We start from the raw sequence: 72,089 nt of genomic DNA, 5'->3' as shown, positions 1-72,089 counted from the left end.
TTTGTCCTTACTTTGTGCCGCCACTGTATGTATATGTAGAATTCCAGCGAGTGTTGCTAGCAGTGATGAACTTTTTGTAGACCAACTCTGTAACATATTTCTTTGAATCGGTTTCCATGGCAAGACGAATGTCCCTGTTCATAGTTGCAATTTCAGCCTTGATTATTTCATTCGCAAAATGACTCTGGTGCGTCTTTTCTGCTAGCCTTTGAGCACGAGTGATTGCATGGTCTACTGATGCGGTGGCATTGACAGTGTCCTTGGGCCAAATCAGAATCTCTCTTGTGGACAGCTTTATGTTTCTCCAGCGCTTTGAACTCACGAGGATGGGCACGAAGTAGGTGCTTACGCATGCTAGTTGTGTTACCATCATTGACCTTCTAAATATTGCCACAAAGTTTGCACCGACCATTGGCCTGGGTTATACCACAGTCATCATGGGTTTCGTCTGCTTTTTGCTCCTCATAAAATTTCCAGTTATGACCTTTGCTTCGTGGCATCTTGCAGACTGATTGGCAATTTGACTTTGACTATACTCAGACAGCGCCGGATGTAAAAGTCTCACTAAAAATTAAAGATTAAATTAAAGTCCAGGAGCTATATGTTAAAGTGTCCACTCTCCAGAGAGTACTAGTATAGCCTTGCCATTTCCCGAAAAATGAAACTTTTTTACGCGGGTCTTAAAAAGTTAGGACAATTCAACTAACGACAGTTGAACTTTACTAATTTAGTAATTCACTAAATTCACTAATTGTTTTTTTTTTTTAATTAAAATATGCATTACGTTCAAAATTGGTATATCTTATATTATTTGATGTCTCTGGTTTTCTTGTATTATCAAAAAATATCAAAAATATTTACCTGCTTAAGTGCACAGATGGTCCAAGAAAGACACTTTAATGCTTTTAGCATTAAATTTCACTAACATATAAAAAGAGTTATAATATATAAGTTTAAACTTTTTGGTTATTGAAAAACTTTTGTAATTGCTATTGTTTTTGTTGTGAATTATTTGCATTTTTTTAAGAGCAAATTTATTTTGACAGCCATATATCGCCAAGTCTGGCCTTTAATGTTACTGCCAAGTTGTCTTGGCAGCCAAATGTAACCAAATATGCCCAATATGTAACCAAATCTGCCCAATTAATAAACAAGAAATAATCCACGCGTTCGGAATGTCTCGTTTGTCTTGAATCGTTGTGGCATGTCTTGTTTTGTCACGTATCTGAATAGAATGTCTCTTATCGTTATGCCACGACTCGAATCGTTATGGCATGGTTATGGCATTTATATATATCATTGAGACAGATAGATACAAATATCTTTGTCTCGGTGATATTTATTAATTAGATGTCTAACTTCAAAAAAATTCCGTAAGAAAAAGTGAAGCAAGTTTTTAAAGTTATTAAACCCTCTTTATTCAAACTGGGCAATTAATAAGTCTTTGTTTAGCTTTGTTTTTATGATTGCGTCATTTCTGGCTGGCAGAACAAACTTGGTTGGCAAAATATTTTCTTCACTGCGAAAGCGCGAAATAGATAACTAGTTAATATAATTGATCTGTCTCATAACGTTTCGTAATTATCCGAGATACAGTTTTTTAATTCCGAGAAAAAATTTATGTCCCGATTTAAAACTTTATTCCGGGATAATCGTTTCCTTTGTCTCGTTTATTTTTTCCAGGAAATTTCTCGTCTCGTTACGCTTTTCCCGGTTCATTTCGAGAAAACGAGAAGCAGACCCTTATATAGATATAGATATATATATATATATATATATATATATATATATATATATATATATATATATATATATATATATATATATATATATATATATATATATATATATATATATATATGTATGTATGTATATATATATATATATATATATATATATATATATATATATATATATATATATATATATATATATATATATATATACACAGTATGCAAAGAAAATAATCGTACACTTAAAAATAAAATCATAATTTTTAAGATATCATCAAAAAAATGAGATTTGCGTTAAAATTTGAATAGTTTTTTTTAGATATCTTATCAAGTATTGTTTTAAGAGTTTATTTGAGTATTTGTGAATGATTGCTTTTCAAACCTTTTGAATTTTACACAATTGATCTAATGATACTTTAAATTGACTGCAAAAAAAATAATCGTACAGTACAAAAATAATGTCAAATTGATCAAATTCAATGAAACTTAGAATCGAGTGAGGCCTCCTTTAGCCTTGGTGGCCTCATCTAGATGATTTGGCATTGCGTTGATCAATTTTTGGGTCTCTTTTGTTGTTATATTATCCCATGCCCTCATTATAGCTTCTTTCAAGTTGTCTTTGTGTCTAAATGCTCGTTTGTCAATTTTTCTGTCCAAAATATACCACCAATTTTCTATTGGAATTAAGTCCGTTATTTACCAATACACTAATAAATTCTTTAAACAATACTTAATAAGATGTTTTAAAAAAACTTTTCAATATTTTAACGGAAAACTCTTTTTTTTTATGCAATCTTTAAAATTACGATATTTTTTAAGTGTACGGTTATTTTTTTGCATACTGCTTATATATACTCAGAAATATATATATATATATATATATATATATATATATATATATATATATATATATATATATATATATATATATATATATATATATATATATACACATATTTATAAATATATATATGTATGTATATATATATATGTGTATATATATATACATATATATGTATATATAAATATATAAGGTTAAGAAAGTATGGATGCAGGTTGGGGGAGGCTAAAACAGAAATTAAGGGGGCCTAACGCAGCTAAAATATAAATAGAAAAAACTGAAGCTTTGCGTTAGTTTTGAGGGAAAGGGCAACGCTCCCTCCGCAACATGTCTCTATGTTAGTGTTTATATATGTTTATATTTATCAAGTAACGACTTTGATTAACTTCCTACTCAGTTGTTTATTGCCTTTGGCTTAGCAGAATTAGAGGTTTACTATTTATATTCTCATATATAAAAACTTAGTAAAATATTTGGTTCCATTACAAATTTTAATTGAAATTTAAGTGTTGTTTGACCGTTGTTTGTTCTTACTGAATCTTGCAATTAAATTATCACTACCTCTCAGACTAGCTACAGCTCTGAATCTTTCAGCGCTTATATAGTCCTGGTGAGCTTCTATGTTAAAATTTTTTCCAGGCGCAAAGACCCGGGAAAGAGTCGTATTGTACGTACCCGTTGTTTTTGCTACAAAACCTCGCAACTAATTTTTTCTCTCTGAAACAGCTAAAGCTTTAAAACTTTCAGCAGTTGTGTAGTCCCAATAACGTTGGGATGTTGAAAATCAAAGCATTTTTCAGGGCCAATGATACAAGAGACAACAAATGCCCTTACCACCCTCCCACCCTTACTTTTTTTATTTATTAAGAAAAACATTTAAGAAAAAATCATTGAAAAGGGTGTTTTTAAATTTTATTTTTTAATTTACTTGTTGTTATTGAGGTAATAAAAGTAAAGAAGCATATAGCAGAGTACCTCGAAAATTAAAAAATTGAAACAGACCAAAACATAAAATTATACTATTTAAAAACAAGTAAGAGCTATTATTAGGCATTTTATTGTATAACTAAGTTTTAGCATTCATCTCTTAAATTAGGTCTTTTTTTGATTTCAACAAAGATTGAAAATATTAAATAATGAAGATAACTTGAACAACGTTAACATACGAATGCAATTGCGAAATTATGTTCATGTTTTAATTCTTTACATTTAATTCTTAGTTTGTTTTAATTCATGTCCAAGTTATTTTCATTATTTAATTCTTATTCATTAAATGACATTCTAAAAAGTATACTTTATGAGAGTCTTGATTCCTTAATAGAAGTTTGAATCTGAAATTTATCAATATCATAAAAAAAATTTGTATTTTAATTACTTAGTTACTTATACGTATTTAGTTCATAAAACGTTATTTAATATATTTACTATGCCGTGATTCGTAATTTTTTTTCCGATAGGAACTGTTTCGCTTGTTGCGGTGCGAACTGTTTCGCATCCTCCTGCGGTGCGGTTCGCATCCTCCAGCGGTTGCGGTGCGAACTGTTTCGTGATCCTCCATTTATTACAAAGGTCTCTTTAAACGGACTAAAACATTTTTATATTGCAGTATAAAACTTTCCTATAAACCGACTACACAGTCTTGAACAATAACACTGTAAAAGTAAACTTCATTGTACTGTTTCGAGAAAATTATTAAAAACCATAGCAAAAATATAAGTTTTAAAAAAATTAAAAATATTGATGTAAAACAGAATGGCCCTTAAATGGAAAGTGTTGATCTAAAAACGTTATTTATAAATGCACGATTGCAGCCAAAAGCAAGCCCACCAAAGTTATTGTTGAATTAGCAGAGGCTGAGTGGAAAACCGGATATATAACAATTATAATTCGATAACCTTAAACAAAAAGTCTACCACTTAACTTACTATGTTTAAAATTTGAAAACCTAATATAATAAAACCCTTAATTTCAAATAGTATAGCTTGAAATCTGTACCCCCTGTCTCCTAATTCCAAAAGATGCTCTTTATGCTTCAAATAAAATTTACAATTATATTATACCCAAAATCTGAAGAACATCTAAATAAACGAATGGAAATTATATTTAAATGCCGTTATGAAAATAACTTTTATTAAAACATTACTATGCTCGCTACAAATCCAACTAATTTCCACCATTATTTATTTTTGTGTTTTAATCCATCTCTAAGTTAACTAAAAACTACTCACATATATATACGTATATATATGTATATATATGCGTATATGTAAAAACTGTACTTACATAAACAAACAATAACTATATTTTTTTGTTTATTTATGTAAGTACAGTTTATATTTAAATATATATATATATAAATATATATATATATATATATATATATATATATATATATATATATATATATATATATATATATATATGTATGTATGTATGTATATATATATACATATGTGTGTACATGTATGTATATATATATATATATATATATGCATATATATGTGTGTGTGTATATATATATGTATATATATATACATATATATATATATATATATATATATATATATATATTTATATATATATATATATTATATATATATATATATATATATATATATATATATATATATATATATATATATATATATATATATATATATTAAGTATATAATGTATATGGAAGCAAAACTGAAAAAATTGTGGTAGGGAATAATCTTGGACAGAAATCTTGGACATAATTATATTTCCACTTATATTTATTAAAATATAATCTTTAAAAAACAGATTATTACAAACATATTTAATCTTTAAGAAAACAACTAACAGATATAGAAATTGGACGAATTATTGAAGCTGCTGACCAAGGAGAGCCTAACAGAAATATTAGAAAACGTTTTAAATTAAAAAACTCAACTAAAAGTAGATTAGTGAATAAATATAAGCACACTGGTACACCTAAAAGGTCTGTTGGATCAGAAAGCCTAAAACATCAAAAGGAAAGATTGCTATGTTCTTAATGCCGTCAAAAAATATCCTAAAATCACATGTTCTGAGATAAAATTAGATTTGAACCTTAATAATATCTCAAAATGGACTATATCTCGTTGAATAAAAGCATCAGGGGCGTTTTTTGCTAGAAAGCAAATAAAAAAAAAGCCTGTGTTAGTAAAATCAATCGCAAAAAAAGTTTAAAGTGGTGCATTGAGCACAAAGATTGGACATGTGAGCAATGGGCTAAAGCTATTTGGAGTGATAAGTCTTCTTTTGTGCTGTATTATAATGGGCGAGCTCACTGCTGGAAATTAATTAGGAATAAGTTTAACCCCCAAACATGCAAGGCAATCATTAAACATGACAAAAAGAATAATATTTGGGGTTGTTTTAGTGTACACAAAGTTGAAAAACTTTACCGAGCGGAGGGTACCGTGGGCCAGCTTAGTATCACAAAATCATAGTTTATCAATTTGGACCAAGTATAGAAGAACTTTTCGCTAATAATGACTACATCTTTCAACAAGATAACAATCCAAAACATACGACACGGTTAAATAAAAGATATTTGGAATCGAAATTGATACCACTTATGTCTTGGTCAGCACAGTCTCCTGATTTCAATCCAATAGAAAATCTTTGGTCTATATTGGATAAATAATTGCAAGATCGTCGGGCAACAAATGGAGATGAGCTGTTCCAAATTCTTCTTGCTCGCTGGAATGCTCTACCAAATGACTCATTAAAATGACTTGTAGATAGTATGCCTTCTAGATGCGCAGAAGTCATAAGAAACAAAGGATGGTCAATTAAATTCTAATACAGCTAAAACTTGAAAAATACTTTTACATATCCTAGTTTCTTTTCATTAATGTACAATAATATGAAATACATTTCTTTAAAAAATTGTCCTGAATTACTTTTATTATATGGGTTTATTACATTTTTTGTTGTTGTTTGATAAGATTGGTACCTATTGGAACTATTGGTAAGAACTTTTAATATGTATAAGTTTGTCTTTGATATGTAAAACTGCAGTAACAATGCTAAAAAATATAATTAAATAAACTAATGATTTATTTTATTTATATTGACTTTTGCAAATTGATCCTTAAGGAAGTGCATATATGTCATTGTAAATTTTTTAAGACAAAAAAACCAAACATGGTATTTAAAATTAACCTAATAGCTTTATCTCAACATAGTTTTATCACTAAGTGAGGTTGCATGTTTTGCATATAACCATAAATGTATCAAAATGTTTTAATAAATTTAAAAAAAAGGTTTCTAAATCTGAATTGAAAAAAACTACATTTCTAAAAATTTATTATTATTTAAATTTAGGAGGCAATTCTGAAATAAGCCAAACAAACACCAGTAAAACAATTCATCAGTTTTGTAATTTTTTTATTAAATACTATAGCTACCTTGTAAAATGGTACAGTAGCCAAGAGGAAATGGCTGAGGTAAAAAGAAGATACTTTAATGCTTGTGATGTATTAAAGGTCTTTTGGGTCTAGTTGATGGTACAATGGTGCCCATCAAAGGAGCCACTGGGGCTGATGAGGCAGCTTTTGTTTGCAGGTAAAAAAAAGTTTTTAAATGATAACTACTGAAATCTATAAGTTGGAATGATACAAATAGATTGAATAATAGATAAATAATGATCTCCCTGCAACTATGGGTCTATAGCTTTTGCTTGACTGCCGCAAGCAAGAGGGTCATTTTTTTAGCAAGACTTCTTTTTTAAAGAGTATACGCTTTTATGTTTTTTTATTTTGAAATAGGCCTTTTCAATATTATAAGGGAGGTGTTTAATTTGAAATTATGCTATCAGATGCAAACATTTTATTTTATTAACTTAAATTTATTTTCTATAAGATTTAAAAGTGTTTAGTTTTAGATCTGTACTTATAAAAATTCTTACTAAATTTTTACTAACTTTATTTTATAGAAAAGGCTATTCTGCTATAAATTACCATTTTTTGTTGAAACGGATGGACAGTTCAGAGATCCTGTTATCAAATTTCCATGATCATGTCATGACCCTTTCGTGTTTTCAAATTCAACTCTGAAACAGACATAGGAGGTTAATCCAACTTCAGGCTTTCTTTTTGGCGATTGCGGCTCTGGGTTATCACCTGCCATGATTACTCCGTTTAGTCCTGCATTAAACTCTGAAGAAATACTGTTCAACAAATCCCTCTCAATGGTTCGATATGAAATAGAAGGTTGTTTTGGACGTCTTAAAAACTGAAGGAGGTATCTATATTAATGTAATAGAACACTTTAATATACCCCATCCAAGTGTTACCCAATTTTTTTACTGTGTAATACTCGAAAAGATGTGCAATTCACTTTGTTTTAAAGAACCAAACACCATAAAAGTTGTTGAGGATACAGTTGATGGTAACACTGAAGATAATGGCAACTGTTCTAGTGTTGTTCGAAGACAAACCAACCTAATTCGACTTGGTATAGTTAAAAGAAATAATTTAAAAAACTGCTTGTTTGCCAATAAACATCACTGTGTTTCATGAAGTTATTGTCTTTAAAAAAATAATTTGGTTTTATGTAAAAGTAACACCTTTTATGGAGAAAGAAACATTTCATTAAATCTTTTTTACCGAGTTATTACTATGTTATTTACTAAATTATATGTTTCTGAGCGATGTGAGCGTCTTATTTAATTTTGTTAACTATATTTTGGGGGTTTCTATTTTTGTTTTTGCTGTCTATATGTTTGGGTGGTGTGTATATAGTGATGTTTGTTTAAATTAATTAGTGTATTTAAAAATTATTTTAATTCTATTAGCGTAGCAGGGTGCAAAAAGTAACATTATTTTTTTAAGTATCAAATAAACTCTACAATCTTATCAATGTTCTGGCAAGGATTCCGCTTGGGTCATAATTTTTTTGTTATATTTAAATATTTGTTTTTAGGTAGGGATAAACAATTTTTGCCTTTTTAAATAATAAACAAAGTTAATAAAAATCAGTCGTCAGTCCACAACAATAAATTTACATTGAGAAATAAGTTTACACTTATTGATTATTTGAGATAGCTGAAGCAATCTCTTTTATGGCACTCACAGTTTTTTAAAATGAGTTCGCAAGATTTTCTGTTAATCAGCAATGCGTCCTAAGGTTACAGCGATACTTTCCAAAAAAGGTTGATCGATTTGCATTCAAAGCAGACGCTATTTGCTGTGCGGTTGCAACAATTTGTTCGCCAAGCTTGGACATCTTACTCATGTAATTATCCAAATTTGATGACGATAGTTTCCGTTTTTTTGATGTCTTTATTGACTTAGATTTAACATTCTAAAGTTATTTTTGAACCTAATCTTAATTCACGTTTATAACACATTTTTTTTATTATTATTATTTCAGTATTGTTAATAAAGAAAAGGTATTAAAAATTTTCATCATTTATATACATTTTTTATTTATTTTTGAATTCAGTTTATATAATCGTTTTATTTCGTGTAAGGAAGTAAAATTGTGTATTGCGTATTGTGTATCTTAGACTTTAGATAATTACTATTATTACATCATAGTAATGATAATAATAATATTAATGATTAAAAGTAGTGTATAAAAGATAATAAAGAAAATAGTTTTTTTCACATTAAAACTTTTTGTTTTTACGTTTATGTACAAAATCATTTGAAATGTACCTCTTGTTAAAATTGTCTCAATAGATATTTTAACTTCCTTTGTCGAAGATGGAGAAGAACTAGCAAAAGTGTCAGAAATTAGCAGTTCTTCTGTGGTTTTAGTTGATCGTGCAACACCGGTGGCAATGTAAAGAATGAAAAGTCGAAGGAAAATTCAGTAAGTGAATCGTAGGATGTTGTAGGACTTTAAAAAGTGTCAGCACCGCCGGATATTTCCTACAATAGAAAATTATTAATTTTATGTGCAAAACAAAATTTTGAAGGGCTGCTGGGTAAATTATACGATTTAAGTATTACTATGTATGAAACTTTTAACATTTTAAACACCACTTGCTGATCAATAAAGTTGAGCTCTTTCGAGTATTTCACACCCCCACCAGTTTTATTCATACTAAATATGATACGGGCTGCTTTGCCTTTGCTGTCTGATTTCTGATCAGACAACTTCTTTTTACATTGGAGAACCGTGCGATCTGAACCAATAAAGGAAACTTGGTCTGCACTTTTGCTATATACGTCATCTTTTGTTAATTTTGAGATAGCTGAAAATAATGTTTATGTAATTTTAAAATGATAGGCTTTTAAAGCCTTGTTATTAAGATTGTATACTAAATCCTAATTAAAAATATCTTTATTACAAAACGAAAATTTTCCATCAAGCAATTGCTTTTTTTCGTTGAACAGCTTAATCAAAAGAGTTACCTGTTCATTCGTCCAATTTTCAGTTCTCTTTTTGGAATCTTTATTGGTTTCGACACTAGAATAATAAATTTTGTCAAAATATATTTATGTAATTTTTTACGTTCAAATTAAAATTGAAAGCCTGTACCTCAGCATCGTGACTAAATAATATATGTTATAACCTATAACACACACACACACAGGTATATATATATATATATATATATATATATATATATATATATATATATATATATATATATATATATATATATATATATATATATATATATATATATATGTATATATATATATATATATATATATATATATATATATATATGTATATATACTTATATATATATATATATATATATATATATATATATATATATATATATATATATATATATATATATGTATATATACTTATATTTATATATTTATATATATACATATATATATATATATATATATATATATATATGTATATATACTTATATTCTCCACTGTGTTTCACCATCAGTAGGTTCATCAGGAAGAATGTCTAAACGTAAAAAAATTTCAAATTATAGAAAAATTATTTAACAGGAAGTTGGGAATCGTTATAATTAATTATGTAATAACTGTAGTATTTTGCAACCAGGAAGTTGCATCAACTACAATAGATAATTAAAAAATCATGAAAAGAATTCTTTAGAATTAGGATAAATTGGGACTGATCATTTGTTTTATATTTTTTTATTTCATGTCTGCATTTAGAATTTATTTACTAATTTATATATATATATATATATATATATATATATATATATATATATATATATATATATATATATACATGTATATATATATATAAATATATATATATATATATATATATATATATATATATATATATATATATATATAAATATATATATATATATATATATAAATATATATATATATAAATATATATATATATATATATATATATATATATATATAAATATATATATATATTTATATGTATATATATGTATAACCTATTTGATTAATTTGATTCTTGTTTCATTTAAATCTAGGATTTTTATTTATTTTTTATAATATTATCTATTTTAAGTTATAACCTGCATAATATCTCTATTTAAAATTATTTATTGGTTTTCTATTTTTCCATTTTGGTTAACATTAAAATATTGACAGTATTAGGCATCCTATACTTTTTAATTATTTAAAAGTTAAGTATCATTTAATAGAAGACTATTGTCAAAGACAAGTAACATTATAGGTAATCAGGTAATCTGGGCAGCTAGGTAACAATGTTCTTCTTTCGAATTTCCTGCATGTTACACATTGTCTAATAATACTTTTTATCGTTTATCTTCCTTTTATTATCCAGAATTGGGAACACACTTTATTCAGCGTCAATTTGATTCCATGATGCAAAACGTTTTCATTACAGTTACGAATGAGTAATTCCGTGAACCAACTTTCTTTGCCTCGTAATGTTATAGGGTGCTTTGCTGTAAAGTTCAACTTAGCATTTTCAAATCTTTCACGTAATCGTAGTAGTTTATCTTCATTATCAAATAACTAAAGTGAACTTCTTAACTTATCAAATCTTCTGTAGTTTCGTACAATTCTTTGTTCGTCTTTAATCCATTCATTGAGTGCATATTTGTACTTGTCTGTAGTAAAAATTACTTGTTTATTCAATGGTAGCTTTTTCATGGATTTTACCAAATTGTTAATAAATCGAAAAACATATCCAGTAGTTATAAATAATTTTTCAAATGAACTTAATTTACCTGCATCAATAACACTACTCAAACCTGGCGGTGATTCCAATACAACATTACAAACAACTACATTTTCCCCTTTTTTACATTCAGACATAATATCAACATTAAACTCGTTATCAACTGTAAAGTCTTTAATATTTTCATTCATATTTAACAAAAATTCTGGTCTTTTTAACCAATATCCTAAGTCAACAAAATTACTTATAAGAGAAGGAAAATCAGCTAGGTTCAATTCTCCGCTAGTGTGATTTCATTTTTGTCTATCAACAATTTTTCTAATGGCATTCACTCTATTTTCTACCCATGGTTTCCACGTTCTCTCCTTTCCTTTAATTCATTTCAATGCTACCTCTGAGTCACACCAACCAATTACATTTCAAACCACAAATTACATATCAAATTTCATTCTCCCACTCAAAACTCTTAACACTTCCTCTCTAAGTTTGCTCAGTAACACACAACCTAATAGCTCTAATCTTGATATACTTTGCTCTTTTAAGGGCGAAACACGTGACTTTAAAACTAAAAACTTTCTATTCACTCCAAAACATGTTTCTTTAACTCAATAAATAACGGCACAATAAATAAACTTAGAGCTGTCACAAATCCATGTAATTGAACACTCTTACTATCTTCATTTATTCTCTCAAACACAAATCTTGGAATTCTGACTTAACTTAACAACTCAAGGTCTTTTGAGCTTTTAAGTTCAGTTAGAATTCCAAAAATTCTGTCCATGCTAATTCTATTTTTTCTGCTACTATTTCATCCCACTCACTCTTATCTTTATAAATCATTTAAAATATAGTTTTTACTCTTGAAGTTATCGGTGTTACAAAACCTAAGGGATCAAAGATGCCATTTTTAAAATATTTCTTTTAGTAGTTGTGATTGTTTTAGCTTCTTTAACAAAATCTTCAAATTTAAAAACAAATTCATCTTTCAATATGATCCACTGACTTCCTAAAACCTTTATCAAGTTATTATTATTATATTTATTTTTAAAATTTTACTTTCAAAATATTTTAATTCATCGACAATTAGATTGCATTCTGCGTTTTCATTTTTAATTGGTCCCTTTTTATTAAATTAATTTTGTAATTCCTGATCGTTTGTTACCTACTTTCTTAATTCAAAACCTGCATCTAAAAATGTACTTTTAGATTTTTTATAAAATATTTTTCCGTCTAAAACTATGTCATTTACATAAAGATCATCTATTAACCTTTTAATAAATATTTTATCATTTTTTATATACTTATTCAGATGGTGTTTTAAAGTGGCATTTAAAAGAAGACTGCTAGTTAAACCATAAACAACTCTAAGAAATCTATATACAATTAATTTATCCTCCTTAATCAGCTATTATCGTACCACAAGATTCTCAAGTAGTCTCTGTGTTTATAAGAGATTTCAATGTTCAAGAATGCTTGTTTTATGTCAGCAATTATTCCTATAGCATTGAACCTAAATTTTAGTTAAATATCGAATATTTTTGATAATAATTTCATACCTGAATACAAGCTATCATTTAAAGACGGTCCCGTCGTAGAGCATGATGCATCAAAAACAGCTCTAATTTTAGTGGTATCTTTATCTCTTGTAATGACAGGTCTGTGAGGCAAATATGTACACACCCTGGTTCTTTAAATATATCATACTCACTAACTCTTTCTATTATATTGTTATTTTCATATTCTATAAAAATTTGATTATATTCAGCGACCAGTTTTTTATCGATTAACCTATTTCTTAAATTAGCTAGACGTTTTTTACAAATATTTTAGTTATCAAGTAAAAGGGCATGTTCCGTTTTGAAAGATAACTTGGTTATATATCGTTCTCCATTATGTGTGATATCCCTTTCAAACTGATGCATTACACAACTCTCAGGAGATTCTATGGTCTCAGCTAACCAAAATCTATTTAGATCTTGCCTAAGCTCATCTACTTCACTCTCGACCTCACAGAGCATAGAATGACTCTAAAATATGACTGTGGCCTTTGGATTATTATTTTTCTGTGGGATAGGACCACTTAATACCCACCCTAAAACCGTATCACTAGCTACTAAACTACCCCTTCTACTTCTAATAATTCTTCCAGAAATAAAACTATGATAAAAATTTATACCCAATAAAATATCAACACGAAAATTTAGAGATCCGTCGTCATAATCAGCTAACGAAAGTTTAGCTATTTGTTTAAATTGGCTAACAGCTAATGACACATTTTGCCTTTTAAAAGGGCTACAAATAATGAGCACACATAATGCTTCCATATATACACTATGATCAAATATTAATGTTTGACCTTAAGCTGAACGATATTTAACAATTGCAATGCTTGTTTATTATCCTTCCCAAATGTTTAATTATAATTTTCTTTACTAATATTCTTTAAGTTTAATCTTTTTTGAATATTTTTTGCTTATATAAGACCGTTGGCTACCACTATCAAATAGGATTCTTGCCTTTAAGGATTTATTTTTAGATACTGCACTTATGCTTGCTCTAGTTGTTTGTAACAAAATAGTTGTGAAATATTTATTGTTCACACAAGGAAATGTGATGCTTTCCTTTGTACTTACTTACAAATATAATTTGCCTGGCAATTCTTGAGTATATGATTCGTTCTAAGACAATTAAAACATCTACGTTTTTAAATTTTCTTTTCTAGTTGAGTTTCTTTGTTATATTTTTGCATTCCCAAGGGCTTTGAACAGTATACACAAGGATAATTAAATTTTTCTTTTGTTTGATTATCTCTTTCCAATGAATTCGCAAAAGCTTTCATTTTATTATTTTTAAAGTTATGAATAATTTTCTGTGAATATAATCCTGCAGTTGTGAAAGGCTTACTATTTACTTTTCTGTATTCAATATTTTTGCTATAAGTTAAATAACACTCTCTTGCATTTAATTCCTTTTGAAAATATTTTAGTAATAAATCTTTAGTCCAAACCTCCCCATTAAATCTCCTTGAAATTAACAGAACAAACTCGTCTGGTAATATATCCTTTAAAATAGAAATCAAAAGACTTCCCAAGGTGTTGGTTTCAACTTTTAATGATTTTAAGTTTCAAACACTTGCCTCTATATCATTATAAAGTTTCCTTAACCCATCAACATTATCACTAATTTTCACTTTTACTAGTTTTATTAATGAATCCATGTGTGCAGAGATTAGAACTTGTGGGTTACCATATCGTTTGGTCGATAAAGAAACTGCTTCTCTATAATTTTCAGACGATAAGGTTAAGCCACAAACAGTAGTCAATGCTTGATCTCCTTTATTTTTTTTTAAATAATTGAAGCGATCAATATAAGTCATCATTGCTATGTATGACAACATAAAACTGATCCCAGAATGTTTGCCATTCTAAAAAGTTACCCTTAAAAACTTGGAGTTCAATTTTTGGCAATCTAGAATTACTTTTATTTTTACAGCTCTGTTCAGAATTATTTTTAAAACCTAATTTTACAGATTCTAACCTTAGATTTATATCAGAAAATATATTGTGAAATAGAGCAGTTATTTCAACACTCGCTAAAACATCCTCCTCAACCTCATTTGGGTTAAATATATTAACTATTTCTTCATCAACGTTATTTAAATTGGTATAAGAGTCATTCAAACTATTTTTCAAAGCTATAAACTTAGCCTGTGAAGTTTCAGGGTCCTCTAAAGCTTGACTAATTTCTGCAACATTTTTTTGAAAGATGTTTCCTAATGCCTTTCTTCTAGCTACCTTCCTAACTAATATTACAGCCATAATTAATTCTCTCTATACAAATTTCTCGCTCACTCTTATTCACAATATTTACAATGAAAATATGTATCAACAACAACAACAAATCTTATACTACTAATCAATCAACAAAGCGACAATATTTTTCTTACCAACACTTGTTGAAAATATTCAAATCCTACACCAAATCAAATATAAACAAAACTTTTTTAAGTCGAATTGGTTCTTTTTCTGAGTTTAAATAAATAATAAATGTTTTTCTTCTGGCAACATTCTTTGCTCAAATTTCTTCTTTTGCATCGGGCGACATGTAAAATTGGCTTGAATAATTATTTTTTAAGACGATAATTGAGAAGAATCTTAGCTCGGGTTAATACTTTCTTAACAACCTCGTGTTAACAATATAATATAACCGTAACAAAACTTTGAATTCTACAAATCAAGAATATCTAGATAAACCGGTAATATCATAATAAAAAGCCGTAAAAAATCATAGTACTTTTACAGAGCTAGTTTGTTGCCCAAAACTAGATAGCAACTCTTTTTGCACCACACTATTCCTAAACTTCTAAAAGTCCTTACATAATTGATTACCGCTAATAAAATTACATTGTGTTTGTTAAGAATTTTGCATTTTTTATTTTGCCTACAGTTCTTTATTGCCCTGTAGGACAATGATTTTTTTATTTAATTTACACAGTCTGTGTCACATGTCTTATAAAAAAGAATGGAGCTGGAAAGACTTAGAGGGTCAGGAGTACGGTCGAGGCGTTTCATTGGTTGACATGTAACGGACGGCAATCAAGGTTTTCCACCATATTTGCTTTCACTTCAATTCCAATTCTGTAGTCAAACAAAGATAAACCGACAAGTATTTCGGATAAATAGCAAAGATGGCATCTGAATGTAGTTGATAATATATTTTGCAAGATAACTGCAACCCTCTTAATCTGATTACTCCAACACCATTAGATACTACTTTAAACTCTTTACCACGTTCTACTTCTTTAAATAACACTTATCCTTCTAATAAAAAAGTTAATGTTTTAACACCCATAAGCAAATTTTTAATTTTTTACGAAGTACCCAATATTGTCGAAGTCACTAGTTTAATTAACAACAACAAAGAATAAAAAAAAATAAGAAATTTACTATGGCAGTTGCTAGACGTGTGTCAAAATCAAGTCAATTATCAATTTGGATTACATCAAATTTCCTTATGCGTTTATAAACCAAGAAATGAAAAAGCCAATTTAAACAATTTAAAAAAATTCTTTTTATATTTATCCAACGTTGTAAACGTTGAAGAATCCTTAGCCAGTATTATTAATAACATGTCAAACACGGCGTTTGAAAAAATAAACGCTCCAAAACAATACTCATATTACGCTAACGAATTTTCAACTTAACTTACATCCTCTCATAGCGTAAGCAGTATGAGAATGGTAGCCGATTATTATCAAATTAAATAATTTTTGCAAAATTATGAAATTCTTTAAAAAAATATAACATTCCTTTTCGTAACGGAACCAAATTAACACCAGAAGGTTCTTACGTTACCACCTTATCTAAACATCCATTCACCGTGATGACTTCAGCTTTTATAGAAAGCGAGTCTTTAACAGATAAAATTTTGCAGAAGAAAAAGTGTTTGAATTACTGTCAGAAACTAAAGATATTATCAATCAACGATACAATACGCAGAGATGTTTCGAGGAAATAAATTTGAAATTTTAAAAGATTATATTCAAAATAACAGTCATTTATTATCTGACAAAAACCTTTATAATCGAATGATGGACGATTATGACGAAAATGCTTTAGGAAGCAGTGTAATCGGAGAAAACATACTGTTTGTGATAATCAAAGCTTTTTTTCGAGCGTTCCATCATTACCTTTTAGAGATGTGGCTGATGTTACGATTTTAAAAGAAACCGTAGAGCAAACTTGAATCAAAGCAGGTGTATATCCTTTTTTAGAAAACATTAAACCCAACTCTAATCAATTTTACATAACTGAGAATACAATTGAACAAATTTGATGATAATGGGTACAATGTATAATTCTCAACTTGCTCGTTTAAGCACTCTTTTATTTTCTTATAAAAAATGTTTTGAAATTGATTATTATGACGAAGTCATAAGGTATCATTGCTATTAAGTACTCTTAAACGAGAAAAATGTACCTAGACACCGTATACTCCTGAATCTATAGCCTAACCGTTAACAACAACGCGTATGTCCACGCTCTCTACTCCGATAGAAAGCAAAAAAGAAGAAGAAGAAGAACTGTTAGGCGCTACGACTCCACCTACACCTCAACCTACACCTACTCCAACACCTGCACCCGAAGAAAAATTGGAAGAAATTAAATTTTCTAAAAAAGATCTAGGATCAACGAAAAATGTACCTGAACTAAGAAAAGGATTGAGACCAAAACCTCCAATTTAAAATGGACAAATCTTTAAGAGATGCGTATCAATGGTATTGTAGAAGATCAATGGTATTGTAGAAGATCAACAAACAAAAATACCTAGTCGTTTATTTGGACTGATAGACATACCTAAAATTAAAAAAGTTTTATCAATATTTAATACTTTAAAAAAAATCCTACAGATTTAAATTTTATGATAAAATAAAACCGCTTTTAGAAAGTTCAAATTACGCAAAATGGAAAGGTATGATAACAGCCTGATCACATCAGACATTACTTTTTCAAAAAATAACAGACGCTAACGTTAAAAAACAAGCTCCAAGAAAACCGTACGTATACGAAACTCATCAGTTTTTATACGAAAATCCTCATGAATATTTTCAAGCCGATTTAGCAGATATGATTAGTTTTAATCTTAATTATAGTTCTTATCGTCCAGAATTTTGTGTAGTTGTTGTTGACGGTGTTTCGGGAAAAGTATATTTGAGAATAACAGGTAAAAAAAGCGAAGACAAAGTACTTAGCAGTTTTAAACATATTTTTAAAGACGTTAAAAGTACTTAACAGTTTTAAACATATTTTTAAAGACGTTAAACGAGCAGACGATAGAATTTTTATTTATTTGCAAACTGAACAAGGAACCGAATTTTTCAATAACGAAATGGACAAATGGTGCGAATCTAAAAATATTCATCATTTTCATTCGAAAAATTGCGGAAAGGCTTAATAAGCAGAATCGCTTATCGGACGAATAAAATGAATTTATCAAAAATTAAGAAATCAAGGCGAACTTAAAAAACACAGTTGGAGTTATTTCATCGAAGAAATTGAACAAAAATTAAACGAAAAAAAAAAACTTTGAGCGGAATAAGTCCTAAAGATTTAGACGCAGATGATGCAAAAGGTAAAGTTCTTCGTTTAATTGATCAACACCCCAACACTAAAAGACGTGGATACGATTTCTCTTCTAACATGTTACATCGAGTAGAAAAAGAAAACAAAAATTGAAAACTCAAAATTTTAAACCATTACCCGCTAAAAAATGAGGCGTTGATTTGATGTTGATTCAATGTTTCTCGTCAACATTGATTCCATATTGATTTTTTGTCCAAAATGCCACTTATCAACGTTGATTTGGTGTTTACAAAAAACGTTGATCGAATGTTGCTTTTCAACGTTTAATCAACAAACATTTTTTCTGGTGATTCAACACTGATTTTTATAATAGTCGACGGCATTTTGATATCGCTTTTTGATGCATATATCAAAAAAATATATATCAACTATTTACGAAATATATGTTTATATATTTATATATAAACATATATATATTTCGTAAATAGTTGATATATATTTTTTTTATATATATAAACATATATATTTATATATGTTTATATGTTTATGTATATATATATATATATATATATATATACATAAACATATAAACATATATAAATATATATGTTTATATGTTTATGTATATATATATATAAATATATATTTAAACAACTTTAAAATGTATTCTACAAAGTAGAGTGCTCAATGTTCTTAGAAGAACAGAGCAATTATAAATTAGTAGGAAATCACTAAACAAATTTTTTTTTTCATTTAACACAGTGTTTCATCAATAAAAAGACTGATCAGAAATGCTGTCATCGATAAAAAAAACTCATTATTTCTGATGAGTCTTTTTATTGATGAAACACTGTGTTAATTGAAAAAAATTTTTGTTAAGTGATTTTCTAATAATTTATAATTGATATATATATTATGTATGTATATATGTACATATATAAAATATTTATATATAAAATTTAAACATATTGCTCATATCTTAATTTGTTTTGTAAAAAACAGGCTGTAAATAAAGGATTTAGCTAAAAATTTATTGATAGAGCAATTAAAAGCTAACTCAAAAGAATAATGAAATAAAGTAGGCACTGCGTTAAGTAAGAAAGTTTTTTATTGAATTTAGCACAAAATTTACATTTTCAAACAATTTATTTAGCGTTTGCAGCATTGTTCATTTTTAAAACTTTTTGATTGAGTCGTGTTCCTGATTGTCTTAAAAATTTCGAAATGCCTGATCAACCTTCGCAAATTTTTGCACCATGATGCTGTTGTGTAATCGCCTCTAAATCAAAAATTCAAATCAAATTAAAAAAAAATCAAACTGCAGAAATTATAGCAAATAGTTACATAAATGACTGACTAGGGCAAACAAAATATATTTCCTGTAAAAAAAAAAATCTAAAAAAATGCATAAAACCATTCTAACCCACTGTCATATGATACAGGGTGTATATTTTAAAATTTATCTTCAATGAACCACCAGAGACATTAAAACAGGCCCCAGCATCCTCGCTCATCAACAACTTTCCAAAAGCAAAAGCCGATTTAAATGGAGTATTACCTCCACAACAACTAAGAGAACTCATCTATTATTAAAAAAATAAAAATTACTTAAGGGTCAGAATACATATTATGTTCATTCTATATGAATGAAATTTATATTAATTTTCATTAAATATTAATCTTAATTTCAATACATGGATTTTTAAAATTGACTCTTGAATCACTTTTCTGATTTGATTCAAAATTTTGAAAATTTGTGGGGGTATTATGCAATCCTTGATATTAAAATAAAAAGCAATAGTAGTACCTTTTTATCTATTTTTGCCATCCAACTCAACGCAACTTTTTGAAAATCTTAAAAAAAAATGTAGTAAAATAAATAATATTGTTATTATTTATGTAAAATATTTTGTAAAAAATTAACCATGAAAAATTACCTAAATGGAAAAAATAAATAAAACTTTGATTAACACATTGAAATGTACATTCTTAAAAATTTTATTTACCCTGGCAAGACAAATGTCTTTCTCTGCTATCCTCTTTATCCAAACACAATTTTTAGAGCCATTTTCTACCTAGGTATAGATAAATTATACCTACAAAAATTAAACAAAATTTTTAAACATTATATAGTGATTTTTATTTAAACTTGTCAACAAAATTATATTCTATAACATATAGTTCTGATTTCTATTAATTTTTTTACTGCACACGCACACAGATTTTAATTAGAACAAAAGCAACATTAGGACTTTTTTTTTTACCAATATATTTGAAGACAACATCATTTTCCCTTGAGATAGATTAGTTTCTTTCGAGAAGTCAATGTTATTTTCAGCAACTGAAAAGCTTGCTATTTCACTGTGTAAATGGGGAGTTGATATTGATTTAAAAACATTTATAATTCAGTAAAAAAATAAGCATGTTTATTTTAACAAACCATTATATTACTTTTACAAAAATAGTTAACCTGCTATATTTAGAATCACGTTAGATGTTCTTTAGCTATTTGAGCTATCAAAATAATATCTTCTGTATAGTTCTTCATCACCAACCCCAATATCTTCATCACTTTCAGAGAATGCCATTGCCGTCTTTCTCCTTTAATATAAACTTTACTTTTTAAACAAAAACAGTGCATGATTTGTGTAATTCTTTATTGCAAAATTATTTATTTATTTAAAAATAATTTTAGTAAAATTTACTTTTGCTTTGTCCCTTTTTTCTCTTCGGTGTCAGTTTCAATTTTTAAAGTATCTGCTGTTTTCTCTAAGCGTGACTGAGCTTTTTCATAAAAATCTAAACACAAATCTATGTACGTAAAATCATTTATCGATATCTAATAAAAAAAATATAATTGAAATGTTTGCGGCAAAAGCAGGCGCTATGAGAATGAGGTGCAGTTGGTGCACCGCATAAAAATTAATGAATTTTAATGAAAAACCCATGAAAATTAATGAATTTTTTAGTTTTTAAAAAACACTGAAAATTTAAAAAAAAAATAAAAATATTGTTAAAAAACTTTTTTTTATAAAGACTCCAAAATAAAAATGTTTTTGTCAACGATTAAAAAAATTGTTAAGAATCTTCTTTAAACATTCTAATGACATTCAGAACATATAATTTAAACAAATGCCTGTTGGAATATTGGATTTAAAATAAGTGATATTAAATGAGAGAATAGTCATATTGTAAAGGGGGGCCCAAAATAAATTTGCACCAGCACATGTTTATCCTCTCCAATGCCCTGGTCAAAACATACAGTTCAGTATCTAATTCAATTTTTTTACATTTTTTTATAGTAATATGCAAACCTGTAGTGTATAAAATCCTAGCTGGGTATATCTTCCAATCAGAGGTTGGTGCCTGCAAGGTTGTGACAGCTTTACGAATCGCAGCGGAACTTTTAAATAAATGCCAGAAGCTTTTCCCATCATTTTTCATCCAACTTTTAGTAATCACTACCACTACTTTAATTTTTCCATTTAAAAATTAAACAATGGCAAATGACATTTCAATATTCTGGTGCAATTTAATTCTAAACAATCTTATATAAGTTACAAAATAAAATTAAAAATACATTAGAGATTAAAAACAATGAACTTTGTAAAACGCTTTTTATATTTATTAATGTAAAACACCAGCGTAAATATTTTATTATTTCTATAAACATACCAGGTATTTGTTTCACACAAAAAATTTATAATATTTAATTAAAATGCATTAAACTCACTTTAAAATTATTCAATGAGCTATATATTTGACAAATTTATAACAAATTTTACATAATGACACATGCTTTAAAAATTGATGGTCTGCAAGTGTAATCAAAATTTGTGTTTTAATTCAAGAAATCAGTGATCATAAGCAATATCACAATGTCTAAGTAGAAAAAAAAAGCATAACCACCTTTTTGAAGAGGTATCATCAAGCCTTTTTTCAAAAGTTTTTTTTTTTCTCAAAAAAATTGTTTTTAGGTTGGCTAATGAATTTACATAACAATTGTCTAAATAAGATGTTTCAAAACAATCAGGAAAAAACTTTCGAACTGAATGACGATTTAGAGTGTTGCATTTTGCAAGATCTACCAAAACCTCTTCTACTAAAATAAACCCTTTGCCTTGAATGACATAAACTCTGTCTCGTAGATTTGATGTGATCTTTTTATTTACCACTTGGACAGAAATTTCTTTACCATTCCTTTCTCTAAGAAAAATATCCAACTTTTTTCTCTCATCTAATTGATTAACTTTTTGGGCAACAGTCTGATATGATTTTCGCACCATTTTTTTAATTCAACCCAAAAAGTTTTCAAAAGGAAAAGCTGATAGATGATCAAGACTCTCCCCAAAGTTAACACAATCATCAGCTAAATGAATCATGCTATGAACATTGTATGTTACCAAGATCTCCCCAAACAAAATTTGTACTTCTCTAATTAAACCATATAAGCAACTGTTTAGCAAATGCAACAATTCATTTTTCACCATTTTATCAGAAAGCAGTATGTGCATAGCAATTGAAAGAGAAACAAATAAGTCATAGTTAGTTTTATTTATTTTTCCTTTTTGAAACAACAGGTCCAGCATAAAGCAGAAAGAATCAAAACTCTGTTGCTTTTCACTTATCAAGTTCATTTAAAGAGTGTGGTCTACATTGAAAATTGGATGGTGTATAACTTCGTAAATTTATGAGTTCATTTGAAATACTGTCTTTAACAGATTAACTTATTCTAATACATCGGGGACCTTTACACCAGTTTATTAGAAGTTTTTTATTTACCCCAAGACATATAAGGTGCATATAGTCCAATGGGAATCCAGTTACCATTGGGAAATTTAACTGAGAAAGCGGAGAAAGACTCTTGTCAAGTTGGTGACCTTCTTCTTTATACAAATCATTTTTAAAAGCCATGTCAGTGCGAAGTTTAATAGTCACATGCAGCTGTTTATACCCATTAGTTTGAAATTTTTTCATATCAAGAATAAAATCTTTAAAGTACTCAACAGCATATGGTCCTTTTCTGTTAATTGTAAATAGTATAGGCCAAATGGAAGTCTTTATACTATTGTACATAGGTGCACCATCAATACTTACAATTAGATCAAGCTTTTCCTTATTTTCAACTGTTGATATATAATAATCAATTGCACTTTTAACTCTAAGATATATATAATCGCCTCCACTGACATATAAAACATTAACTTTTTGAAGAGATTTTTGTAATGTCTGCCTGCATTTTGGTATAGATGGAGTAAATTTATTTAAGTGAAATAAAAGTGCACTTAAAGCATCATATTTTATACAGTATTTTAATGACCACTCATATAAAAAATCTTTTGATGAAGTTAGAGTATCAATACTACTGTATAAACTACTTTCAACTGCAATGTTGTCAACATCACCATAATAAGATTCAACTTTACTTAAACAAAATTTATTTTCAGGCAAAGTGATTGAAAACATAAATATATCGCTGTGCACATCTTCAAAAGAAATCAGAAAAAACCAATTTAAATTGCTTTTTGTACTATATGATTTTAGTTTGCAGTCAGAATTTATCAGGCAAATACTTGCAGTCATAAACATTACTAATTTGCTATGATAATAGCAATGTTATTATAATAAGCATTAATAAGCCAAATTGCTGCTAAGTTGTGACTTTTTTATTTTAAATTGTTAAAATTTTTATATTAAGATGTTCTATTATCCTCAAATAGTTAAAGAACTACCCTAATTTCATTAGAATAATCTTTATTCAAGAACTGAAAATATAATTACTTAACAAAATATATGTTTTTCAATAAAGTTTATATTCATTTCATAGGTTTTATCTATCCATTTATTCTATCCATCTATAAAGGTTTTAATTATATTACGGTACCGTAATATAGTTAAAATTTGAACAAACGTTTTATTACCACCAAAAATAACAAAAAAATCCCAGCAGAACATGCTGTTTGCTCAGCAAATTGCTGTTAGTAAATAGCTCAATAAATTTGTTTTTTGTCAACAGTAAATCAACGAACGCTCAGTATTTGTAAATAAACGTTGATTTGCTGTTGATAACATTGCTGTTGCTACAACATCCATTTATAGTTGATCGCCGTTGATTGCTAATGTCAACGCAAAATCAACGTTGATCAACATCAAATCAACGCTTCATTTTTTAGAGGGTATCTATCTGAACAGGATGTTATTTGAAAAAATAAAAAAAAGATCCCAAAGATACTTTTAGCAAATCGAGTACGCACAATCATCCGTATTGGGATACTACAAAAAAAGTAATTATCATAAAAGTGTCCAAACGCTCCAACATAGACAAACCTACTTTTAAAAATAATACCGTCATGCATTTAGTCGCGATGATTAATTAATTTAACTCACATAGATGAAAATTTGTCGAATGCAGAAAACAGTTATAGTTTGAGAACGGAATCCAAACCAGCTATAAAAAAATGTTACTAGATAATCAAAACGACATGATCACTAACCCTAGTAGAAAAATTCCTTTTTATCTGGTAACTAAAAATGTTGTTTTATATTCAGAATTTGTAATTTTACTTGAAGACACATTTTTTGGTTTTGACATGTTAGACATTGAAAGATGACTTCTTCTCATCAAAATGAAATTTTTAGTATATCAAGTCCAGCTAAATTATTTGGTACAACAACACCAAGTGCTTATCAAGACGATTCTTTTATTAGACGTTTAGAACTTTTTAATACAACTTTAAACAAAAATCTTGCTTTTGCAGACTTTTTTCAAATTATTGTAATAAAAATAGCAACATTTCTAATCAAAAATATTTTTATTAAAAATATTAATGTGACCAAACACTCAACTCCAATACGTAACTAACAATGGAAATCTTATCATTTCAAAATTAAGCTTAGATACAAATAAAAATGTCAAACAATATATAGAAAATACCTCTAATTTCAATTTGTTAGGGTATTATAACAGATAAACAAGTTACCACATAAATATAAACCCTTCTTTTCTTTATCAGCTCGCTCGCTCAATTCAGTTGTAATAGTTGATCCTATCAGATCAACTATTACAACTGAATTGAGCGAGCGAGGATTATCTTTGTGTTTTTTTTCAAACAGAACAAACGCACTCAATTAATTTCATACGATTTTACATCATTGTTACAATACGACTACATTTTAACTAGATTGTTTTATGATAACATATACAATATCTCGTTAAATACTCACTCTAGCACAATTTTGTAATCTACGTTAAACATCCGCTAATAACTGCCGACATTATCTACAATATTACGCCTGAAAGATTTACTAATTTATAGATTATGTAGAAGAAACTTTTGTTCGGCCTCTTATTCATATTATGCTAACACCCAAATATAATGGAGGAATAACGAGTGGAGGAACTCCGCTTACAACAGATGCTAATATTTTCGAGTGTTAATTTAGATCTTTATATTAATAACATTTTACCTATGCAGAAAGTATAAAAACGACAAAAATAAAGCACATTGTACCATGGCATGTTTCTTTTTTTTATTAAAAATAATGACAACATAAACACATTTGGAACGATTATGTTGACACTAAAAACCCACTTTATCCGGGAGTTTATACCAATGAAAAATAGTACTACCACAATTTGTAGATATTATTAAAGCTGCTTTTACAACTGCTTTTCCAACTGGATTTGGTACAAAACTTATCTATGTTACAGCAGCTGATTTAGGCGTAGAACATACAAAATTATTAACAAGTTTTTATCAAATTTATTTTCCTCTCACATCCAAAAGAAAATATTATCGTTATACTTTAAAAAATATACCGTTAGCTTCTTTACCTTTACCTTTTTTTAACGTAGATCAAGTCATATGGCCTGAAAGAGAATTAAAAATGATGGATGTTTTTACCGAAAGTTTAAACATGACAAACAATTTACTCAATCTCAATTTAAATAACTTGACTTTTGACCATCATACTCATGCAGGGCCCGATTTTAATATGTTTAGTAAATATCTTACAAATAAAGCAAAGGGTGTGCCTTTATGCATTCCTGATCCTATAGACTTAACTTCAAATTATTATACTTTTTTTTCTTTACCATCCTTCCAAAGAAAATTATTATCACCCATGAAAATTAGCACATTACTTATGAAAGGTAACGCCTGTTTTGAAATGAAAAGTAACTCCTATTCAGATTATGATACCAGTTATACATGGAATAATGTTCCTATTGGTACACCCGAAATGAAAGGCACTCCCTTTCAAGTATTACCTTCAAACTTACCTGATGACATTTATAAAATATGGACTTTATTCGCTAAATATAGCGCAGAAACTTTTATTGACGTTTTAATATATTGCGAACAAAGCAAACCTATTTTTTTATATACCATCAAAGTACCTCTTCTCACTACAACTAGTTTCGAAAGAGCTACAACACCGACTCATAAAACATGGTTAAATAGTGTCAAAGCTGTTTCACAAAGAAATAATCCAACAGAATTGGTATTTTATTGCACTTTGCTCAATGGACAATTTATTTATCAAAAAAAGAGCGACGGTACTATAATACAAACTTGGACAGATAGCTTACCATTAAAAAATATCATTTTAAAAATGTTTCAACCTATTGGAAACAATCCTATACCTTATACTTTACTTTTACAAAGAGATCAATAGTTTATCTCAACAAATCAATCCTTTTATTATGCAAGTGGATCAAAATACGACCATTGCCATGACTCTTGATTTTAAAATTCAAAAAAAAAATTATCTTCCTTAAGATGCACTCTTGTTCAAATTAGTAATTTTAATATCAACGTTTCCAATTTTCCTACTGCTACAGACGCTTACATTTTTATCAAATGCGATCAAGCTGTAAATTGTGGAATGTATATGAATAGAACTTTTGTTAACGGAATTGTTGCTTATTTTAATTTGTTAGACTACACCAATCCTACTCAAGTCACCACCAATATTGATTTTACAAAAAATCGTAACACTGTTATACAAGGACAATTGAGTACCTTTGATATGAACGATGTGGACGATGATGACAAGATGGTCGTTTCTCAATTCCAAATCTGAACCGCTTACCTTTAACAATCTCAGTTCTACCGTTTTTTTTAATCCTTTGTTAAAGATTCAAATGGTTCCATTTTACAATTAACTAGTTTGATTACTATAAAATAATGTCTTTTATTTTTTATTGTTAATAAAAAAATATAAAAAAAAATAAAAAAAAAAAATTTGTTTTTTTTTTTTCCACCAAATCTATTCTTTTTGCAAAAATTAGTCTCTTTTGCGCTAAAGGAAGATATAATAAAAACTTGGTCAATTTAGAACAAAAAATGATGGAAGATTCAAAAATAAATCCTAAAGATCAATTTAATCAAATTAAAAATCACATGCAACAATTACAAAATCAACTTACTCAATATTCTACTAAATCTGATTTGACAAAATTTGACATCTCTTAGGGAAGAGGAGGGGGGGGGGGGGGTTGTCCCCATTCCCCCCCCCCCCCCCTCTTCCTCCCCCTCCTCCTCCCCCTCTTTTGTATCCGCCACTGTCTGCAAGTGAGTATATGTTTAAATACGTGTGTTAATATATTTATATACATGTTTGTTTGTGTATATAGCTGTATAGGGTCATACGTCACGGGCCGACGATACGGGTTTCAAAGTGGAGGGGCACAATCGTCGATTTCTAAATAAAGTTCTTGAATTTCCTGATAAAAAAAAAACTACTTTTGAAAACAAATGGGGAAAGGGGAGGTACGCGCCCCTAGCCCCTCGGTGTCGTCGGCTCTGTTATTTCATGGGTTTGTTTCTAAATCCTTTATGTAACCATAAAATTGCTTTCTTTTGCAGAAGAAACGTGCTTTTTTTTATATAATCTACAAAAATCTATAAAAAAATAAAGGATATTATATTTATTATTAAACGATAATTGTTCATGGTTATTAGTTTTTGCCATAGAAGCTAAAAATATTGAGCATATTACCTAATATAGTTGAAATCCCTGAATAGTTCTCTGTTTATAATATTTGCCATAATCTGCAAATCCAAGTTTTTATCCGATGGTTTTATCAAATAAGACACTTGATTTTATTGCTATAGAATCGATTAGCAGTAGACCCGCAAGCCGCCGCCATTAGCCGCTAGCCGTCGCCAAGCACTGCTTTATTTTTAGCCAGCTGTGAAAAATGCCTTCGCCAGCCATGAAAATAAGTCGCCATAGCCAGCCGTTAAAATCATAGTTAGTTAATTGATTTAAATCTTTAAATAAGTTTATGTCCAATTTTTTTTTTAATTTTATTTTATCACCTATCACCAATCATGAGTCTCGTGTTAATATACCGTATGTTCGAATACCTTTATCTTCGCGCTATAAAAAAAAGTCTCTTGCAGTCCGAAAACAGTAGTCAATGTTTATCCATAAAAAAAAAGAAAAGTCGTGCGCAATTTAAATTTTAAAATGAAAAGAAACAATCATTCTAAAGGTCCGAATTATCATTATTGTTTGTATATATATATATATATATATATATATATATATATATATATATATATACATATATATATATATATATATATATATATATATATATATATATATATATATATATATATATATATATATATATATATATATATATATATATATATATATATATATATTTTTATATAGATAGATAGATATATATATATATTTAAATTTATATATATATATATATATATATATATATATATATATATATATATATATATATATATATATATATATATATATATATATATATATATATAGATATATATATATATATATGTAAATTTATATATATATATATATATATATATATATATATATATATATATATATATATATATATATATATATATATATATATATACAGTTCGTGAACGATTAAATAAATTTGTTTCCATTGAAAAAAAAAACTGGAACAATTTGCTTTCTCAAGGATCTGAGATGGATTCCTGTGTCCAACAGCAAATCTAGGGCTGCTACATCCAAAGCATGGGACTTCGTGGGTCAACTAATCTTGAAAGATTCAAGAAACCAAATTAATCAAAATTATTTATTTAATAATCAGTTGTACTGCAGATACTGTTTCGAAAAGCAATCACGTGTCAATGAAGGTCGATTATCAAAGGTATATGTTACTTCAACAATGACATCTTCTGGTAACCATCTAAACCATGCTGTTTTTAAACATGGAAAGACTTTTGAGCAATCAGTTAGTTCTAAAATTACTAATTGGGTCCGCACTGTACAAAACAATAAACCAGCACAAAGTCAATTTGAATTCAACAGAGATCTTTGTCTGTTAATATGTTTAGATCTTAAGCCATTTAGTTCAGTTGAAAGATCTGGGTTTAAAAGTTTTTGTTCAAAAAATATAGCGTTTCAGCCCCCATCATCTGACTGTATATCTGGATCTGCCCTAAAAAATGTTTATACTTCTGTTAAACAAAGAGTTTCAGAAGTTCTACAATCATGTGTAAGTGGAACTTTGATGATGGATGGTTGGACTGACAAGCGTAATCGTTTACCTTATTTTGGAATTCGTTTAAGTGTTGTGCATGATTGGAGATTTAAAATTTTCACATTGGCTGTTCAGCCAGTGGAGTCGCACTCTTCTGAGCAACTTTATCGATTTGTTAAAACTGTTTTAAAAGAATTTTTACCTCAAGATAAGCATTTTTTATTATTTAACACAACTGATGGTGCAGCTAATATGAAAAAATTATCAAAGCTATTAGGCCATGAACATATAACATGCACCGCACATGGAATTCATCTGCTTTTAACCTCGGATGGCTTAAAAAAAATTTCAGCATTAACTTTACTAGTAAGCAAATGCAAAGAAGTAATAAAAGCTTTACATTTTAAGGGATATATGCTATCGAATGAAATTGAAACTGTGAAAGACGAGGAGTTGTTCAAAAGAATTACAACTCATGTTGACGAGCTAATAGCTGATGAAGAGAATCCAATTCTGGATTTTGAAATTGAAACTGAAAATGTAAATGAAATAAATCTTTATCTTAGCATTTGTGATAATCAATCACCAGCCTTGCTGTTTTGGAAAAATAATGCAGAAAAGTTCCCTATTCTAGCATCCATAGCCAAGGTAGAAGATAATTTTATTTTTGACATTAAACTAATACTAGTGACAAAAATAACAGCAAACATTAATTTTTTTCTGAAGTTTAATGTTGCTTATTTTACATAGTTTCTATTGTTTCAGGTTTATCTTGCATTATCTTGCATTGTTTATCTTGTACCTGTTGAATGCCTTTTTAGCACGACTGGTTTAATTTTGAATGGAAAGAGATCCTCCTTGGCACCATTTTGAATGAATGCAGTTTGTTTCATACACGATAACTATCCAAATGCTGGTCTATGAGCTAAGTCTTGCATTTTTTGAATTAGGACATTATTTATGTTTTTATTTCATTTTGATTAACTTTGTATTTCATTTATGAATATTTAATACGTGCAAAAGTTTGTTTTGTTTTGGTTATTGCTGTCAGTATTATACTTGTATATATGTCATTATTATACTATAAATATATTTTATATATATATATATATATATATATATATATATTTATATATATATATATATATATATATATATATATATATATATATATATATATATACATCCGCATAGCAATAATAAATTAAATTAGTAAAAACACTTATCTAATTTTTGATTACTTTAACACTGTGTTTCACCATCAGTAGGTTCATCAGGATTCTTCCTGATGAACCTACTGATGGTGAAACACAGTGTTGAAGTAAATAGCCAGCTAAGCAGCCAAAAAAATCAGGCGGCTAGCCAGCCACAAAAATGTAGGCTAGCCTCTCATGCCATCAGCTAGCCGGTCAGAATTTTTTTTAGCCAGCCATGAAAGTAAAATACCGTGGCTAGGAGGTCTAATTAGCAGAGCACATCGCTTGTAGTTACTATCAGATTTTGATTTCTCTTGTAAAAAACAAAATACATTACAAAATAAACCAGGTTAACAATTTACATAGGAAGTCTAGATGACTATTGAACTTGCCACTCGAAGAGATAGTTCTGGTCGAAGAAAATTATAAGCACATGAAGAGTAGAAATGAGAGTAAAGTCAATGCAAATTTTTTTACTTCATCCGAGTAGCAATGACCTTTATTTATGATATTTTTATTATTGAACTGATTTTTTAAAAGATAAAGGGATAAACCTGAGAAATTCTCTTTAAGTGTAGTAGAAGCATCAGCTGTGATCAAGTTTTTATTTTCAGCAAGTGTTAATACATTTTTCAAGGTCTTTATTTTTTGGTCCCTTCTTCGTACCTTTATTTTTTTTTTTTAACCTTTATTTTCTTTTTTAAACTTTCTTTAATATCCGTGTAATAATTTGTGTAATATCCGTGTTCGGCATAATACACACATGCCTTGTGTTTGTTATTATTACTTGAAATAAATATGGCGGTCTGCACGTCTTAAACTTTATGTTGAATTCAGTTCTTAATCTAGGATTATCCTTAGAATATTACATGGTACCAGAAGTAAGCCTGTATTTTAATTAAAATGGAACCATTTAGGCCATTAGAGGACATTGACTTAAATGGCAATGTATCAGAAAAGTGGCAAAAATGGAAGTAGAGATGGAATCTTTACTTCCATTTTTGCCTGGGCAAGATCAAAATGTGAGGCCCCCCTGAAATAAATAAAAAAAATTAATTATTTTTATTAAATTATTATTATAGTCATGACTTCATTGAAACTTGACTTTACGAGCTTTAATATTAGCAAATGTTTCAACTAATGCACTAATATCTATGTTCTTTAACTCGTCAATTTCAACTGATATTTCAGCTAAGCCTGTAAGTCCGCACCGTGACATATTTGACCTTAAGTAGGTTTTAATTAATTTAAGTTTTGAGAAACTTTTTTCTGCGGAAGCAACAGTGAGTAACAATGTCAATAAAATTCGCAATGCTATAATTAAATTTGGAAAAGATTGTTCGTAGTGATTTTCTAAAATAAACTTGATGAGTGCCTTAGGGAGCAATTTTCCTGGAACCATACTGGATATTGCTTTGATTTCATCAAATAATTGATTTGAAATCACATTTGAATGTCCATCTTCAGTTAAGGCAACCTCTAAATCCTTGCTATGTTTCTTAAGTGCTTCAGTATTTTGGGTGACTTCTGAAATTTTATATAAGAATCCAAAAAGCTCAGAAAGTTCTTTCAGTTGATTAAATCGACTTGTTAAAGATGGTAGCACTTGATCCACCAGTACATTGAAAACTTCCACCACATACTGTGTTTCTGGATTTAAAATTGGTTCATCTGCAGATTCATCGGAAAAAGAGTTTTTTTCTTTCGGAGACGAGCTGTGTTTTCAGCTTCAAACTGAAGACTTACTTCTAATTCTTCTGCAATTTCCATAGCAAAAAGTTTGGCACCCTTAATTCCTTTATCACGAAAGTCATTAAAATACTTGAGTAATTGGTCAATTTCAGTTTGTGCTGTTGATAGATCATAGTCTGGAGACTGCATTATTTTGCTGACCAAATTTACTTGAAATAATATGTCGTACGATACAATCAAGCTTACCATGAATTTAAATTTGGACATTTGCTTGGCAAGATTATTTGCCTGAAATTTGGTAGATATATCATACTCTGAACTGTTAGCAATTTCAACTAGAGCATCATAAACTTTGGAATATTCATATTTTAATGTCTTTAAGCTTTCCACTCGAGACTCCCATCGAGTATCAGACAGTGGCTTCAAAGTCAAAGTTTGCACTGATTTCATTAAAATGGCCCATCTGATATTAAAACCTGAGAAATAGTTATAAACTTCTTGTACCAAACCAAAAAATGACACTGCTTTTGAAGAAGATTTTGCAGCATCACATACCATCAAATTCAAACTGTGGGCATTACATGGCACAAAAAACGCTCTAGGGTTAATGTCTCTTATTCTTTTTTGCACTCCAGAATGAATCCCTTTCATGGTTGCTTCATTATCATATGATTGACCTCGACAATTTAATATATCTAGACCTGCTTCTGTCAAATGTTTCAGGAAAGTTTCTGTTAAAACTTCACAGGTTGTCCTATTTACATCAACAAATCCAATAAAATGCTCTTCAACTGCAAATAACTTGCAGTTGTAAAAATTATTGAATAACATTTTGCATTCTGACAATTTAAAATTATAGATTTCTTTATCTCTGAACCCAAAAGTTGAATAATTTGGTTTTGAATGTTTTTGCCAAGATAGTGATCACTTACTTTGTGTGATTTAATTTTTCTTAGATGCTCTTGAAGTATTGGATCAAATTCTGATATCATTTCAATCAAGCCCAAAAAATTTCCATTGCCTTTAGAAAATAATTTATCAGTGTGTCCTTGGAATGCTAAATTGTGAGAGGCAAGAAATTTTATAACTGAAATTATTCTCTTCAAAATGTTTTGCCTATACTCCACTTCTAATTTGATTTTTTTTAAGTTGCATTCATTGACAGTCTCATTTTTCTTCATTCTTGTAGCCAAATCCATCCACTTTTTAAAGTATTCTTTGAGATTTACGGACTTCTCATGGTCCTTGAGATCTGATGTTATATGTTTCCAATCAGAATATCCATTTTCAGTTAATTTTGTGCTCTTTTTTTGGATAGAAATTATTTAGCAAGGAAAACAAAATATGCTGTTTGAATGCTTGGAATAAACTAACCATTTTCTTTCCCCATTTTGAAAATGCCCTTTATAATACATCACAGAGAATTTTCGTCCATGGTCATCTTTTGAAAAATCTTCCTCCTTCAGTTTTATAGGACCTTGTTGAACCAGAATTTCTCTAAATGAGTTCATTAAGATTTTGGGCCAAAGAGCAGGATCCTCAATTCTGAAATGCAACAATTAAGGAAATTAGAACTGGATCTTTCATTACAGACGAAAGATTTATACAGTAGAGTCTCGATTATCTGACTAATAAGGGACCAAGGGGTGTTGAATAAGAGAAAAAATTGCCGGATAACAAGGATATTGAGAATGAAAAAAAAAATTTATATGCATTAGTAGGTTACAGTTCTTAATGTGATTGTGCGTATTTATATTATTTAAATAACGCAAAACAAGACAAAAACATGCCAAATATCAATAGAAACTATGAAAAGGAAAGGTAAATTAACAAATAAAAAAAAATGAAAAAGGTAAAAAAACGTCTTTTCGGATAACCGAGTGACGGATAACAGGCACTGTACTGTTTTCATACAAAAATAATTTCCTACTTACTGTGATGTTGATGGAAACGTAATATTTTCTTCAACAAGATTATTTTCTGGAACATAGAGGGGCTGTTGATCATCTTCGGGTTGAGGGCCATAAATCCCATTATCATCTTCTTCAAGCTGTATTGGACCTGGATCGTCTTCTCCATGATGATGAGGTAGTGTATCTGGACCTTCTTCAAGCTTTATTGGACCGGGATCATCTTCTCCATGATGATGAGGTAGGGTATCTGGTGGATCTTCAAGATGAGGGGTATCATCAGGATGAGGACGATGTGCAACTTTAGAAGTAGCGATCTCTTGAGTATTTGCGTCACTCAGTGGCTTAAGGTGACGCAAAATTGAATTCTTCTGAATTAAATTTTGCGTCACCTTAAGCAAAAAGTGGTATTTTTCTTCCTCGAGATTTCTTTTTCTCTTATTATTACCAGATTCAAACTTTCTCCCAGTCATAATTACTGTCTGGTGAGTTTTGATGTAGCAAGCAATTTCTTTCTGCGCCAACAAGGATGGAGAAACAAAACAGAACTGACTGAATGAAAGTAAAAAAGCCAAGGCACTTTGGAAAAACGAGTATATCCATAGTTATAGTATATTTATTCCGGTTAGTATGCTTTCCTCATTCAAATTGTTCAAATGTTCAAAGTTTGCAAATCCAAAGAAAAAGATTTGACAGACATGTAAAAATCATAATATTTTTATTAAAAAATATATATTTAAATTTAAAAATTATGAAAATCCCTAAAAATCCTGAGGCCGCGGCAAAATTCGGAATGCCCCCCTCCTCTCCCCAAAGGCACCCTCTGACTATTCTGTTATTAAAGAAAATATCGCCCTCATATAAATCAGTCGCAAAAAAAAAAGCAACAAAAAAAAGCATAATGTCAAAAAGCATTTAAAAAGATAACTTACCACTGCCAAAACACGCGCACAAAAACTTTAAGACTCTTGTTTTGACAAAATTAAATAGCAACATTTTGACGTAAAGAAGACATAAATAATATAAGAATTTAGTTAACTGGTGACAAATATAATAGAGGAAGTACGTGTACCTTGAACCGGATTTTTTCAATGCAAAAATTCAAGGCCCCAGACTTGTCTAAAAATAGTGAAACTGATATGATCACATCTTTACACTAATTACTTTGTATTAGTATAAGTATATTGACTTAGACTACAAAAATTCGTCATGTATAAGGGTTTAAAAATTAGTGGCCTTAGGTACAATAACCATTTTTTTTGTACCTAGAGCCACTAGTATTTTTTTTCAGATTGTAATAAAAAGAACAAAACAAAAAAAAAAAGTATTTGTAGCTACGGCCGCTCTCTGAAATTTAGGTTCAACTCCGTAATAAATTGACTACAGAAATAGACACATAAATTTGATTAAAAACTGATTTGATTTTAGATTGTTTTCAAAAAATTCATCTAGTGTTACTTGATTGCAATTCTTAAATAAATAACAAAAATGACTGATAGTTCTGAGCAAAATTGACAAATAAGTCTACGCGTAAAATGGTAGTCCTGAAAAACAACCGCGAGGAATAAAAACCGCACCAATCAAAATTCAAAAATTAACCTCGTCATCAAGCAAATTTTTTAGGCACATATGGCCTTAGGTACAAATACTATATGACCCTAGGTACAAGAAATGATAGCCTCGGGAAAAATGTCATCTATTAACAAACCCCGATTGAAAGGAAACTTATTAGGCATCGCATTTAATACCTAGGCAGGAAGCAATATAGAACACAAGAACTTATAGAAAAGCATATCCTCTAGGAGTGTAAAACAATCTTAGATACAAATGACAAAAACTTACTTCAGACCATCAAAAAGCCTTTCCTGATAATAACTTGCCGTTGCAAAGCTTTCTGAGAATCAAAATAGGATTAAAAAACAAAAGTTTTTATAACTAATCTCACTGAGAAACAAAAAAAAAAAAATTACTTAGAACTTTATAGTTTTCAAATAAAGTGGGACGGCCTTAGCTACAAGGAGGCCATAGGTACACAAATTTCCCCTACTTCAATTTTCAAAAAATTATTCTTATAACAAGCAATTTACAGTTGCGGTAAAAAGAGTAGGCTTTCAGTGATTTCATCAAATTGGCATCAGAAATATATATTCAAAGGTGTCTTAACTTGGCTTTTACCACTCATTTAACCACATGCTGGACCTTTATTAATCTGGCCTGGTTTAGCTTTGTGCTACTAGGCTAAGTATTAAATAAACATAAAATAAAAATTGGAAAAGTTTGCAAAAAACAGTTACTTTAAATATTTTAAAAAAGTTTTTACTTTCTATTTTTTTTTCTATCTAACCTTTAGTTTTATTATAAATATGTAATAAGTAAATATTCCATTAAAGTATACACAATTTATTATTTGTAATCATTTATGAGTTATTTATTAAGCAAAAAAGGAAAAAAAGAAAAAAAACTTTTTTCATAAATTTTATTTGATTAATTATTATTTCAGCAATTTTTATGTTTGTTGCATAAAATCGTTCTTTACAAATAAAGTAAAAATTTCTTCCTTATTCTTCCTTATTAGAATATTCAAAAACTCATGTTAAACGTCTAATTAAAAAAAGAAACCATTGCAAAAAAAATCATTTACAGTAGTTTAAAAAATAGCTCGTCAAATTATTTTATTTCATTCGTCCTTAAAATAAGATTTTCTGTATCCATAACCTTTATTATATGATCCACTGTAACCTCCGTATCCGCCATATCCGTACCCTTTATTTAAAAAGATAAATTCAAATTTATTAAAATCGTTGATTAACATTTAAATATTATTTGTTAAGTTGAGAAAAATGAACAAGAATATTTTAAATAAAGTTTACTGTATAAATTATATGTGGGATCTTCTTTAGTTGCCGCTTTAGATTCGTCACTGTAGTAACTGTTTCCATATCCGTACCCTTTGTTGTATAATCCACCACCATATCCACCGTAGCCATATCCTTTGTCTTAAAGATTTAAAAAAATACTTAATGCGTTATGAAAACTTTTTTTTTTTGTGAAAAATCACATTATTAAATAAATGAAACATAATTTACTGTATGAATCATAAGTGGGATCTTCTTTTACAGCCTTTTTTGATTCGTCACTGTAGTAGCTGTTTCCGTATCCGTACCCTTTATTGTATGAGCTACCACTGAAACTTCCGTATCCACCGTAGCCATACCCATTGTCTAAAGGATTTAATAGACTAATAGTAAATAAATCTTCAAAAGAATATTTTTTTATTAAAAAATCTTTTTAAAATATAATTAAAACATGTTTTACTGTATGAATTATAAGTGGAATCTTCTTTTAGAGCCATTTTTGATTCGTCACTGTAGTAGCTAGTTCCATACCCGTACCCTTTGCTGTATAATCCACCTCCGTATCCTCCGTATCCACCATAGCCGTAACCTTTGGCTAATAGATTTAATAAACACACACTGTGTAAATGTAGATACAAACTTACATATAATCCTTTTTTAAATTAAAAAATATTTTATCAAATAAATGAAACATAATTTACTGTATGAATTATAATTGGGATCTTCTTTTAGAACCTTTTTTGATTCGTCACTGTAGTAATTGTTTCCATATCCGTACCCTTTGTTGTATAACCCACCACCGTATCCACCATATCCATATCCTTTGCCTAAAAGATTTAATAAATTTAAGTTGTGTAAATGTAAATTAAAATTTAATAGTTGTTATTTCAAATCTTGATAACAAATGTTTTAAGAATGGTTTACTGTATGAATTATAACTGAGATCTTCTTTCATAGACGTTATAGATTCGTCACTGAAGTAGTTGTTTCCATATCCATACCCATTGTTGTATAGTTCACCACCGTATCCGCCGTATCCATAGCCTTTAAATAAGTTAACAATTTAAGCAAGGTTAAAAAAAATTTATAAATAATGTATTTCAATAGATATAAAAACAAATTTTGCAAAGTTCTAAATTATTATATAAAATTAAGTAAGTCAAACAAAGCTACAAACTTTTGATTTGCAATTTTTTTGTTGCTTGCAATTGAATAACTTGTTAAATAATTAAAAAAAAATTATTAATATTTATATAAAAAAGTTATTGAATAAAAAATTTAAAATCTACCGTTTCTTTTATTGTGCGAACTTAATATCTTTCCACTTCTTGCATAAACACAAAGGTTTAGGAAAACCACCATAAAGAATATGTTTACTGTGTTCATGTTTCCAGTAAGATTGAATAAATTACACTAAAATAGCACATACTAGCACACTCAAAATATCGCCTATTTATGCAAAATTTAACTTCCTTGTTAGTGACGCAAATAAACGAACAAAATTGGAATTGCAATTCAAAAAACTTATTAACGTTATTTTTATTACTTGTTGTGGGTGATTATTGCTTCTTCATTGATTTTTTTCAGACAGTTTTTAATGTTTTTGCGCGCAAGAGTAAAGTTAACTATCGTTAATCTAATAGTTTTTAACTAATATATATATTAGTTACTTTCTCGAGAAAGTAGGAATTATAAGAAAACCAACACTAACCGAAACTTATTAATCCATTACAAAAGTATTGAAGATTTTTATATTTCTATTTTTTGTTTGCTTACTATAATAAATGAATAATTTTTTTAAACTTTTATTCTTGATATCCTGCACTCTGTCCTTTATATAATCTTTATTTCAAAGGTACTATTGTTTTTGTTGTTTTGTTGTTGTTTTTTTGTTTAAAGAATGATAAGCTCCAAACTAGTGAGATCAACAACTTTGTTTATAAGAATGTAGGATCTCCGAGGTTTTATGTCGTATTACATGCATAAAACAAGGTTTAATATTTTTAATAAGTATGATGTACAAGCCAGAATGCATGTTACTTTCGTAAAGCTTTGATATTTGACATAGATATGCTATAATACCTTCTTAAAATTTAAATTGAGTATGGACGAGTTGTATACTAAACTACAGAGAGAACTGGCCGTAGGATTATGCGTTTTTTGGATGAATAACTTAAAACTTTGGTTAGAAAATTGAGATGTCGATTTTAAAAGTCGTAAAGTTTGACTTTTTTTAACAAAAGTATTTAGAAACAGTTTATGTTAAAGTAATCTTTTTTCTACTAAAAAAGATTTAACTTTTTATGTTTTAAATTAATTATAATAAAATAATTAATAAACTGTGACTAATAAATTGCAACCATTGGTTTTTTTAAAGCATAAAAATTAGATCATTATTGGATGCAGTTCCATAATAGTTTAAATAGGGAAACAATCTGTTAAATGGCCGCAGTCACTTTTTCAACCAGAAAAATTTCTATATAATTTCAATTACTTGATAAAATCCTTCCGAATTTTCACAGACGATAAAACAGAGTCAAATCTATTATTTTATATTCTTTGTTTATTTATTCTATCGGCCATTAACATTTAGTGATAATAGTTAATAGAATATCTCCCTTTATAATGCGATTTATTTTTTGGCCGTAGAAACATATTTTTAGCTTTGAAAAATTGTATTTTTTGATTGTAAACAGACCAAATCATTTTTTTAAATACAGTCGTCGCGTTTTAAAAAACAATGTATTAAGTACGTCACGTCTCCTAAGCACGATAATATTTTAAATATACGTTTACAAATTGTAAATGAGATTGAGTTTGCACAAAGGAAACAAAGTTTAGTTGGTACAGATGTAGACACAGTGTGTTTAAGACTCCTAACAATAATCATTACATTTTATGAAACAAAAACACTTTTTAGGCTTACTGAAATATCTCTATCAATAATATTAGCTATATATTCAATTATAAGTAATGAATACTCAGTACAAAAATACAGTTTTTAATGGTTTCACGAAGATATTTTTTAAACTAGGCTAAAAAAAATTTGTTCTGCACCAAAAATTCCTCTTTCATATTTTACCTTTCCACCTTTTCTTTGGCCTCGTTTCCTTTCTGAAGTTCTTCAATAATTTGTTGACTGGTAAAAACAACATCCTCTTAGTTTTCAGTTTAAATGGTTCTGATACGTGAAGAACATCCTGAGTTGTCTTGGATCTTTTTGTTACAAGACTAGATGAAAATGAAATAAAGGAAATCGCCGAAGTAGAAGACGAACAACTTAAGTTTCAATATTTACCTGTGAGTATGTCAGACTCAAAAAAGTAGCATACCCATATAAACAACTCGCCCATATATCTACACACCACAAAAAAGAAAAAGCAACTAAAACAAAAAAAACTTTTTATGTTTTATTATAAAATCCTTATAAACAAACAAACTTAATAGAATATTTTAAAAACTAAGTAATGCAAAACTGGGTATTTTATTATATTTTATTATATTTTAATTATTAAATTGCTAAATACTACTAAATTTTAAACAAAAAATAATATATGGATTACTTAAATTAAACAAAAAACCACTTTGATATCAATCGGCAACAATCTTGATATGTTGGCTTATTAGCAATACGCTAAGGTAGAGCAGATGTAAATATGCTATATGTATCAGCAGTTTTTCTAATTCTAAGTTCTTTTTTACTCACAGTTTAAACTGCAATTCATCCCAATTTGGACTATTGATCTTACTTACGTTTTTTGCATTAAGCACTATCAAAAATTAAATTTAAGTTATTAAAAAACAATATCTTTAAATTTATTACGAATATTGTATTTTTAAATAAGGAAAAATATATCTTAGATTAAAAAAAAAATCCTTAAAGTGTAAACAGCACCATATACGGGTAGTAAAATAGTCAACTATATATATATAAAAATAAAAATAGTAATAATAAAAAATAAATATAAATATAAATAAATATATATAATATATAACTCATCGTTCCTATATGCCCCACAAAAGCCATCGTAAATGAAATTAATAACGCATTTTGGTACTTCTGAAAAAAAATTCTTTACAATAATGAAACACAAGCATTTAAAGTATTTTTTTTATATTTTATAAAGTATTTCAAAAAAATGTTAGTGAAAAATTTTGTTTTAGCTAAAATATGAGGTTTTAGGTTTCAGGCATAACTATCACGTTATGCCCCTCTCTATCCAATTTTTTTTTTTTTTTTTTTTTTTTTTTTGCATAATCTCAAACAATTCTTCGCTTTAAGTTCAAGTTTGAAATGTATTTTGATATTTTTGTATCGATTTATTTAATTAAGAAAAATATAATAAAAATTTGCGTTAAATATATTTACAATGTATTTATAGCAAATTTATATTTTATAGTTTATCCGAGACATCATTTAGGCTTTTGTAAATTGTGAAAATTATTTATACTCTTTGCGGGCCAACATTTCTCCAAGACCATTTTTATCCAGTCAGTAGACTAAATCCGTCAGTCTGCAAAGTGTCTCCCCACGTCGTACTTTCTCAAAATGGCTGCTAGCTTTGCGCCTCCGATAATTCAAGACAACCCTAATGGTTGGGGTCCATGTTCTGTTTCCACAGAATTTAAAGATATACCGTATCAACCATTTTCAAAAGGAGACAGAATTGGAAAGGTAAAGTTTTTTATTGCTTAAATTTTAATGTGCAAAACTACATCTTTATAAAGACCACTTCAATGTTGTGAACGAAGTATAATTATGCTATGTGCTATTGTAAAAGCACATAGTATAATAATTATTTAGTATTGTAAAAAAAATCATTTTACTTACTTTTCAATATGTTTGTATAATGCATATGCAGATGCTGCTATAGTATGTATGCATATATATTATAGTATATATGCATACATGCATACATATATGCATATATATAATATAGGTGCAGAAAATGTTTTATAAGTAATGGCATAATAAATCCTATTTCTTACTTTTTAATATGTTTGTAAAATATATATTTAATGGTGCTATAATATGTATTCATATATGCTATAAAATATGTAGGTGCGGAAAATGTTCTATAAATAATATGCCATATAACTTACATTATTGTTGTAATAGGGTGGCCAGAAAACCTGGAAAAGTCAGGGAAGTTCTAAACTATGTTAAAAAGTCAGTGAATTTATTAAATTTTGCAAAATTTTTGGAAAATTTAGAGAATTTTGATGAAGATTTGTTAGATTTTGCATTATTGATTATTATTGATACATCATTTATGAATAATCAGCTTGACCTCTGATTTATTGTCTGTTTTCTGCATTCACACTAGTTTTCCATTTTCATTTAAAATAGTCAATTTGAAGAGAATTTGCCATGCTAGTTAGTTTTATAAGTCACTAAACCTTATGCATTCATTATATAGAATTGTTTTTCATAAAAACCTAAGTGCTTACACACTTAAAAAGTAACCTTGGATTCAGACTTTCATCAAGTTTCAAACAAATATAGCATATTAGTTTTTTAAGAATTGTAAAAATAAAGTTTTTTTTTTTGCATAAAGTACTATTTCATTATCTTAATTAGATATAATATTAATTTTTTTCAATAAAATATATTTTTAAATGCATTTTTGTTTTAGATTTCTGACTGGACCGGCCAATTTCAAGACAGGGCTAAATTTTACAGTAAGCTCAATTCTTTTCAATGTTATTATTAAATTAGTTAGAAAATCATTAATAAGACTACTAGACCTTTTATTTGATATAAATTTAATCACATATATCATTGCTTATACTTTTTTTATATTTTGAAAGTTTTCAGTTTTTTGTTGTAATGATTTTGTTGTAATGGTTTCATATTTTTGTTATTTCACATTTTTGTTGTTTCAAAATTTTGTTATTTCACTATAATTTCTATTTATAAAAGAAAAAATTAGCATTTTATCTCAGTATATTTGTTACTCAAAAAATTTAATTAACTTTAGTAAGCTGAAGGTATAAAATCTTGCTTTCATAGACAAATACCAATCTCAGTTTGCAGGAGGCAATCAATATGCTTATTATCATGAAGGAGATGAATCATCCTTTCAATTAGTTGATACAACTAAACCACAAAAAACTGCTTATCAAAGAAACAGGCAGCGTTTTAACAATGTATGTATTTATAATTGTTTGTTTTATTAGGTAGGGAGAGTATACATCTTTTGTTCTCAGATCTGATGAAATAAAAAAAAATTTTTTTGCCTAATTCAAAATTTAATATTGTTATATATTTTACATAATCATATTTTACTTGCAGTTATGTTCGTAATGCAAATTATCATTTATATTATTTATATCATATGTGTGTGTGTATCATATATATATATATATATATATATATATATATATATATATATATATATATATATATATATATATATATATATATATATATATATATATATATATATATATATATATATATGGTGTGTTATATTAAGTATAACACAACTTCAATATACCAATATATGGTATATTGAAGATTTAATATAACACAATAACCAGGTTTAACCTAAAACTATTGAAGTGGTAAAAATTATATAAAATAAATAAAGTTTACTTTTTTAAAAGGTAAGGAAAAATTGATTATGGTTTACAATTTTTATATTTATTTTTTAGTTCTTAATACAGTTTTCTTGTTTATTAAAATCTTATTTGTTTTTTTACTTGTAGTAAACTCTTCAGCTTTACTTATACAACTATTGTATTGTTACAAAAGTTAGTTAGTTAACTGCAATGCAATGTTATCTTGTTGCATAGAGTGCCTTAGCAGCACTGTGGCGGTTTTTTTTGGAATATATCCAACTGGTTCTTAAAGGTGTTTAGGCTTTTAATATATCCAATTCCAGCTGTCGAAAATTCAATTTGTGAAGAAGTTACTGCTATTATTATTGGATAGAACTATCTCCTTGACCAGTTGACTTCTATGACCATGGCAAGGTGTCGAATGAATCAGAGTGTGGTGCCAGGCAACAAGGCTGTTAAGTCTCCACGATGGCGTCTTTCTTTGAGGGTGGTCAGTTCTAAAATGCATAGTCTTTTTTCATAAGGTAGAGGGTGTATACTATAAGCTCTTTTAGTGGCGGGTCTCTGATGTCTCTCTAAGATATTTACATTTTTAATTGTTCCAACTTGAGGCATAGAATTCAAAATAAAGATGCTCATGCGTTATATATAATTTTTTCCATAATGGTGTATTGTGCAAAACAAATGTTTTTTTAAGCATGCCAAGCATTTTGACATTTGATTCAAGTATTTGATATTGTAACCAATTTATCGGTATGTTATGTTTCTTTACAACCTCCCTGACAATCAAGCAGTCCTTTTATTATAGGTTTTTGCATTCTTCCTAAAACTGACTTCCTGTTGATTAAGTTGTAAAAAGAATCAAAAACTGATTTTCTCAATCAGCGTGGAAAATAACAGCCAGTCAACAGTCCAGCTGACAACACCCACTCTTTCTATTTTGACCTCCCTAAATGAATTCTTGGTGGTCATGGTTGACTGGTTGAAGAAAACCAGAGTTTTCAAAAACAAGATTTTACAAACATTCAGGGTGTAGTTTGAAAAATGCATAAACAGCAATTTCATAAAATCTTTCAAATTTTGAAAAAGCATTGTAACTAGTTTTATTGTTAACTTTAATTCGCTTAGTTGACAGATATTTTATGACGTATTTAGATTACTTTCATTTTACTGGTAGTGGAAATCCTTTTTCATAAATGATTGAAGTTTTAAATTTTATTATTTTAGGAAAAATGTTCAATATATTATTTAATTAACAATATAAAAATACATAATAGTTGCTGTACTTAACTAAGAATATTTTTATCTTTTAATTATACTTAGTCACTTAGCTTTGGTTATTCCTTTGAATCTTTTTATTTATTTTTCCGTAAGTTTTTGGTACAAATTACAATAAATGAATGAATAGTTTATAATTAAATATAAAATTATTAATTCGGCATTTGTGCTTTTTTTCTATAGCAGTATTCTCTATAAATTAATATATTTACTAAAATTCTTGTTATGTGTAACTCTTATAGTGTTATGTCTAATTCTTATAGTGTTTCATAAATCCTAATATTTAATTATTTAATACTTAATTATTTATATGTAAACATTTAAGTTTCATCAAAAATTGTTGTTTTTTTTTTTTATTAAGTATTTAGTTTAAATAGTATCTGCGCATAAATTGCTTTATAATTAACTAATTAGCATTATCAGTTTTGAAAATGATTTTAATGAACAGATACATGAAATGTGCAATCATTTTTCTTCGTCATTAACTTTAAAAAGGATTTAAGTTCTTGTTTTATTATTATTTGAAATCAAAAAACAATTCCTCTTTGAACTGTATGTTGTTGTTTTTTCATTCAAACTATTCTTCTCATTTTTTGTAGCTTTTTCCCCCATTTGCCAAGTCTTTGTAATCAATGAATTATTTTTAGATAAATTTGGGTAAAAATATATTTCTTCTATTAAACCAATATGATTTTTTTATAATTCAAAATCAGGCTCGTCTTAAACGTGAACGTGAAAAACAACAAAGAAAGGAAGCATTTATGATGGGTCAGACACAAATCAGAGGAAAGCAGCAAAGGAAAAATCAAAAGAATTTTCAATTTAGACGGTGGAATGATAGACAACAGGTATTTTTCCTTCTCTAGTTGATTTTTTTTGTTTTTTAATTTTTTTTGTTTTTTTGTTTGCTTAACTAATAATCAAACCATTACAGTCAAAATAAATGAATAAAATTTTATTTTTATTAAATTTTTAAAACTTATAATTATTACCGAGTTAAAATTAATAAAAACTTATAATTCATAATATTATTATAATTAATATATATATATATATATATATATATATATATATATATATATATATATATATATATATATATATATCTCCTAACTGGTTGTCAGAAAGTTTTTCCGTATTTTATTGACACAAAAAAAATTAAAATGCAAGACCGGAATTATTTTTTTTACTACTTGATAGACTGCCTGCCCCAACCAAACCCTCAGTTGATGTAGCAGCATTCTGTTGCGAGTCAGGCTATTTGTCAGTCGATGTAGCAGCACTCCGTTGCGAGTCAGGCTATAAGATAGTTAATGTAGCACCACTCTAAGCATGATTTACAGTAAAAAAAAATAAAAACAAAAACATTTTATAAAAAATAATAAAAATAAAAACATTGTTTATATTATTAAAAACATTCAAAATGTTTTTAAAAACATTCAGGTCAATTAGATTTGCATTTTTGCGGTTTTTTTAAAAATGAATAATTTGTAATTAAATTAATATTTTTAACTTTCTGACAACACGGAAATTTTGGATGAAAGTCAAAAGTAATTAAAAGTGATGTATTTGTTGTCAAAAGAATCATTTTTTACTTTCCGTACTCCCAAATGCAACAATTTATAGAACTTTATATATATATAATTTATATCATTATATTGTTGAAAGTTAAATTGTTAAACCTTCTCAGATACATCACTGTGTTAAATTTATTTCTAATCTGCTTTAAAAATCATTACATTTTTTTTTTTTTACATTATTTAACTATAACAAAAGTTATTAGTAAAATCTAAATACTGATTTAAAAAAATTTTTTTTTAAAAAACAGTCTTTATGTAACATATTAAACTTTTGTTTGCTTTATAATAATTTAGTTTTGGATATTTTATGTCAATTTTTCTAACATTTATTTTTTTTATTAACTGTTTAATAAACTATTTAATGATATAAGCGATTTATAAATGGGTTTTATCAGTTACCAATAAAATTTTTGTGATCATTATTTTTGTTCATTAATTAAACTTATATCAAAAAGTTTTTGTGTTATATTGAATCAATAGAATTAAATTATGCAAGTTATAGTGGTTAGAGTTGTGGCTTCATAACCAGAGGCTCCATGGTTAAAAGCCAGCTTGGGTCATATATGCATCATTGGTAAGGAAGGATGTGTGAACTTCTTGGTTAAAAACTCTTCTGTGGTGTTCTGTAATTATTCTGTAAAGACTTTGACCACCTAAGTTAATCAAATTAAAAAAATTTGAAAGTTAACAAATTATTTTTAAAATGAATTATTTAAATTACAAGTCTTGCACTTATAAAATTTTATTTTGAGAAGAAATAAAAGTAATAATTTAAATACTTAATTCATAAAGACTGTTGGCATGTTATGGTTAAGCAAGACAAAAAAGCTATCAACAAATTTTTTAAAATTAAAACACTTTCTTTTCTTTAACTCATTTTAGAAGTTATTAGCAAAAATGGGTGATTTTATTGGTTACATGGCTAGAGCCATTGGATGCAGCCGATCTGTGATTAGAAACTACGTTCATAGTCCTCATATGTATATAATTAAAAAAAGTCTCAGATATCTGTCTTTTTACCTTTCGCACACAAAACTTCAGCCAATTTCACAATTTACAACAAACCCATAAACAATCAAATAACTTTTGCAAAATATCACTTAATATGAAAGAAGAGTTGCTATGAGTAGTATTTTCTGACAAAAAATGAGTTTGTCTTGATGGCTCGGATAGATAAAAATATTATTTTCACATTTTGCGTTAAGTACCAGAACAGAGCGTTAAGAACAAAGTGCGTTAAAAACAGAATAGTGCGTTAAGAACACAGCAACAGCGTCAAATGGTAGTGTTGTAATGATTTAGTGTGCGGTTTGGATTCTGACATATCAGAAGTTCATTTCATTGACCTGAAAATGAAGGCTAAGAATTATCTTTTAATTTTTCAAGAATTTTTACGATGTGAAGCATCTTTGATTGGTAGTAAAAATTTTGTTGTTCAGCAAGATAATGCATTCATACAGATAAGGAGTACTAAAATAGTAAATTATTATTTCAAAACTAAGAAAGTAAAGGATTATTCTAACAATATTAACACTAAAATAGCCAACTAGATCCATAGACCTTATTTTATTATTATGTATATTATTGAGAATATTTGGGGGACAGCTGTCACATATTTGATGTATATCAAACATGGTAAACAATATAGTTCGCTAGCTGACTTGATCCATTGCATCTGCATGGGATGCAATAGATATTTTCTACATTGAAAGGTTGTCTGATATCTTTAAGTGTGAAGTGATTCAAAAAAACTATAAAAGTTTCCACTGTTAATTTTTTAAAATAGAGATCCTTTTTTTATAAAAGACAATTTATTATATATGTATATATGTATGTATATATATACTTTTTTTTGAAAATATTAGGGACTCGTTAAATATTCGAGGGTCTTGAGTGACCCCTTAAATTATATTTTATTCAAAAAAATTTTAAACCTAGTGTTTTCGTATAATATAAAACACATTTTCTCTATAAAACAAACTCTTTTACAAATGAATTAAAAATTACGGTAGAACGACATCTGACATAATAGAAAAAGTAACTATTTAATCTCTGGTAGAAACTTGTTGGAATGTCATCACTTGGATAATATTTTGTCTTGTCACAAAGAAAACAACCTGTAAGCAGGTTTTTTTCTATGTGATATTAGGTTATAAATTTCTCATAAAGGCAGAGGTTACAAATTTTGTATATTATTTTGATAGGTTTACAGTGTTTTATAATTTTCCATTTAATTGTATCTTTTATGTTTTTTCTTTAATACTCCAAATCTCCTTAGACAGCTCAGTATCATTTCTGTATTTCACGGCATTAAAAGATATTAAATGATTTGCATATCTAAGCTTGAATGGTTTCTCACTGATACCGAAATATAATTTTTCTTTAGGATTGGGATTTTCATCAGTGACAGTAACTTAATAAACTATTACTTAATAAACATTGATTGTTTAATGGGCAAGCGGTCTTTGTAATGCGGTTGCAAGTTCTTGCATTCAAATTTGTATCACTGTGTAAAATCTTGTGGTTATGTGAATTGATTATAGATTTTACGTTTTGGATACAGCTAAAAGTAACTTTGATTGAATTTCTGATGAATATTTTGTAAAGTTTATGGTTTACTGGAAATGCAGGTCAAATAATGCTAGTAAATGACTTTTTATTTTTGTTTCCACATTCTGACTAAATGGAGGGTTGTATCATAACACTTTTCAGTTTCAATTTTTGTTTTTAGTCAAGGACCTGTTTTATATATACATATATATATATATATATATATATATATATATATATATATATATATATATATATATATATATATATATATATATATATATATATATATATACACATAATAGAGCAATAAACATTTAAACCTTGTTTAAATGAAAAATGACATTATTAATAGTACTTAAAGTTTACAAATATATATATCAGGTCTTGTTTAAGGCTTAAAAATGCTTTTTATATAAATTAATAATAAAAATAAGCTTTTATTTATCATTTGCAAGCACAATAGTATTTATTTAGATATTTAATAATTATAAAAAATAACAAAAATAATTAAGCGTTAATTTTTATTTTATATTAGCACCATTTTTGATATTCTCATTGTTTTATTATAACGATTGATTTTATCAAAAAAATGAAAAAATATTATAAATTTTTGATGACATCTTTTACAGAGTTTATTTTTGTATTAAATAAAAACTTCTATTATATAACTCTGTAATTAATTTTTCAGAACAATATTTTGAGGGAGTTGAGATACCCTCAAAATATATCAAGAATAAATATACTTTATAATGGTATCAAGTATAAATACTTTTGACAACAAGGGTATCTAAACTCCCTCGATATATTGTATTAAAAAATTAGTAACTGTTATATCTTTAGAAAAAGTTTTTAATTTAATTAATTATTAAAAGTATTTACGCTTGAAGCAATATAACTCTTGCAATGTTATCGCAAATGTTATCGTAATGTTAATCTATTATTTTTTATTAAGTTTTATATTGCAAAAAATAAGGGTTAAGAAAAATGAAATGCCTTTTAAAAAAAAGATATGCCTTTAAAACGAGACGCTGTTAAAAATCAAATCCTTATCTTCAGATAAACTAAACAAGTTAAAAACAAACAAAGTAGTTATTAAAAATCATTATGCTGCGCCAGTTATAACTAGGGAAGGAGGGGAAGGGGCTATTTTAAGAAACCTATTCTTCCCCTTCATTGCCGAAAAAAAGAAATATCCCTAAAGAAAATCTGAGTTTATATATTATTATATATATTTATTATTATATATATTTATATTTACATATATACAACCCTCGGAATTAGAAAAAATGAGGTTTAAAAGATTAACGTCAGTCAATAATTTGCGGACCTCAATCTTTTGAAAGTCAGCAAAAAAAAATTGGTACATAAGTCTTACCATAAAACATAGAAACAAGGCCGGCAGTTAGGTCTGCATTGCCAACCCTAATTTCGAGGTTTGTATATATATATATTTATATATATATATATATATATATATATATATATATATATATATATATATATATACACACACACACACACACACACACACACACTTACTAGTATATATACATATACTCTTCCTGATGATCCAGCAATGGTGAAACTTCAAGTTGAAGAAAAAAGTTAGATAAGTGTTTTTTACTAATTTATTATTGCTCTGTTCTTTAAGAACTTTGAGCACTCTATTTGTAAAATACACTAACATAATTTACATATATATATATATATATATATATATATATATATATATATATATATATATATATATATATATATATATATATATATATATATATATACACACACACACACATACATACACACATATATATATACACACATATATATATACACACACATATTATATACACACACACACACATATATATATATATATATACATACATACATACATACATACATACATACATACATACATACATAAACAGGGCTTGTGATAAAGAAAATCGCCAATCATGTTATATCACGCTCAAAAAATTTTAATGTGTTGTCATCGAGCGCAATTATGCGCGCTCGGGGTCAGGGCAGCAAGAGCGATCTTGAAATTTGAAAATTGCGGAAGACTGTGTTTATGAAAAGCTTTCTATTTGTTATACGACTTTTATTCGTCAATGTTTAAAGTAGTATCAACAACAGCGCATTTATACTACTTCAAAGATGTAGTTTTTTATACTTCCCAACTTCTTTTTTTTTATTTGTGCCAGATTGCTATTTTTTTAAACTAATAATGGTAAAAAAAATGCAACAAATATGTATTTAAAATGTTGTTAACTTAATATTTATGATTAACAGTTTTTATATTTTAATAATTAATTTTTTTCGTGAAGTAATAGTTTTTAAATATATATTTTTATAACTTATTATTTAAATAATGCTTTTTTTTATCTTCAAAAACTTAGTAGATTATAACACAAGAATAATTTGAAATTCTTCTTCAAAACTATTAGTTGTAAGTTAAATAACAGATTTTTCCTTCAACTGTTGTCAGCGGTTTTTCCTCTTTTTCGTTTTCGAAACTGAATGCTGCTAATTCGTCAGTCAGATCTTCATCAGCACTGTCTATTTCATCGTTGTCATTGGGAATTTGATTTGGAATTAATGACGATGTTGTTGTATAGTCATCTGGGTCATCATCAACATGAAGTAATTGTCTCTTATTCAAATAAATATCTTTTGCTCGCTTTTTTTCCAGAAATCGGTAAAATAACTGATATAAATTTTAATAAATAAGGAAGCGTATATAATTATATAGTAACGTATATAATAGTGTATGTAATTCCCTCGGTAATTTCAGTTCTCAAGTCTATTACCTTTTCAACATTCCATTTCATAAATGTTGACAACATTACTTTGTTTCCTTTTGGAATATCCTTAATTGCGGACATTCTATACAGCAGAAACAATTTTAATTAGTTTAAGATAAATACTAGTTAATAAAAAACCTATACTATTTACAAAAATGAATTTAAAAAATCTCCATTATGAAAATTTATTTTTATTATAAACAATGTGTGGAATATTATTAATAATAAATCAAATAAATCTTACTTGAGGTTTTTACAAAATTGAAAATATTCAGAAGCTTTAACTTTCTTATAGTTCAGGGCTCGAATTAACGTAAAAAAATCTAATTGCGATTTTTTTGTTGCTCATAACCCCTCCTCCACTCCCTCGGGAGGGGAGGAGGCATTATTTATTTTAACTTATTTTTAATAACATTTATAATAAGTCTCATTTTTGCATAAGATGTCATAACATTTACATTTAGCGGTTGTGAAGTTGCTTTAGTTATAATTTACATTATTACTATTATTATATTGCATTAAATCAAACGGCTGTATTTTGTAAAATCAATGAACTTGATATAATCTTCTTTTAATTATTTATTTCATTTTCTATTTTATTTACATATTTTAAGCTGTTTAAAACAACTAGAATATTTAATTTTCTATAAATTTTTAACAGTAAAAAAAATTATTTAAAACTCTAACAAAGCAATCTATAAATTTGAAACAGTTATAAAAAAACTATTAAAAATGACGAAAACATTATCATGAAAAAATGTTAAAACTTAACATTTTATGAAAACCCGCACAATCACAAACAAGAATGATAATTAAATTCTTATTAAGTAAGTTTTCTTATCTAAGTAACCTTATCAAATTCCCATGATATTTCTATCTATTGCTTTTTCATTCAATGTATTTTTTAATAAAAGTTAGCGTTCACTTTTTTCATTTAATAAAATAAAGCAAAAGAAAAAAATGTGTCTAAATAATAGAATCTATAACGATCTAATACTTTTTTTGATTTTTGATTTAAGTTTTGCCAAGTAATTCGCAATATTAAACTTTTTCCGTAACGAGTCAGCGTCTTTTACGGCCATTTTACGTAAACCACGCCCGATTAGAGTATTATGAATAACATGGTTAGATAACGAAACTGAACCTAATGTTGTTTGTTGATGAATTCGCATGGCCTCTTTATGTTGTGCACTGCTTAAGTGCGATGCCAGTGAATCTTTTTTTATTGATATTGTTCCTGATTTGATCCAGGTCATGGAAAACAATTTTGTTTGACTTATCTGTTTTTCAAATTGTTTACATAAACTGCATCTTAATCTTATAACTTCATTTCCATTTAAATCGTATTCTAACTCGCAATTAAAATGTTTTTCCCACTTTTTGACTGTAGATAATCTGCATCTGTGGTCCTTATTTGCATCCATTTATTGCTATTGATTTAAAATTAGCAAGTGTACTAACAAACTTTAAAGTTTTTTTTAATAACTATTTAGAGTCTATATTGCCTTCCACTATTCTTCACAAAATAAAGTTATAAAAATATCATTAAATTTGTTCATAATGAATGAGCTAAATCGAAATAATGCCCTTGAGAATTCAAGTTAAGAAAGTGACTTTTTAATCAATTAACTTTTATTTCTTTTTTCAATCAAAATCTTTGATTTCTTGATTCGAATAGGTATTTAATCGTTTGTTTTTTATAAATTTTTTCTTCCTTAAACAATCGGTCTTTTTCCTGCATTTGAACATTTTTGCTAATTGATTTTCTAAATCTTTTATTTTTCTTTCTTTTACTTTATGCTCCGCTTTAAAAAAAAAAATTATTGTTACAGAAGTCACTGCAGTTTTATACTGTAAAAGAACACTAAATATTCGCGAATAGAGTATCAATCTTTTAAAATAAAAAAAGAATAATCACGAAAAAAAGAAACATCGCAAAAAAACTAATCGCGAAGGCGCGACAAGTAATTGCGATACGCTTAATTCGAGCCCTGTAGTTAATTCCTAATTTTCTATTCCTATTTCATTTGCACATTTTTATATTCACATTGTGTTTCTGCGAACCATATAAAATCTTATTATTTTTTCTGTCACAAACTTTTGAATGAGCGTGATTTTATACTCTCTTTATAAGCCAAGCGAGCATTGTTTATCGAGCCTAGAAGGCTTTAAAGTATTGTTTACAGGGGTGTTTCACAAGCGCAATCGCGCCCACTTCATCACAAGCCCTGTATATATATATATATATATATATATATATATATATATATATATATATATATATATATATATATATATATATATATATATATATATATATATATATATATTATAACATGTTTACAATATTGTTATTACTAATATTAATTTTAATTGACTAATTTACTAATTTTAATTTAATCATTAAATTGAATCAAGTTATTTCAATTTAATATTTTATTTATGTTAGTTATGGTATTAAATATTGTTTCTTGCTTATTTTACTAACCATGAAACAATAGAAGTAAAAAAGTTTGCAATTATTTTATAGTTCACTTGAAATAGTTTTAAAATTTAATTTTTAGATTCAAAAGCATAGGAATGCATCTGTTGATATTAAAGATAATTGGAGGGTTATTGAGGAAATGGACTTTCCACGGTTATCGAAGCTCAAACTACCTGATTTACCAGAACCTGTGGATTTGTAAGTGTTTATCTTTTTGTGTGTTAAAAAATCGAGCTTATGTAAAAAAAAAGGTGTTTAATAAAGTTTTGTCTAAAACAGTTAAATTATTTTCATAAAAGTTAACAACGCATAAAAGTTTAAGTAACAAATTTGTTTAATTTTTTTTTTTTTTAATCAAGTGGTAAGATTAATTCTAAACACGTTATACGTTTTTATAAATATTTTTTATAAAATTTTTCTTTATGACTATAAAATTTGTAATGTTAATTGTTAAAGCTATTATAGTTATTTAAAGGTGTTTTTAAGCAACAAAGGTGTTATTGTTTCTGAGCAACAAAGGTGTTATTGTTTCTAAGCAACAAAGGTGTTATTGTTTTTGAGCAACAAAGGTGTTATTGTTTCTTAGCAACAAAGGTGTTATTGTTTTTGAGCAACAAAGACTATTTAACTATAATAGCTTTTACCCTTTTTTGTGTGCTGACCATAGTATCACAACTTACCTAGATTTTTTCACAGTGTAATGTTCGTAATATTACAATCATGATAGCCTTTGACATCAAGTCACTGTGATGCTCATAATGTTTCATTTAATTTTTTGCATTTATTTAGTGTATTTATTTTTATAGTGTAGGACAATTTAGCAGTAATCAAATACTTTATATACTAGAAATCGTGACTAATTTTGTATATATTATTTTCAATAATTTTATTTTCAATTTACTCTCTAACAGATATTCCTGTAAAATTAAAAACATAGCAAAACATATAAAAACTAATTAAAATCATTTATGCTTTAACCAGTTATTTTAAAATAACAAAAAAAGTCTTAAAACATTTAAAAATATATCTTTTTATGATAGTTTTCATTATCAATAAATTTGGCTAATTTAAAACATTTAAATTTTTAAATAATTCTCTAAAGTTTCCCCTTAAAATAGTTGGGGTTTTTTGTTTTGTACAATCTGCAAATAGCTTTAGTATAATTTTTTATTGGTGGATTTTAAAATTACCACCTATATTTTTCAGACCTTAATTTTTTTTTAATAACTTTTTTAAGAATAATTCTTAAATTAACTTTTTGTTTGCAGAAACATTAAATTAAAATTTGTTTTGTCTGATATTATTTTAAGTTAAAGTTTTGTCTGATATTATTCTTGCAGTCATAAGTTTATTGTTTTGTTTTTTTATTAATTTTTGCAATATAATGGCCCTTTTAAAACTGTGTTTACTATTTTTTTTATCAACTGAGAATTTGAAGATCAAAATATTTCCAGATTTCACATTTTTTTATCACTTTTTTCGCTATAAATTAAATATTTTTAGGTACAAAGCAGGAACACTTGAATACTATGATAAAATGTATGATCGTATTACTACTAAAAATGAGCGTTTACTTGAATCAAATAATCGTACATTTCATCGTGTTACTACAACAGATGATCCAATCATTAGAAAACTTGCCACAAAAGGAAATGTGTTTGGTACAGATGCCATTATTTCTACTCTTATGTGTTGTACAAGATCTGTTCATCCATGGGATATTATAGTACATCGTGTTGGAAAGAAATTATTTTTTGACAAAAGAGATGATTCAGATTTTGGTAAAAAAAATATTATTTATATACATGTGATTGGTTTTTAATAATTTTTTCGTTGTTTATAAATTTTTTTTGTTTTGTTTTTATGAAATATGGTTAACAGTTATTTTATTATAAATGTTTAGTAATTTTTTTAATTGTTTATTGGTTAGATTTATTACCTGTTTATGAAACTACTCAAGAAGAAATGAAGGAAGAAGGCATAAATTGTCCAGCAAATCTTGCTGTTGAAGCTACCTATATCAACCAAAATTTTACACAACAATGTTTGAAAAAAGGAGAGTTTTTGTCTTTTGAAAATGAAAATCCATTTGTTGAAAGTAGCAGTGAAGAAGTTGCTTCTGTAGGATACAGGTGCTCTTTAATGAACTTTATAATTCCTATTAACATGATGCATGTTTTTATTAAAAATTGATATAAAAAAATTAACTTTTTATTTTAAGTTTTATTATTATATTATTGATTTTAACATTATGCCAAAGTTAAGGCAGTTCATAGCTAACGTAGCTTTTCTTGATTAAATTAAGCTGAGCAAGTTTTTAAAAAGTTAAGTGAATACCATTTCATCCTGGTGAATACCAATTTTTTAATGTTGAATTTACAAAAAAACTTATGTAAGTTTTGTTAAACACAAATACACAAGTTTTGTGAATTCAAATTTCACTATTTTGAACTTACGCCAAAGTCACGCAAAAAAAAAGTTTGCTGAATACGCTCCCTGGCTGGTCTCTTGTGAAAGACTTAAGGACGTCTTATTCAGACGTCCTAATTTTATCTAGACATTCTTTTAAAAATTATATAAAAATGCAATGATATCCAACTATATAAGTATAGAATAAAGGTGAACATTTTTTAAATCAATTATATTGATATAAGAACGAATTAGCATAGTGGTGAAGAACCAAGTAATAGATGAGACAAAAACTGGGTAATAATGGCAAAGCAGATGTGGTTTTAATGGAGTGTCTTGATAATGGTATAGCTAGATGTGGTGTGCAGATGGTTTGCTGAGCTGAGATAGTAAACAGTATAACAAAAGTTGTAAAAAATATTGTTTTAAGTAAAAAATCAATTTCTTTTTACATATAGATATAGAAAGTTTTCTCTTGGTGCTGATATTGATGTAGTAATTAGATGTGAACATGATGCTGTACTAACAACTCCAAATAATGAACTTCAATATCTAAATATAAAGACACTAAATGAGTTTGACCCAAGGGTAGGTTAATTTTATGTTTTTTCTTATTTCTAATTACTTTTTTTATCTTATTTAATACTTCAATAACTAAATTAGTAAAATATTGTAATAAAAACTAAAATATTGTGAGTATAATAACTAAATTATTTTACAGGGATTATGTTTTTCCGGATATATCCGGAATTTCGGATATTTTTTTCTATTTAAGTTTTTCCAGATATCCAAAACATTTTCCATACATACTAGTTTCAAACATATTCCGAATTTTTTCTAGATATTTTATTCAAACAATATTACTGATTATTAAGGTGTGACTTGGATGACCTATAATTGTAACTATAATAGCTAAATTATTGTATGTATAAGAAAGTAGGATGAAGTACTATACATTCGCTTCCAACAAGGCTGCAAGCAACCACTATTAGAGTTGGAAGTTACTGAAAGAGAAAAGATGAAGTTTAAAAAGCAAGATAATGATTAACAGATAACTTGGAAGATTAGTTGTATGAATCAGGAAAACAAGATAAAGGGAGTGAATTCCGATAAACTGATGTTCAAGGAAAAAACTAGAGGAGTAAGAGTTTTAGGAGCACTTAGGAACAGAAAAAGGATGAAACTTAATTGAGTTGAGTAACACAAGAATGAATTTTAGTAGATGGCACAAGAGGCGCAAGCTCTTTAGATCAGGCCATTATAGTATTTTTTATTGTTAGAAAAGAAAAATTATTATTTGAAAAGAGAAAGAAAAGCAACATTACGACGATGTGACAATGGTTGTAGGTTGGCTGCAAGAGCAGGTCTAACTGTTTACAATGCTTTTTTGCACCCTTTCTAATGAGAAACTGCATCACTCAAAGATCCAGATGTGGCAAGAGTATACCATACAAAGATGGATTAAAAATTTATAGAGATAGAAAATAGACTCCAGAGTAAAAAAATGGCAAGCAGGATAAAGAGATGCACCCTTATCAGATGCTAATTTTGCAATTAATTTGATATATGGTTTCTGAAAATGATAAAAAGTAAGAGTTAATCCTAAAAGACGAAGGGTAGTTGACTCATTGAGTACATTGTCATCCATAAATATAGATCTAGATTATTGTGATAATGATTAGCTGAAAAAAGTTGAGTTTTATCTGAGTTAAAATATGACAACAGTATTCCATACAGGTATGAACAAAAGGTTGGTAGGGCTAAAGAATGGAATCAGAAGAAAGGAATTACTGAGCACAATAAAGAGAAGAGATCATAGCAGATGTTAATTTTACAATTGACTGTATGTATGATTTTTATGAGAGGTCAGTAGTGAATGATATTCTGAGAAGACATAAAGTAGAGAACTCAGTGAGAGTGTTGCCATTCATCAATATAAAAATGTCAACATTATTGCAATAGTTGTTTGCAGTTAATAACCGTGTTTTTAGGAGTTGATATTCACAAACCACTGCAAGCTCTAACCTATTGCAGAAGAGAGGTCAAGTTCAATATCAGCTGTCTGTTCTGAGCGATCAAAAAAATGAGGACTTTTTGTCAAGACAGAAGCATAATTTTGAGTCATCCGCAAATAGAGCCACTTTAGAAGATTGTCAGGAAGATCATTGATGTGGGTGAGGAATAATACAATAAAACCTTGCATTACTCTAGAAGTTACTGAAAATAATGAAGAGTGTTGGCCATTAAGAATGAATTTAATACTGTTGTTAAAAAGAAATGGTTTGACAAAAAATTAATTTCATAAGAACTTTTCTAGATACACCTTATGAAATGATTGGAGAAGACCAACAAGAGTATTAGCCCTTGCCTCGCTGCCTCCATCTGTTGCACGATGGAATCTTTCTGTTACAACAGACAGTTAGCAAGTGAGCTGTAGAACAAGAAGATCATAATCCATATTGATTGTCAGATTGCCTTAATGTAGAGGTAAAAGTTGTATTATTATCTAGAAGAAAGTAAAATAGGTAATATTTTCTGATTTATGTATTAAAGATTATGTATTAGATTTAAAGTAGTTACTGTCACTGTTAAAGATTTTCCAAGGTCTCTAAAACCTAAATTATGGGAATAAATATTACATTTAATAAACTGAGAATTTTGGAGCTAAGCATCAGACAGCACTTTTTTACATTAATTTCATTCAATAATAAAAATATGTTCTCAAGAGAATTTTTCTTGTGATTAGAAATGCATCATTCTACCCCATGCATAAAAACCATTTGGTAGAATAAGGCTCAACTTGAAACTGACCAGAAGGAATTAAAGCTTCTTTGAATTGTTTTAAAGTTAGCTTTGCAAAAGGTACAAGTGATGAAAAGATACTACAAAGACAGCAATTTGTATTTACGACTTTTAGGTGGTGATGGTGTTTTATGTTTAATAGTTTTAGGTATTTTTTTTGTGTTTTAACACTGAAACCACTAACAGGGACACCCTCTATGCGCAACATATCACTGTTAATACTCTAAATTTTTACCTCTGTTAATGTAATTAGCCTCTCTAAGAGTTAGTTCCATCAATTTTCTAACAAGCTAGTTTCATCAGCTGTAAAATCCATGAGTAGAATCAAGAATATTCAACATTTATCATCCTGGGCAGGAAACTATGTAACACACGTTTACATCTATGCCAGACTAATAGATACAGAAAGGGATGCATTATTATAGAGATGCCATCTAGGCATCTAGAATAAGTATTTTTATTGAGATGCCATAATATCTAGCCTTTACTCAACCAATGATCTTCCATATTATTTTTGTTTTACAGCTTTAGTTAATAGCAGTTGTTAAACAGGTCTTATTACAATTGCTACCTGTAATAAATATCTTTTTTGGCAGTTTTTATGGTTTTTTGACAAAAAAATAAAATGTCTATTTTAAAGTTAGACCAAAATAAAATGTCTAATTTTTTTTTATTTAACTTTGTTGTTAATAATTTTGTTTAGTTGTTGGCATCTGTTTAAAATTCTTGTTTATAATATCTTTTTATCTTTTTGTTTGTTTGTTTTTTGTTCGTTTGTTGTTTTTTTATAATTTAGAAAAAGGGTTTAAGCGCACTTTTTGCACTTTTTGAAGTGCACAGCCAACTGCATTTATCAATAGTAAACTAGTAGTGCAGTGCAAATATGAGTTGATCTAAAAATTTAAGTTAGATTTAAATGCCCCCTAATAATTTATTGTTTTTGTCAGTTAATTATGCCAAAAAAGTTTTTAAAGGGTGATGGAAATAAAATGATATATAATAATAAATATAATGCATTAATATGGGATTGTTCATAAAGTATGTACACTCGGAGGGGAAGAGGAGGTCTGCAAATGGCGCATCTGAGATGGTGGGCACTGAAAAAAATTTAGTGTCTCCTTACTTATGAAAGTAAGGAGACACTTAATTTTAAAAAATATTAAAAAGTGTTGGGTAGGTAGGTTTCAAGTGATGGCACTTTTAGGGAGGTGGAGAGTACTCAAAAAAGCGTATGGCAAAAATGTGGGGAGAAGGGTTGAGGCCAAAATAAAAACGTACGTACTTTATGGACAACCCCTAATGATTTAAGCATGAGTTTTAAAACAAATTTTTGCATTTACAGATCAGTAAAATTGATTGGAGGCAAAAGCTTGATTCACAGACTGGTTCCTGTCTTGCCACTGAATTGAAGAACAACAGTAATAAAATGGCTAAATGGACTTGTAATGCTATACTTGCTGGATCTGACACTCTTAAATTTGGGTACGTATTATTTTATTTTTTTTAATTTCTTTAAATTCAAGATTTTTTGAAATATAAAAAAAATGAACAAAGCATAAGTTTTTTTCAATATCTAACTTAGTAGATTTTGTGAGTCTTTTTTTTTTTTTTTTTTTTTTTTTTTTTATTAGTTTCAATTTTTGTAAAAGTATTTTATTTTTTGTAGACTTGAGCAGTTAAAACAACATTTTTTCACATGGACATTAAATTTCAAACTTAAAGTTCTTTTCCTAGTAAAAAATTTGCTAAAAAATTTCTTACTTTTAAAAAATTAAATAATTTAATTAAAAAAAAAAATTTTTAATTTAAATTTTAATAATTAAATAAAAATTTGGTTTTTTAATTTTCTATAACTCCAAGAAGTTTTATATTTGATAAAATTTAAAATTACATAAATATTATACCTTAAAATATTATTTTTTATTAAGATTTGAGTTAAGTAGTTTAAATTGTTGAGAGAGAGTTAACAATTGTAAAATAAAGTTTAAGTTATCCAGAAATTTTTTGATTTGAAGAGGGTATTTATTTTTTCTCTTGCAACAAATAAAAAAATAGTTTAAAAATAGTATTATAGTGTTCTTGAAGGTTGTTGTTTTTTTTTAAATATTGTTTATTATATGTTTTCATGAAAGTTTTATTGGTTTTTACTTTCTTTTTCTATTTGTTAAAATGTATAGTTATGTTTCTCGTGTTGCACTTAATGATGCATCTCGACATGTCATTCTTGGTACCCAGCAGTTCAAACCAAAAGCATTTGCTCAACAAATAGTTCTAGATATGGACAATGCTTGGGGCATTTTGCGTTGCATTGTAGATACTTGTATGAAGCTAGAAGAAGGAAAGTATCTACTACTTAAAGATCCAAACAGGGTAAGAAAATTTATATATATATATATATATATATATATATATATATATATATATATATATATATATATATATATATATATATATATATATACAAATACGCAATATTAAATATAGATTGTTTTTATCTTGGTTCACTTGCATGTTTTTATTTAGGGTGTTCTCTTATTGTACGACATACCCGATAATTCATTTGAAAGTGACAGTGATGAAGTCGAAGAGGGTATGATTTCTTACATTTTAGTGATTCTATTAATTTTTGATTCTTTCTCTATTATGAATAATTGTTTAATATTTATTTAGATGACGACGACGAAGATGATCAAAAAAAATAAAATTCATATTTTTGATAAAATGAATAATATAAACAAAGATGTTTTTGTTGCTGTTCATATAAAACAGTTTTTAGTAAACAAACGCAATGAAAAATTAGTTTAATAAACGCAATGAAAAATTGGTTTAAAAAATGTATGAGTCTAGCAAATAAAATATTTGTTTGCCGAATGTTAAATTTTTTTATTTCAAGTTTTTAACTTGAAAATCATGCTTTATTATCCTGAGTTAGATTTTATGCAATATTGATAGAAAGAGAGTGGGGGGGGGGAGAATAAACCAACGATTATTTTCCTGAATATTATAATAAATTTAACTTTACGGAAATATAACTTTTAATAAACCACTACTTAAAATTAAAAAAAAAAGTTTAAACGCACATTTTGATTAACTTTAAATGAAATGTATTTTTATACACTAATGATTTATTAGGCGTAATATATTTTTTGTTTTATTTATGTATATCTTTTGTACTGCTTTATCGGGTGATGCACTAAGCGGAAATAAGGTTTTACGTTCAAGTCTTTGTTACGTACAAGTTTTTGTTAACTTTTTAAATAAGTTTTTACGGAATTAATCCAGTAGTTTTCTTAAGAAAGATGGTTTAAATTTTGATTTTTAAGAGGGCAGATGATAGGTTTAAGAAAACACATTTTGATAAATGTTTGATTTCCTATGACTAAAATCAAAATTTTGCATTTATTTTTACAGATGTGAAATGTTTAAAGAACCGACTTTTTCCCTAAAATCATTGTTATTTATTGCAGTAAATAACCAAATAATTTAATAAATAAACATGTTATAAGGTTTCATCATCTTTAAGGTACATCACAAAAAATATGCTTAATAAAGAAAACTATTGGTTTATGACTCTTTATTAACTACTAAGACTCTTTATTAAAAACTAAAATAATGCGGAAAAGTAGAGATAAAAACGCTTTCTAATTATTTAATTTTTTTATAGATATATATTAATATGCATAAAAATGAAGACATGGTGTCCTGCATAAAAATTATCTTAAATATTCAATAATTCTTGGATAAAATCCAATTTCTGTTTTTAGTTTAGTGTGATGTTGCAATCAAAAATTTTCTTGCGTTTTTTTTTTTAATAATCTAACTTCGTAGTTTCCATAATAGATGTTTTTGTTTTTTTTATCCGTCATTCACTTAATGTGGTAGTGGAGTAGTTAAAGAGCCCTCGCTTTATAAGCGAGAAGTTCTGACTTCAATCCCCATCATGGTAGTACCGCACTCAACTTTGTTCTCTGCGCAGTTGCCTTGTTTGTCAAAGCTCATGTTTTGGAGTTATAGAGATGAGAGAGGGTTGTAACCACAGTTTAAGTAGCTTTCTTGATGTAGCGGTCTTCTCGGCCTTGGGGAGGTGAATTGACATTTTTAAAAACAGTAAATGACGTTTAAAAAAACATACTAAACATTTAAAGACGGTTCTATTTGCGAAAGTAAAATGGTAATTATATTATAATTACCACTTTTAGTATGATATAGTACTTATCAAAAAGTACTTTAAAGTCCACGAAAATAAAACTTTTTTATAACTGTCTGTTTACACTTTTTTATAATTTTTTTTTATCTTGAGCAACGTTGCAATAATTGAATCTTTACTATAATGAAAAATTGATAGTTGGAAGCAATATATCACAAATAAACGAGCAAGGTTTTAAAGTCTTTTATTCTAAATCAGGGTATATTTGGAATGGGATACTGTACCCAGTACAGCAGTGAATGTTTGGTGTTTGAGCAAACTCCAAACATTTTTATGTTTATACTTATGTCAAGTAATGATGTTTTGCAAAAAATTGCGATGATTGGAGGATGGGAACAAAAAAGCCCTTAAGATTTATAACTCACCCCAAACGTGAGGGCAGCAATTTGATAAGATATTTTTTGTACTATTTTAAACCAGACTTTCAATAGATTTTATATAATTATTAATAAATTATAAGTTTCATAGTATTGTCTCTCAGCGTTCAAAAATTATGACCATATAAAATTTGTTACCCCCTTAAACTGAGGGGGTTGCAAATGGTACGGGACGACTCGTTTTCTTCAACGGCGACTGAAATTTAAAAAAATGCCTGTCAGTAGCCCGGTTAGGAAGAGCAGACAGTTTGCTACTTACAAAAGTGTGTTTGTTAATAAACTATATTTTGATCTATAAAGATTATATTATTTACGGTTATTTAAAATAAAACTTTAAAAAGCATATAAAGTAGTATACACTTTGTTTAATGATTACTCTGCTTTGCATTATATATTTTTACCAAACTTAATAAAAACAAGCCGACACGCTGTTTAATAATTCTTAGTGCGACTGTACTGTTTTTTTAAACATTGTTATTGCATTTTGAAGCACACTTCTCCATTTAAAATGAGTTACATTATCTTTTATTTCCAAATGCTATTGCATCATTTTTTAAACCTTATAGTTCACGGTTTGTAGATTTGGGGTCCTATTATCAATGAAATACCCTATAGAAACCCTTTTAAAGGGTGATAGTGCATGTCATAAGGAACACAAAATGAGTGATTTGAAAATCCTGGATTAAAATCCAACAGACTTATTTAGCCTTGAATGTTTTACTACGAAATACCCATATATTTAGGCTATGAGTAGCCCAAAAAGTTTGTTGAAAAAAAATTTTTTTGCATTTTTTTTTACAAAACACAACATATTAGCCTGTAATATTCAAACCAATATTCTTTAATTAATTTATTTTCTAATTGAGTTTGTTTTCAAGCTCTGTTACAACCTTGGATTTACATTAATGGATTACAGAGAAAAGGCATGTTCTGAAGAAAATTTTCTTTTCTAAAAAAAATGAAATTCTCTTGCTGTTGTAGTCAATGACACATTTTAAAAGGTGACTGGCATAATCTGGGTGGAATGGATCTCTCTTAAATCTCTCCCAGTGAGATTTGAAGTTGGAATGTAGAGCTTCTGTTGCCTGCTCACTAAAGATGCGAGTCCAATTTGTTTCATCTTGATGAACTGTGGCACGTGGTAAAACACTGCATGCACTTTGGGAGTCACAGAAATAGGAAGGTTGGTGTCACAGAAATAGGAAGGTTGATGCCATTGTTTGAAAGTCCTATATTTTGCTGAATTTGAACCATATTTTCTGTTGTGAGTGGTTCTTTGAATAGCTGCTGAGCCGATAACGGACCTTTAAAAACAATAAAATTGCATCCATTAGGAAAAAAAATATTTATTCTTGCAATGAGAATGATTTAAAGTAAAATTAGGTTGATGAAATAAAATTGAAGCGGGATAATTAATTAAGAGATGAATTTTCAATAAAAGCAGTTGCAATTAGCATTTTAATTAATATAAAAGCATTCTTGTTTCTTTTTCTCATAATTAATTATTACAGGTCATAAATTAAATGTTTGTGAATCAACATTTTGAGTGCCTTTAATTTAGCATAATGATACTATGATAATTAACTAGACAATAGAAGTAATTACCTCTCCTCAATGGCAAAAGTTTTCCACAAGGCTGACTGAGTCTAATAGTGCCATTTGGAGATGCGCTTTTGGATGCTAAGACTGCTGCAGCCACTTTCTCTGCACCTACGGGATTATCTGTGGCCATTCTTCTCAGGTTTTCATGGCAAGTTCCAATGGTGCAGTTGTGAAGAAGTCCTTGGCCAATAATTGACAAGCACTTTGTGCAGCGCTTTTCAGAACTCTGAGAAGTTTGCTTTGGAATTTTTTCCTCGGATTCTTTGACTTTGTCAAACGAATGCTTCTCCTTTCCTTTGATCTTGGCAATTTGGCATAAAAGGCACTTACAAACTGACGAAACTCTGGTTGTAGGTCTGATAGAAATTGACTTGAAATCAAAAAGTTTAGGCACATGAGTGATTTTTCCAGCACAAAGTTTTCCATTTTGAGATCTGCATGAAACACAAGTAGCCAAAGGCACTCTTTCATCACTGAAATCTATGTCTGTTTGAATCAGTTGAAGAATTTTCAAATTATAGTTTTTAGTCAACTCTTGATCACCCTCTTTCATGCATATAACACAAACAAATTTTCTGCAATCTTCATGAGTTTTTGCAAATGTAGGCATCTTTAAATTTATTTAAAAAGCGCTCACTGTGTTTACATTTTGCTTTCTTCTTTGAATTTCTTCTTTGAATTACTGCCATTTCCCGAAAAAATTATTGGCCGGTAATTTTTTATCCGAGGGGCAAAGTTCGAACTTGAGAATTTATCTTGATACATCGGAACAACAATAAGATGCATATTTGGATAAAAGCTTTTAAAATAAAAAAGTTTTGTTTTTATGCATTACATTTTATATTATATATATTGTTTAAACAAAGCATGTCTTGTAGCATTTTAAGCACTTAAATAGATCGCATTATGGTATGCAAAAGCTTATAAACTTATTTTTATGCTTTGGAAGTTAATGAGGGATTTCAAAACCCTTTATTTTGGGCTCCCATAGGCATGCACTATCACCCCTTAAAAGGATTTTCATAGGGTATTTCATTGATATTAGGACCCCAAATCTACAAACCGTGAGTTGCATTTTGAATCACGCGAATGGACAGTTAAATCATTAATTACACTGAATCTCTTTTGTTTTTTATTAGTAAAATAATTTTTTTTTAACTTTGTGAAAAGGCAAACTTTTTTTCGCAAAGAGTTTTTGATTTAATTTTTTCACCAAAAATGTGGTTCTATAAACTATTTATGAAAATCAATTTATAAAAAAAAAATGTCTCGATTACCCAATTATTTAAAAAAATGAATGAAAAAATAGCAATTTTTGTGATAAGCTAGCAATCAAAATATTTATCATATCAATCTGAAAATTGGTGTATATACTCAAGGAGGTGTATTAATCCGGATGAGAAGCATTTCATATTATTCACAGTATATAAAAAGTTACAATATTTGAAACTAACATTGAAAAATTGGTGGACAAATGGCCAACATTAGTCTCATAAAAAAGTACTTACCTTATTTTATTTTAAATATCCTTCTCTCATCCGAATCCTTTTTAATTATGTGGAAAATCGAATAAAAATTAGATCAAAAGCTTAAACGAATCTAAAGTTATCATATTTTAAAGATTTGTATTCTAGGCAAAACTATATTCTGAGGAAACGACAAGTATATAAAACAAAATAAAACCATAACAAAAAGTTTAAAAAAAACATAACAAAACTCTCCAGAAATATACTTTAAGTTTTTTTCTTCCTCGTCTTTGTCTAAGTAACCCTTTTTAATTGCTCTTAGTTGTTTTATTCTCTTTTTGACACGGTCAGTGGACTTTTGATGAGACCGCTTTACAGTTACTTTCTTCTTGTCATTAAGCTTCATAGAGGTAACATATCCTGTTAGTTGAAATTTATTTAGTACAGAGAGGATTCCATTAGGACCTTTCTTAAATTCAGTAACAGATGAATTAACAACAGACTCTAAGACCGCTCTACCAACAAAAATATTTTTGGGCAGCGTCTCCAAATAATCTGGTTGACTACCTCGTAGGCGTTTTGGGTCTTACCATGAAGACATTTTTTTAGTAAATCATCTGAAGATAAATCAGTAAAAGTTGGTTTTAAAATGTTGAAGACTGCGGCAGAAAGATTTACTTGCTCTACATAAGTTTTTACACCATGAACTTTATCTAAATGATATTTGCACCAAGTCTCAGTGTCTCTTGGGCACATACTGTATCGACATTCCTTGTCGTCAAAATCTGTACAATGAAACAAAACTGCCCAAACAGCTTTTTTCATAGCATATAAATTTTCAAGATTGTTTCTTATGGCTAGGCCATAGAAGTTCTGCATAGAATTAATCACAGATTTAGTTAACTTTCCTCTTCCATGGAGTGGTGTGTTTGTTCCCTTGTAAGTCTTAACAACCTTACGAAGTCTAGTACCCATTCTCTTCTGTACATGGGCAATACATTCCAATTTTTTGATCTTAACGTTCAAATATTTGTAAGGGTCATTTTCAATTACATCTTTGAAGGAGGAAGTGTCGTCATCTCCAAGGTATTCACTGTAAATCAAATTATTTTTTTCAATTGAGCAATGGAATATTTTGACTGCTCCAGCAGACTCCATAGCACCCGAAGAACCAACATGGTTATTAGCGCATTGATGATTTGCAAACCATTCTGCAAATTCTGGAGTTGACTTTTTAATTTCACAATAGACACAGCCACGGCAAAACTTTGAAAGTACTTCAACATCAATACATTTTTTATCAATGATTACTGTTACTACTCCATTAAGGGAGGAATATCCTTGGGTTTGCCAGGTTCCATCAACAGTAACACGCTTTTGATTTAGGCAATCAGAATTAGAATGGTAGATTTTAGCAGCTTTTAACATGCTTTCACCAGCTGCTGTTTGATACGCTTCCTTTATAGATCTTGATGGTGACTATGATAACAATTGTTTGTGATGTCAAACACGTTCAAGCAAGAAAAAAATCTTTCCATGGTTTCAAACCCCACACCAATCTCTCGCGAGACAATAATGCTTCTAATGTTTATTTCAAACGGTTACTTCATTTTTGAATTTTCCTTTTTACTAATATATATTGACAGGGTTTGAGATAAAAAAATATCTCTCGGTTTAAACAATATTGACAGTGTATTTCTAAAGAATGGACAAACCTCTATCGAGACGTCAAATTGTCAATCATTTGTATGCTTTTGTTGCAGCTAAAGCATTTCCTAAATTTTTCTATAACGGTTTCAAAAATCTTCAAGTTTATTAAAATAAAATAATCAAATTTATCATTGTTATTATTTTTCTCTACATCTGATTCTGAAGACTCACTTTCTTTATCAGAAAAAAAATCATCAACACCATCAGCAGTATATTATCAGATATATTAATTTCAACATTTTTTTCTTTGTTTTGTTGGTCATCACTGTATATAACAGATTTGTTGTGAAGATGCTGATTCTTTCTTCTTCTTTTCCTATTATAAATCTTCTTATTCCCTTTAGCCATAATTTTAAATTATGGCTAAAGGGAATAAGTACCTCTAAAATTAAGTTACGAAATCTCTACCATCCTCGGAAACACGCATGCGTTTAATATGTTTTGAAAATCGTTTTGAAAATATGTTTTGAAAATCGTTTTTCTCATTCTAATATTTTGTTTAAAAACGTTAAAGCACTTAACGTTTACGAACTCAATGTCTATAATATTTTATGTTTTATGTTTCGTTGTAAAAGTGAACAACCATTGTTCATTTTTAAAGATCTTTTTACCCATAAAGCTATTAACAAATATACTTTACGAAATAATAATTTAATAATTGAACCCTTTTGTCAAACAAAGTTTAATCAATTTTGCATAAACTATCGAGCACCGTATTTATGGAACAAAATTGTTGTTCCAAATTTTGATTTGTCAATTTCGTTTTCTGTTTTTAAAAATAAATTAAAAAACTTTATTCTTTCTACTGACAATATATATAAATATTTTTGAAATGTAAAATTATTTTCTGTTTTTGTTTATTCTACATTGTTAATAATTATTAAATCAGTTGTATTTTTATTATATTATATATACACGTTTGATATATTTTATATGGTTCTGACGACAAGATCTTTTGGATCTTTTTTCAGATACCAAGTTTATGTATTGTTATATAGTTATATTACGATTAATAATTGTAAACTAAAAAAAAATTAAAAAAATTAAAAATAATAAAAATAAGAAACCCATTTGTATTGGTTTTGTACAAAACAAATGGGTTTGCATAATAAACAAATATCCAAAAAAGTCCTAAAATTGACAGCACTTAGGAACAACTTTCACAGGCTGTTTTTATAAATTATGACTTTAGGCTGCATATAACCAAAACGAAGTTATATATTCACATCAATTATTACCAATAAAAAATATATTTTGACTAGTTAATAACCTAAAAATAACTCAAAATGTGGTTAATATCGGCGTTTCTAAGGATATATTTTTTAAGTACCTAAATATAGCAGCTAATATCTTTTTTTATAGAGTTTGTTCTCAATCCAAATTTTCAGAGACTATTCACAAGTGATGAAGGAATAAAATAAGTTTTAAAAAAAAAAAATTTTTTTATAAAAATAAGCTTTTATGAGTGGAAGACCACCTTAATATAATGAAAAATGTTTAAAACAGTAAAAACATAATGTTTTAAATATTCAACTAAATCTTGACTCCAAATAGCCGCCGGACAATAAAACACTGAGTAATAGTTGCCTACTTTTTTGCCGTAAATATCATAAAACAAGTTAGTTTACTGTGTTAAAATGTAACTAAATTTCTTGCTATGTGCTATATAGTAGATTGTAAGTTAATTTAGTATCTGGTATTTTAGTTTTGGTAATAAATAAAGATTAAAATGAATATACCATTTCTTAATAAGTTATGAAACATCAAAAACAGCATCGTACTAACTAATTTTTCTTTTTTGTAAACACTTTAATTTTTTCATCACCCACAAAAAAGAAATATAAGTTAGTACGATGCTATTTTAATGTTTTATAACTTATTATAAATTTACGTACTACAAGAAATGTCGCTTAAACACTTAGTCATTTCTTACAATAATAAAACTGACGTTTTGAGAAGCAGAAAAACTTGTGCGTCTTAAGTTTTTAAATAAAGGAGAGAATTTTGAGGAATCAATTTGGCCAGTATTGTGACAAAATAGAAATACTTGTGTGAGTGAAGAGCTGTTATTAGTTATGAGAAATGCATTTTTAAATAAATGGTTTTTTGCCTCACTTATTGATGATGAAGCGAACCACAACCTCGCAGTTTTCCTCAACTTTACAGTAATCAAAATGAGATAAAAAACGCATCCCCTAATTGGAAGATAACTCTAATTGGTAGATACCTAACTGTGAGAAGAAGTCTATCAAAATAGATATAGATCATAAACATTTAAAAAGTTCTTTGTTGCTATTCTGTTGAACTAAGTGTTGATGTAATACAAAGTTCCCAAAAA

The 72,089-nt window shown here is 27.8% G+C and overlaps 5 protein-coding genes across 8 annotated transcripts; 2 read left to right on the top strand and 3 right to left on the bottom strand.

Annotated features, from left to right (window-relative positions):
- Positions 1–19,878: 19,878 nt before the first annotated feature.
- On the bottom strand, positions 19,879–22,456 carry LOC136084411 (uncharacterized). 3 transcript variants are annotated; one of them, XR_010640548.1, is made up of 6 exons: positions 22,067–22,456; positions 21,458–21,551; positions 21,223–21,353; positions 20,759–20,848; positions 20,560–20,606; positions 19,879–20,335 (listed from the first exon to the last, which is right to left on the bottom strand). XR_010640548.1 is itself a non-coding variant. In XM_065804411.1 (4 exons), the coding sequence occupies exons 1-3, from the start codon at positions 22,194–22,196 to the stop codon at positions 21,254–21,256; spliced, it is 324 nt and encodes a 107-aa protein (XP_065660483.1). In that variant the 5' UTR covers positions 22,197–22,456; the 3' UTR covers positions 20,891–21,113; positions 21,223–21,253. The 3 variants fall into 3 exon arrangements, 2 of the variants coding, with proteins under 2 accessions (XP_065660483.1, XP_065660482.1); XM_065804411.1 differs by lacking the exons at positions 19,879–20,335; positions 20,560–20,606; positions 20,759–20,848 and adding an exon at positions 20,891–21,113; XM_065804410.1 differs by lacking the exons at positions 19,879–20,335; positions 20,560–20,606; positions 20,759–20,848 and having other exon boundaries at positions 20,891–21,353.
- Positions 22,457–29,665: 7,209 nt separating this feature from the next.
- LOC136084040 (uncharacterized) lies at positions 29,666–31,280 on the top strand. 2 transcript variants are annotated; one of them, XM_065804085.1, is made up of 2 exons: positions 29,666–30,906; positions 31,024–31,280. In XM_065804085.1, the coding sequence occupies exons 1-2, from the start codon at positions 29,944–29,946 to the stop codon at positions 31,129–31,131; spliced, it is 1,071 nt and encodes a 356-aa protein (XP_065660157.1). In that variant the 5' UTR covers positions 29,666–29,943; the 3' UTR covers positions 31,132–31,280. The 2 variants fall into 2 exon arrangements, with proteins under 2 accessions (XP_065660157.1, XP_065660158.1); XM_065804086.1 differs by having other exon boundaries at positions 29,672–30,906; positions 31,080–31,280.
- A 1,264-nt stretch (positions 31,281–32,544) lies between these two features.
- LOC136083521 (zinc finger MYM-type protein 1-like) lies at positions 32,545–35,529 on the bottom strand. The gene is made up of 5 exons (XM_065802924.1): positions 35,081–35,529; positions 34,565–34,691; positions 34,079–34,450; positions 33,167–33,947; positions 32,545–33,125 (listed from the first exon to the last, which is right to left on the bottom strand). Exons 1-5 carry the CDS (start codon positions 35,527–35,529, stop codon positions 32,545–32,547), a joined length of 2,310 nt encoding a protein of 769 aa, XP_065658996.1.
- Positions 35,530–37,599: 2,070 nt separating this feature from the next.
- Positions 37,600–39,336, bottom strand: LOC105845305 (keratin-associated protein 19-2-like). The gene is made up of 7 exons (XM_065804409.1): positions 39,201–39,336; positions 38,836–38,955; positions 38,613–38,738; positions 38,372–38,506; positions 38,143–38,277; positions 37,927–38,052; positions 37,600–37,819 (listed from the first exon to the last, which is right to left on the bottom strand). Exons 1-7 carry the CDS (start codon positions 39,295–39,297, stop codon positions 37,734–37,736), a joined length of 825 nt encoding a protein of 274 aa, XP_065660481.1. The 5' UTR covers positions 39,298–39,336; the 3' UTR covers positions 37,600–37,733.
- Positions 39,337–42,390: 3,054 nt separating this feature from the next.
- On the top strand, positions 42,391–63,104 carry LOC100202564 (eukaryotic translation initiation factor 3 subunit D). The gene is made up of 12 exons (XM_065804084.1): positions 42,391–42,586; positions 43,548–43,593; positions 43,925–44,061; positions 46,467–46,601; positions 55,258–55,376; positions 56,682–56,959; positions 57,109–57,310; positions 58,046–58,175; positions 61,732–61,871; positions 62,567–62,759; positions 62,913–62,979; positions 63,060–63,104. The coding sequence occupies exons 1-12, from the start codon at positions 42,461–42,463 to the stop codon at positions 63,089–63,091; spliced, it is 1,605 nt and encodes a 534-aa protein (XP_065660156.1). The 5' UTR covers positions 42,391–42,460; the 3' UTR covers positions 63,092–63,104.
- Positions 63,105–72,089: the final 8,985 nt, after the last annotated feature.

The sequence above is a fragment of the Hydra vulgaris genome, chromosome 08 (genome assembly GCF_038396675.1).
Source record: "Hydra vulgaris chromosome 08, alternate assembly HydraT2T_AEP".
Classification (NCBI taxonomy): domain Eukaryota; kingdom Metazoa; phylum Cnidaria; class Hydrozoa; order Anthoathecata; family Hydridae; genus Hydra; species Hydra vulgaris.
The sequence above is the reverse complement of the archived record's forward strand: the minus strand, read 5'-3'. Positions and strand labels throughout refer to the sequence as shown.

Excerpts from the sequence above, each read along its gene's own strand:
- LOC136083521 (XM_065802924.1), bottom strand. The coding sequence starts at position 35,529 with ATGACTGGGAGAAAGTTTGAATCTGGTAATAATAAGAGAAAAAGAAAT. Across the intron at positions 34,692-35,080 it reads ACGTTTCCATCAACATCACA|AATTGAGGATCCTGCTCTTT; the intron begins GTAAGTAGGAAA and ends GTTGCATTTCAG. Across the intron at positions 34,451-34,564 it reads ACCATGGACGAAAATTCTCT|AGCACAAAATTAACTGAAAA; the intron begins GTGATGTATTAT and ends ATCCAAAAAAAG.
- LOC136084040 (XM_065804085.1), top strand. The coding sequence starts at position 29,944 with ATGACATCTTCTGGTAACCATCTAAACCATGCTGTTTTTAAACATGGA. Across the intron at positions 30,907-31,023 it reads TTCTAGCATCCATAGCCAAG|GTTTATCTTGCATTATCTTG; the intron begins GTAGAAGATAAT and ends CTATTGTTTCAG.
- LOC105845305 (XM_065804409.1), bottom strand. The coding sequence starts at position 39,297 with ATGAACACAGTAAACATATTCTTTATGGTGGTTTTCCTAAACCTTTGT. Across the intron at positions 38,053-38,142 it reads TCCCACTTATGATTCATACA|ACAAAGGATATGGCTACGGT; the intron begins GTAAATTATGTT and ends TAAATCTTTAAG. Across the intron at positions 37,820-37,926 it reads TCCCACATATAATTTATACA|GGTACGGATATGGCGGATAC; the intron begins GTAAACTTTATT and ends TTTTAAATAAAG.
- LOC100202564 (XM_065804084.1), top strand. The coding sequence starts at position 42,461 with ATGGCTGCTAGCTTTGCGCCTCCGATAATTCAAGACAACCCTAATGGT. Across the intron at positions 46,602-55,257 it reads GGTGGAATGATAGACAACAG|ATTCAAAAGCATAGGAATGC; the intron begins GTATTTTTCCTT and ends TTTAATTTTTAG. Across the intron at positions 56,960-57,108 it reads AAGAGATGATTCAGATTTTG|ATTTATTACCTGTTTATGAA; the intron begins GTAAAAAAAATA and ends TTTATTGGTTAG.
- LOC136084411 (XM_065804410.1), bottom strand. The coding sequence starts at position 22,196 with ATGAAAAATGATGGGAAAAGCTTCTGGCATTTATTTAAAAGTTCCGCT. Across the intron at positions 21,552-22,066 it reads TAGGATTTTATACACTACAG|ATTTTTATGAAAAAGCTCAG; the intron begins GTTTGCATATTA and ends ATTTGTGTTTAG. Across the intron at positions 21,354-21,457 it reads AAAAAAGGGACAAAGCAAAA|GAGAAAGACGGCAATGGCAT; the intron begins GTAAATTTTACT and ends TTTATATTAAAG.